This window comes from Coenobita brevimanus, chromosome 103 (assembly GCF_032717465.1).
Source record: "Coenobita brevimanus isolate Jiangsu-jjx chromosome 103, ASM3271746v2, whole genome shotgun sequence".
In the NCBI taxonomy this organism is placed as follows: domain Eukaryota; kingdom Metazoa; phylum Arthropoda; class Malacostraca; order Decapoda; family Coenobitidae; genus Coenobita; species Coenobita brevimanus.
Window position 1 is genome coordinate 26,627,407 of NC_137056.1, and position 72,089 is coordinate 26,699,495.

Here is a 72,089-nt window from a genome sequence, read left to right on the forward strand (position 1 = left end):
GCTAACATTACACCAGTTTCCACTTTATATTCTTGCTATCACATATTTACTGACCAGAGTGTTATACTGAGCGTCATATTTTCGCAGATTTATACAGTGGGTGTAGTTTTCATATCACTTCGTTCAACTTACACTATTTCTCAACTTATACATTACTTTCCTACAAACATTACACCCGTTTCAAGTTTATATAAGACTTGGCACATACTGACTGGCTTTACCATTATACTGAGCGTCATATCGCCATCCCACACAGTTTCAGTAGTGTAGGAAGTTATGGTACTCTCTGAAACATGGCTGAAGGCACAACGCAACATTGGTGGTGGTGGGGGAGGTGGAGAGCGGCGCCTTTCATCACTCGCACTTCTCTTCCCTCTCCCTTTTCCTTTACCCTTTTCCTTCCCTTTCCTTCCTTTCCCCACATCCTAGGGCTGTGTGGAGGAAGTTTGAGAATATTGTATGGCGAAAGACGTGCTGGGGAGTGGCTCCACCTCCTCTCCCCTAGGCCTACGTGCACCACGTGCTCGTGCTGCCTCCCTCACACCACTTCCCTTTCACCCCGCACTCCCAGCACACCACTTTCGCCTTCCCCAGACAAAACACTAGGCCATACTTTATTTGCCTTCTCGCCCTACTTTCTGATCCTCGGGGTGAGATTTTTTCCTTCCCCAACCACGAGGCAACATCACGTCCTAAGCCGCCGTCATCGTCATCGTCCTCATCCTCGTCCTCATCAGAATCTCTCTCTAGGGGATGGAGAGAGGTCCATGCAGGTGTTTTGGGTGCAGGCTGGCCTTCCCTTGCCTTACGATACGTGACATACCGCTTTTTCTGGGGCGAAGGGACCTCCTCATCACTGCTTGTTATTTCCTCCTCAGGCTGCACATAATCTCGATCCACCACATCATCATCAAGTGGAGAATCACTATCTCCAGTGAAGGCATCCAGGGCGGATTGTATTTCGTCGTCTGAGAGACCTTTACGCGCCATGTCTGACCTGGGTCACTGCTAACAGATGAGTGACTGAGACAAGGGCGAGCGCAGGTCACGCGGGGTCTGGGACGCTGCCTGCCTGGGGGCAGGTAGGGGAGGCTTGGGTACGTGGGCGAATCGAAAATCTCGCGCAAATTTTGAAAATTGTGGAAATTATGAACCTTGCAATTGCAGGACGTTGAAGTACATCAACGGGATTGGCAGTGACATAACGTGAGGACGTGGAAGTACGTCGACGGGACCCCGCAGGTTAAACTCTGAATTGTACTCTCTGCCAGGTCCTCATATTCAACTCTTTCCCATGTGTTTGATCTGGGTGGCATGTACAAATTGGCTACAATTACTTTACCTTCAGATGTGTTGATCTCTACTGCAATCAGTTCTACTTGTGATGGTATATCTAGTTTTATTTCATTGACTTTTAGATTTTTCTTAGTTAATATTATAATTCCTCCTTTTTTAAAATTTCTGTCTCTTCTCCATATATTGTATTCCTCTAAGTTTAGTATGTCATTGGATATCCTTGGTGTTAATTTTGTTTCAGTTAGGCATATTATTTGTGGTTCATTTTCTCTGACATAATCATTTATCTCTAGTAATTTAGATACCATTCCATCCACATTTGAGTACATCAACTTTATCATCTTGTTTATATACTTGTCATGACATGGTTCTACTACCTTCCTCCTTAATATTCCATCCTCTTTGTGTACCACTTTCGTACCTGCAATCCTATTACTTTGTAAAAAAATTTCTTCTTCTCCTCTTCTGATCTTCCCTCATTTTTTGTTTTTGCTTCCTCCCTTTTCTCTTTCAGTAATTCCAGTTCCTCTTGTGTTAGGCATCTTTTTATCCATACATTTTTGAACTCCTCTTTTTCCATAAGATTCTTTGCATTTTTTAGTATCTCTTCCACAGTGTTTACACTCTGGAAAGTCAACTTTAGAGGTCTTGTCTTGCTTTTCTCTTATTTCCCTAACCTTTTGTGTTCCTCTATGTCTTTACTACAGATTTCCTCTGATACTTCTTTCATTAAGCTCATTACATTTGCCATCTCCTTTTTGTCTCTTGTGATCTTGTTTTTTACTTCTTCCTCTTCTATACCAGTGATTACTATAGATTTGTTTAATGAATCTCTGACTAACTTTGGATTGTTTTGGATTATTCTTTTCACTTCCTTTTTAATGCTTTTTTCCTCCACCCTTGTTTCTAAGTCTTTCTTTACTTTCACCATTTCAGCATATGTGGTTTCCACATCATTTTTGTAGCTTTCCACAGCTTCATTCATCTGTGTTATCTTCTCCTCATTATCACTGCTTTGGTCAATAAGACTGCTTACTTGCCTAATTGTCTCTGTGTCATTTTTGAACTCTTCTATAAAATTCCCATGATTGACTACTGTACTTGCCATTTCACTCATTTTCTTCCTAAGTGTACTCAATTCCACTGTTAGTTCACTGATGGTTGTGTCTTTCTTATTGGCCTCCCTTCCTAGTTTTTCTATTTCTTCCTTTTGCAGGTGCATCTGCTTCTTTATTTCATCAATTTCATTTTTGAAAGCCATTTCTAGTTTGTTTACACGTTCAACCAGTCTATTGTGAGTCTCCACTTCAACCAGTTCTTGGTAGAAATCATCATTTTGCTTTTTACCTTTATCCCTTTTCTTTTCCAAATTTGCTTTACTAAAGTATGTATCCATTTTGCAATACAAAAAGTGCAGATTATGTACCTACAATCCCCTTGTTGTAGTCTAAACAAACCTCAGATGACTCAGTGTATTCTTTTGTCTTGGTTCTCTTTCCTGTTTGAACAAGTCTTGTTTAAACTTATTATTTTTTTCCTTTTAATAATGAAAAATCATTTAGTCTAACCTGGTACAGAGCTTGACTCATACAAAGAAGCTAATTTAGGTAATGCCACTGGCCGTGTTGGTTCGGTACGGAGCGCCGATGTCGCACGTCCGCCTCGATTGAATCCGTGTGTGTGTGTGTGTGTGTGTGCCACAGCAAGATTGTGCAAGCAGAGAGAAAAAAGAGTTCTGGGCCAATGTGGAAGCATGCATGGAAAGAGAAATGAGAAAGTGTTTTTGATTGGAGATATGAATGGTAAAGTGTGGAAAGTGTAGGTGGATGGAGTAGTTGGCGAGTGGGGTGTGTCTGCAGAAGCTGATGAGATTGACAGTGCTCCTGTGGACATTTGTGCATGGAGGGCGTTCATGATAGCCAGTAGTTTTTTAGGCACAAAATGATCCACAGGTATACATGGCAAGTACTGAGAAGGATGGGTGGTGAACTGAATGAATAGAAGGCAATAAATGATCATGTGTGTGTGCAAGACAGTGGGAAGAATTTTCATGCCAGCACTTTTACATGGCAGCAAGGATATTTTTGAAGTATGGCATTGCATTTGTTCATGATAATGCTGCTGCATTTAATAACCTAACAAATCCAATTCCAGTAACGCCTCCTTTTCTATACTGCAGATCCAGTTTGCATTATCTGGAGTACCAGAGGAGCACTAAGCAATGATCGCTCAGCCACAGATACAAAATCATAATTTATGAAAAGACACTCATTGTGCTTCTGTGTTTTTATTTATTGGCCAGCTCCATGATGTCTTTATTGTTAGTCACAGTTTCTTTCTTTCTTTCTTTCTTGTGGTCTTTCTTGTATTCTATCATGTTTAATTGTGGCAGACACTTAATTCTACCCTTCAGAACTAACTAGTTCTGAGCAAACCTGGACACAATGACCACCCCATTTCCTAGTTGTGTCCACAAGGTTTTGCTTACTAGGCAACTGTTCGTTGCCTGGCAACAGCCCCCCAAAAATGATTTTTCGTACTTTAAACGATTTGAACCGTTGCAGCATTATTAATGGACGTAGAAAGCTCTGACTTTTCAGACGTAATCTTGCGGTCATTCCCTAATGGTAGTGTTCCATCCATTTTTCTTTCCCCTCTTTCCTCTAATTTTCTAGTGACAACACTTCGAAGATTGGCATCACCATCCCTAGAACTCTTGTTTAATTATGGCAGGCACATCTACCCTTCAGAATTAACCGATTCCGACTAAACCTGTACCCAATGACCAGCCTATAACCTAGTTGTGTCTGCAGGGTTTTGACTGCAAGGCAACTACTCGTTGTCTAGCAACGGCTTGCTTTGGTCATCTATGCCTGTGAGGCCAGAAATTGTCAGGACCCCAGTGGCCAGCACTGGCATCATGTTTTCAGATTTCTATTTTTTTTTTTTTTCTTACCAAATTGAAGAGAAACTTTTGGCGAGCCTGGCAATGCAAATTTTTAACTTCCTAAATCCATCCTGTGGTTCACAATGATGCATGAAAAAAATTCGCAAAATGACTGCGTACACACAGGTGAAAACTTTGCAGAGCAGTGAAAAACTTCACAGCTAATTTCCATGTTCTCAGTCCTCACAAAATTTCAGTGGTGCTTAAATGGTTTCAGATTATTAGATATGTGTATTACAACAAAATCAGTACATAATATGGAAGGTTTCATTTTTTTTGTCAAATATGTTATATCTATTGTGTTCACGCAAGTATCGAGTTATTTCTGGTGTCTGGGCGTTTAGGTTGTGTCAAAAGGGAGGCGGGAGATGAGTATTTACCAGATATGGTTTGAAGTGTACAGGCTGAACCTCAATGGCCTAAAATGCTTAGAGCTGGCCATTGTCACCTACCAGCTTGTTATTTAAATAATATATTCATTTAACCATATCCTCTGGGAACAGACTAAACTACCGTTCGTAAGCCCCAGCAGCACTGCTACATATCACAAACCTTCAAATGTTAACACTCCACCGTCCATACCAAATACATCTACTGTAGGACTGTCAGTCAGGAAGATGGGATGGCTCAATCTCGCATCCTTCCAATGCCAGCCCACTGTTCTGTCCACTCCACGGCATCCTACCCAGATTATGATCATGTAGCCTGCTGCCTAATCACATCATCGACTCACAAATCATTGACCTTGTCGAGGTTATAGCGCCCATTAAGAATTTTGAGCTGTTGCGAAAGTCCACATTTTTCTTTTACTCTCCGACACACACAAAGTTAATTAGCTTGAGTTTGCCTCTGAAGACTTGGGTCCAGTGTTCGCCAGGTAATCCAATTTACAACTGGAGATGTGGAAAATGCTGGTTCATGGTAATACCTTGTTTTCAGAGAAGTTTGGTTGGTGATGGTTTTTTGTTTCTGTGCTTGCTCCTGCTTTACTTCTTAATTTGCCTTTGTAATATCTACCTTACACTATATTTGTTAACAGCACTCCTCTCACATTTCAAACACTTATTATTACCCTGCATCTTTATACCACTACTCATTTTTTAGATAACTGATATCTATGTTATGTCTACATTATCCATTTTATAATTACAAATCAAGCAATAGGGTTCAAGGAAATATCTATTTCCTGAGGTCTAGTTAGTACTGTAACACAGATTTCTACTAGATCATGTTCCGCTGATAAATCTGCATTTCGGACTTTTGTATCATTCCTGGTACTGTATTATATTATTATTATTATTATTATTATTTGAAATAAAAAATGTATTATTATTATTATTATTATTATTACAGGAAATAATTGACACCTGGTAGTATCTTCTTTTCATGGACATAAAGTTGCTGATCACTGCTTAGGCTGATTTTGAATGTTTCTTTACCTACTCATTTGCATTTCTGAAAGCTGTTCATTCCTCATATTGCATTATTTCTTTCATTTCTTTTGAAACAACAACAGCAACAACCAAAAATCACGTAATTGGTTTTTATGGAAGTCTGGTTGGTCATTCATACCTGTATTGCTTCGCTATTGCTGCTATTTCTCTAACATTTATATCAGGGGTTCTTAACCTGGAGTCCATGGACCCCTTGGGGGTCCGTGCATGGGCTTCAGGGGGTCCGTGAAGGTCAGAATAATTGAGAACATTCAGCGATATTGCGTGATGCCGTTTGGCATCTTTAGCTGCAATAAAATAAAAAAAAATTGAAGAGTCTTGAAGAATTCTGGTGTTCGTTGACACAAACCTACCCTCATCTGGCAAAGCGAGCTATGGGTGCTCTGATTCCGTTTGGTACTACATACCTTTGTGGGTCAGGGTTTTCAGCGCTTGTTTCTATCAAAACGAAAAGTAGAAATCAACTGGATGTCAACGATGACATGCGTGTTGCCTTCTCAAAGACCACTTCACAATTTCATCTTATTAAAGCCAAAACTACAACAACCCTCTCATTGAAATGAACTTTGAGCAGAATTAAAGTTTTGTTTTGTTTAATTTGCACAGGTTGAATGAATTTCCCCCCTGGGGGTAGGAGGGTTTCAAGAATACTCCCCCAGTATCCCCGCTTGTCGTACGAGGTGACTAAAAGGGTTGGTGGTGGGTTAGTGTCCCACCCCGTAAAAAGAACTAACTAAACAAGCGAATAAAGCGCCTTGGACCAGGACGGACCATACGTTGATGACTAAGGAACCGACAAAGGATATTCTGAGGGTAGGAACGTGGAATGTGAGAGGAGTGAATGATGAAGTGAAAGAGAGAGAGATTGTTCAGGTGCTTGAGGATGAAAAAGTGGATATATGTGGATTGACCGAAACTAAATGGGGTAGTGAAAGAGTGAGAGAATGGGAATATGGTTTAGGAATATGTGTGGGAGTTAATGAGAATGAAAGGGCAAGAGTGAGAGTATGTCTGATGATAAGCAAGAAGTGGAAGGAGAATATAAGAGAGTATAGAGCAGTGGGTGCAAGGATTGTATGGGTGAGGATGAAAGTAGGTATACAAGCGTGGGCGATTGTATGTGTGTATGCTCCGAATGAGGACCGAGTGGCAAGAGTGATAGATGAGTTTTGGGCGAGAGTAGAAGCATGTATGGACAAATTTGAGAAGAGCAAGAGAGTGCTTTTGAATGGCAAAGTTAGGAATGTACGAGTGGATGGAGTGGTTGGTCAGTGGGGTGTGCCAGCTGAAGTAGATGGGAATGGTAGTGCTTTGGCGGACATCTGTGCTGGTAGGGGGATGGCAATAGCCAACACATACTTTCGGCATAAGATGATCCACCGGTATACATGGAGAGTAATGAGGAGGATGGATGGTGAACTTGTTGAACGAAAGGCAATGATAGACTACGTGTGTGTGGATGAGTGAATGAGAAGATAAGTGTTGGATGCAAGAGTGTGGAGAGGGTGGGGGAATGGAGTCTCGGACCATCACCTAGTGATGGCCAAGGTAAAGGTGCAAAGAAAATGGTTGAGGAGATGAAGGGGAAGACAGGAGGAAACAGCTCCTGTGAGAAGACTGGAGATTTTGCAAGATAGTGAGAAAGTGGCAGAGTATAGGAGCATAGTGGAAGAAAGATTGGGAAGGTATGAGCTAGAGCAGATGGAAGGGGTGGAAGACGTATGTAAGATATTTATGGAAAAGATAGGCGCAGCATGTGAGGTGGTTTGTGGAGTGAGGAGGAGATGCAACGGTATGCAAGGGACAGCATGGTGGAATGATGAGGTGAAACGAGGTGTGGAACAAAAGAAGAAGGCATATAGTGAATGGTTAGCGAGTAGAGGTAGGGGAGAAGATGAGAGAGAGAAGAAAGAGGTATATGTGAGCAGGAGAAGGGAGGTGAAGAGACTGGTGAAGAAGCGTAAGAAGAAAGTGAATGAAGAGTTTGGGAGAAATCTGAATGTGAAATGGAGGGAGAGTAAGAAATTGTTTTGGAAGGAGGTAAAGAAAGTAAGGCAGTGTGAAAGAAGAAATAGTAGGGGAGTGAAAAATATGAATAATAGATTGTTGGTGGAGAAGAAAGAGAAACTGAGGAGATAGAAGGAGCACTTTGAGGATTTATTGAATGTAGAGAGTGAGAGCAGTGCGAGTATAAGTGGTTGGGGAATGGCTGGGAGAAGCAAAGATGAGATGAGGGAGGAAAAGATCAATAGGGCGGAAGTAGTGGAAGCAATGCAGAAGATCAAGTTGGGAAAGGCCCAAGGAATTGATGGAGTGTGTGGTGAAATGCTGAGGTATGGGGGTGAGATTGTTGTGGAATGGGTATGGAAGTTGTGTAGATTGGCTTGGGAAGAGGGAAGGGTTCCAGAGGACTGGAAATCAGGTATAATTGTTCCTTTATTCAAAGGAAAAGGGGAGACAGAAGTATGTGGTAACCAAAGGGGTATTTGCCTTCTTAGTGTGGCTGGTAAAATATATGGTAGAATACTCATTGATAGGGTTAGGCATATGAAAGAGGAGCTAGTTGGAGAAAAACAAGGGGGATTTAGGAAGGGTAAAGGGTGTGTAGATCAGATATTTGTTCTAAGATGTTTAGTGAAGAAATATCTAGAGAAGGGAAAGAAAGCGTATGCTGCCTTCATAGACTTGGAGAAAGCTTATGACAGAATGGATAGGCAAGGTATGTGGAAGGTATTAAGGATATATGGAGTGGAGGGGAAATTGTTGAGTGCTGTGAAGAGTATGTACGAAGGAGCTAGGGCTACAGTGCGAGTGGATGGTGAGCTGAGTGAGTTCTTTGATCTCAATGTGGGACTGAAACAGGGTTGTATGATGTCTCCATGGCTGTTTAATATATACATGGATGGGGTTGTAAAGGAGGTGCTAGGTAGGGCAGTGGATGTGGGGGTGGCTCTAATGAATGAGGGTGAGATTTGGAAGATTCCGGTGTTGCTGTTTGCTGATGATACAGTATTGTTGAGTGAAGATGAATGGGAGTTGCAAGGTTTGGTGAATGAATTTGGGACAGTGTGTAGGAGGAGGAAGCTGAAAGTTAATGTAAACAAAAATAAAGTTATGGTGTTTGAGAGGAATGAAGTCACAGAATGTACAGTGAGGTTGGATGGTGAGGATATGGAGAATGTGAGTGCATTCAAATACTTGGGTAGTGTGATGAGTAAGGATGAAACTTTGGGGGATGAAGTGCGTGAAAAGGTACAACAGGGAAGGAAGGTTGTTGGTTCACTGAAAGCAGTGATGAGAAATAGGGAGGTGAGTATGGAAATTAAGAAGTCACTGGATGATAGTATTGTGATCCCTACCCTGACGTATGGAAGCGAGGCGTGGACCTTGCAAGAGGGGAACAATTCAGGAGTGAGAGCAGTGGAAATGAGCTACTTGAAAGAAGCGTGTGGAGTGACATAGAGGGACAGGTTGACGAATGAAGAAGTGAAGGAACGTTGTGGGATGGATGTGGATGTGGCTGAGAAGATTAGGAGAAACACACTGAGGTGGTTTGGACATGTGGAGAGAATGGAGAATGAAAGACTGTCTAAGAGGGTGTATGTAGGTGAGGTGGAGCGAGGGAGAGGGAGGGTAGACCAAGGATGAGGTGGAGGGATGGAGTTGAGACGCATATGAGGGAGGGGGGGTGAGTTGGGGGGAGGGTAGTCAAATGCTGGGTGACAGAGCGACTTGGAGGCGTTTTGTCTGCGGCCATCCTTTGCGGGATTAGGGCGTCGGGCTATAGATAGATAGATAGATAGATAGATAGATGAATGAACTTCATTTTTTCATCGAGTGGCCATAAGTTTTTGCATAAAAATTTGAGAAACAATTCTTTGTAAAGACCGTTTTATAGTTTGTGTATGTCATACACTGCGTTAGACAGTTTTCAATAAAATAAAGTATATTCATTGCATGCAAAAAGCTGTGTTCATGTGCTTACGTGCACTTTTTAAAGGGAAGAGGTTTATAGCTTTCACCAGATTCTCGAAGGGGTCCGTGACTCAAAAAAGGTTAAGACCCACTGATTTATATTATTCCTGATACTGTATTTATTTTTAAGGAACAGATTCCTATTAGTGTCTTGTTTTCCTGGACGACTGGTTGGTGATCATTGTCTAGTTTTGTATTGTGTCCTGTTTCACTCAGCCTTCCACTGTTCCAACGTCTATATTATATGGCTTTGTATTTTTGTACCAATATTCATCCTTCATTTCTAACATCAATATTATACCATATTTGTGCATTACAATTCATAATAACGAAATCTATTGTATAACACTGTATTTTTGTAACATTTCATCCTGAATTCTAGCATTTATATTTAACTGTATGTTTGTACGGGTGATTATCCTAATTTCTTTCAACGACTCTGGGTTTATTCTATTATTACTCAAAAAAATAGTTGTGGTAATATATTGTTTCCATGACTGTTTGATTGTTGATCATTTCAATGAGGTGGATTTTGTTTACAAAGTCACCTACTGTTTACTCACCTACATCATTCTTTTCTTACATATTATTTTGAAACAGATAGTAGGTTCATGGTATTACTATGATTTCCTTTTACATATCTATTACCTTCTCGAGTCTGACAGAAAAAGGATGAGTGTATGTATTTAGCCGAGTGCTGCTTCTCCACCGCAGTGGGACAGGTATACGATTAGAATAAAAAATGTGTGTGTGTGTGTGTGTGTGTGTGTGTGTGTGTGTGTGTGTGTGTGATGATACCACAACTCAACCTATTTCTAACCATTCCATCCTGCCTACCTCACAATGACCCACCAATTGACTTAGTTACTTGTTCTGGTATCCCCGAAGTTCAGAGACAAGACTATCCATTGCAAGTAAGACTCCTCTATTGCCTGGCATAATGCAGTGTTGCATTCATCAGTTCCCCAGTCTCTCATGGGGTCCAACATTATATGGGTGTAACATTCCCGCTGCTACACCCAGGATGTAGCTTCGGCACCTCTTCTGGGAGCTACAAACACATTTGTACTGTGAGATATAAGATGTGAATTTGTGAAATACTGAGAAACAAATTTTGAGAAACCAAGTATGAATCTGTAAGAGGAGAACCACGTACGATTTTTACTAGAGAACAGAAAGAGACAGCCAGCCCCAAACATATTCTAAAATTCTTGGTTCTGTAGATATCTGAATAAAAAGATACGTAATATAAAAAAGGAATATAAAATCATCTCAATGGTTCGTATTCATACAGTAAATGTGAAACATTCTGGTTGCTACGCCAAGGAAACTGCATGATGTGAAAGCCGTTCCAGCAGGAAGTTTGAAAACTACAAAGATATTTCCCTTTTCATGCACAAGGGATACATACATATCTATTTATTTATCTATCTATCTATACCGATTGTTAAATGGATAAATAGATAATTAGTATGATAAATGAATTGTCTGTGTATGTGTGTGTCTGTCTGTCCGTTTGTTCGTTTCTTTTACTAGAACGGCAATAGATATTGACATAATCCTTTCTGCATTAGGTTGGGGTAAGTCCAGGGAGTGTCAGAAAAGTACAAAACAAAGATCTTGGCAATCGTGAGCAACAAGACGGCGCACAATCGTCGGAAATCGCAACATGCGAAAACATGCGATTTTTTTTCGACTTCTTGGTCAGAATTGGCCAATGTGGGCTCAATAACAGTAAGGAAACAAATATAATGGTATCTGCAAACATTTTGCTATGGAGCGATTGCTAGTTAGTCCAGCAAATCTTTGCGGGCAATCACTTGAATCTCTCTCTCTCTCTCTCTGTATATATATATATATATATATATATATATTGTTACATAGCCTATGATTTCATCATCCTTTGTGTAATTTTAACGCACAGTATGCTGCATGTTTGATCACGAGCGTTTTCTGCCTCAGTCCCCCCCTTCTACCGTTATAGTAGAGTAAGTCGTCCTTTCTGTTGTTCAGTGCGGGATTGTCACCTCTTTGTCCCCATGGCTTCATTTGCGCGTCCTTCTTACAAGTTGTATCAAGCTCTGCTGGCCCCTATATAATGAGCTCAGTCTCTGCATCATTGCCACTTAGATCTGCTCCTCATTTTGTTCACATCTCTGTCCTCCCCTGTAGTTATTATTGAGTGCTCAGTAAGTGTCCAACCATCTAGCAGCTGTGTAATTTGAGTATAAGTGTTGTTGCATTTTGTTCTTGTACTGTATAGCATAAGTTTAATTTGTAGGCGTAGTGAAGTTTTTGTAATTCATGTAAGGTTCTTGTTGTCAGCCATCATTAATATTATTTTGTATCTGTAATAATTTATCTTGCATTAACTGAGCATTACCCGGTGTATTTTCATTTATCAGGGCTGACTTAGATAAATTTACTCTTGCTAATTTCGTGTTAATAGAGGCTATTGCAGTTAACCATATATTTAACCTGTTTATTTGCCATTACATTATCCTTATGAGTCCTGAATGTTTTGTTGTTAGTTTGAGCATTAAACTTTAACTTGTAATTTTACCTAACTCTTTTGTTTTGAACCTGGAACTTTACGGGACAGTAGTGATTATTAGTAATCTCACTTAAAGTGTACATTATCTTTCTCTGTTCCGTAACATAAATTTGGCGACCTCTTATCAGGATATTCAGGATATTATCATAAGGATATTGCTTGATATTTTGTGACTGTGATTTATTCATGATGTCTACTATTTCTACACTTGATGAAGCCAAAGATTTTTTGTCAAATGTGCAAACAGTGTGTGATGTAGAAAACAGAACAAAGAATGAACTTAAGCTTGTTGCTCAACAATTGGGAATTGCTGTTCGCTCTCATCATTCTAAAGATCAAATTGTTGACATGATTAATGAAAGCTTGTTTAATGTAACTCCTCCAAATGAGCAAACGCAGATTGAATTAGCTAAGTTACAGCTAGCCCTGCAGGAGGCAAAAGCTAAGGAGGCTGAATTTCAGGTAAATGCTCGTATTCAGGAGGCACAGATACAGGCACAAATTGAACTTGCCAGGATTCAGGCAGACCATGAGTAGCGCATGAAACAAGGTGGAACTGGATCATCTAGCTCTGATGATTTTGATGTGGCTAAAAATATTAAACTTGTCCCTCCTTTTAATGAATCTGATTTAACAAAGTATTTTCAGTTGTTTGAGAGGGTAGCTACAGGTTTTAATTGGCCAAAAAAGTATTGGCCAGTACTCCTTCAAACTGTTCTCACCGGTAAAGCTCAAGTAACTTATGCATCTTTGCCTCAGGATCAATCTGATAATTATGATGTAGTTAAGAGCTTGATACTTAAGGCCCATGAGCTTGTTCCTGAAGCCTATAGAGTAAAATTTAGGACAACTTACAAGCAAGATAAGCAATCCCATGTTGAGTATGCAAAAATCAAAGAAGATCTGTTAGAGCAGTGGTTAAATTCTAAGAAGGTGGATTCTGATTTTGGTAAATTTAAGCAGATGATTTTGCTGGAGGACTTCAAGAGGTGTATTAGTAAAGATGTAAGCCTATATCTTGATGAGAAAAGAATAGATAATTTGTCTGATGCTGCAGTGTTAGCTGATGAATATGTTCTCACTCACAAGAGATATTCTAAAGAAAAAGGGAAAGCTGAGAGTAAGTACGTTGCCTCTACTCAGAGTACAGGTAACAGGAAAGAGAATAAAGATGATGTTTCTCAGGAAGTAAATACCAGCTTCACCTCTAGATTTCAGAAAAGTAAATGTACTTATTGTAGTAAGCTTGGTCATACTACGGAGAGATGTTTCAGGAGACAGTGTGATGTGAACAAAAAGGAGTCTTTAAATATTCAGTCAATTGGTCTAGTGTCCACCCTTGAGAGTTCCCATAATTCTTTAACTGAGTTAACTGAACCTGCTTTGAGGGGTAACTTAAATTCTCATGATGGAGCTCCTCTTTTGAGCAGTAACGTGGGTGACACTCTCAAGAGTTCATGTGCTAATTTCCTGTCTGATGGTTTTGTCAGTCCTCTGGACAGTAATGACAGGAAATCAGTTCAAATATATCGTGATACAGGTGCTTGCCAATCCCTTATGCTGACCAGTGTTCTAGGCTCTAATGTTAATTCCTCTGATGAAACTGTAATCTTACAAGGTGTAGGGAATAATTACTTCTCTGTCCCTCTGTGCAGAGTGAATTTAGAGTCTGGTTTTGTTAATGGTTCCGTTATGGTTGGGTTGGTTGAGGCACTCCCAATGTCAGGTGTAACTTTCTTACTTGGAAATGATATTGGTGGAAGTCAAGTGTGTCCAGCTCCTCAGTTGTCTAGTGAGCCAGTGGCTGCGACCCAGGATTGTGATGTCCCTGATGTGTTCCCTGCATGTGCTGTCACTAGGGCTAAGTCTAAAGTTACTGGTGATTTAGAGGATAATGATGATGATGATGTTATCCTAGCTGACACTTTTCTTGCTAATTTGGACCACTCACCAGATGAGGCAGTACCCCGTAGTGTTGATAATTTGTCTCGTCAAGAGTTGGTTGAGTTGCAGGTTGCTGACCCTGAGTTGAAAGGTCTAGCTAACTCTGCTTGCAGTGAGGAAGAGTCAGCTGGTGCTTCTACTTGTTATTATATAAAGTCAGGAGTACTTATGAGGAAGTGGAGACCCCCAACAGCATCAGCCGACTGTGAATGGGAGGTTGTACATCAAGTTGTCATCCCTCGTGTTTGTAGGCAGGATATCATTCGAGTGGCTCATGATACCAGTTTGGCAGGACACATTGGAGTGAGGAAGACTGTGGCACGCATTTTGAAACACTTCTACTGGCCAGGTATCTTCAGGGATGTTTCCTGGTATTGTAAGTCTTGTCACACCTGTCAAGTTGTGGGGAAGTGTAATCAGACCGAAAAGGTTGCACCTCTAGTTCCCATTCCTCCTTTTGAGGCGCCTTTCATCCGTGTGTTGGTGGATATTGTGGGCCCTCTTCCTAAGACTTCTTCAGGATTTTCTTATGTGTTGACCCTGATTGATATGGCTACTCGTTATCCTGAAGCCATTCCACTTAGAAATATCTCAGCAAAGAACGTGGTTAAGGAAATGCTGGGGTTCTTCACAAAGTTTGGTCTGCCCAAGGAGGTACAGTCAGACCGGGGAAGTAACTTCATGTCAAATGTTTTCAAGCAGTCTCTGAAAGAGTTGGGCATCACCCAGATCACGTCTTCAGCTTACCATCCCCAGACCCAAGGACCGTTGGAGAGATATCATCAAACACTCAAATCGATGCTCAAGAAATACTGTTTGGAACATCAGAAAGACTGGGATAAAGGTCTTCCATTTGTTGTGTTTGCTGCAAGAGAATCTCCAAATGAATCACTGGGCTTCTCACCCTTTGAACTACTGTTTGGCCATGAAGTAAGAGGACCCCTTAAGTTACTCAAGGAATGCTGGCTGTCGGAGGAAGATGATGTCAACCTGCTGGAGTATGTGATGAAGTTCAAAGAACGGCTGTCCACTGCTTTACAGCTGGCGAGAGAGAATTTAGGAGCTGCTCAGGAGAAGATGAAGACTTGGTATGATAAGAAGTCCAGGTTACGCCACTTTCAGCCAGGAGATCAGGTTTTGATTCTGCCAGCAGTGCATGGGCAACCTCTTCAAGCCAAGTTTAGTGGTCCTTATTTCGTGGAGAAGAAACTTAGTGATATCAACTATGTCATCGCCACACCAGATCGTAGAAAGAGCAAGCAACTATGTCACATCAACATGCTAAAGTTATATCACTGGCGGGACGAAAATAATCCAGTCTGCACTGTAGCTGTTCCACCCGAGTCTGCAAGTGAAGCTCTCCCATGCAGCATGAGCCTGAGTGATAGTTTGGGGAAGAATCCTGATATCATGGATGGTCTCCAGACTAAGCTTTCTCATCTACCTCCCGAGGAAAGGCAGGAGTTTTCGGCATTACTGCAGGAGTACCCGCAAGTGTTCCGTGCCACTCCAGGAAGAACCACTGTGTTGATGCATGATGTCGATGTTGGAGACGCAAAGCCAATTAAATTGCCTCCTTACCGTGTGAACCCGGTGAAAGTTCCTCTCATCCAGAAAGAGCTTGGCTACCTGTTGGACCACAAGATGATTGAGCCCTGTCAGAGCGAGTGGAGTTCTCCTGTCACTCTAGTCCCTAAGCCAGGTGGGTCACAGAGGCTTTGCATCGACTACAGACGTGTTAATCAGATAACCAAAACAGACACTTACCCTCTCCCTCGCTTGGAAGATTGCATAGACAAGATCGGAAAGGCTAGGTACATAAGTAAGTTTGATTTGTTAAAGGGATGCTGGCAAGTACCTATGACTGAACGTGCTAGGGAGATCTCATGTTTTGTAACATTAGGAAAGACTTTTGCATGTTCTGTAATGCCATATACAGATTGTTTTAGAGTAATAAGAAATTTCCTTTGTAAATTTCTTTTTTCTTTATGGGGAGGTGTTACATAGCCTATGATTTCATCATCCTTTGTGTAATTTTAACGCACAGTATGCTGCATGTTTGATCACGAGCGTTTTCTGCCTCAGTCCCCCCCTTCTACCGTTATAGTAGAGTAAGTCGTCCTTTCTGTTGTTCAGTGCGGGATTGTCACCTCTTTGTCCCCATGGCTTCATTTGCGCGTCCTTCTTACAAGTTGTATCAAGCTCTGCTGGCCCCTATATAATGAGCTCAGTCTCTGCATCATTGCCACTTAGATCTGCTCCTCATTTTGTTCACATCTCTGTCCTCCCCTGTAGTTATTATTGAGTGCTCAGTAAGTGTCCAACCATCTAGCAGCTGTGTAATTTGAGTATAAGTGTTGTTGCATTTTGTTCTTGTACTGTATAGCATAAGTTTAATTTGTAGGCGTAGTGAAGTTTTTGTAATTCATGTAAGGTTCTTGTTGTCAGCCATCATTAATATTATTTTGTATCTGTAATAATTTATCTTGCATTAACTGAGCATTACCCGGTGTATTTTCATTTATCAGGGCTGACTTAGATAAATTTACTCTTGCTAATTTCGTGTTAATAGAGGCTATTGCAGTTAACCATATATTTAACCTGTTTATTTGCCATTACATTATCCTTATGAGTCCTGAATGTTTTGTTGTTAGTTTGAGCATTAAACTTTAACTTGTAATTTTACCTAACTCTTTTGTTTTGAACCTGGAACTTTACGGGACAGTAGTGATTATTAGTATTCTCACTTAAAGTGTACATTATCTTTCTCTGTTCCGTAACAATATATATATATATATATATATATATATATATATATATATATATATATATACATATATATATATATATATATATATATCTATATATATATATATATATATATATATATATGCGAGGAAGAAGGAACCAAAGGCTGAGCCAGCATCAACGTTCCTTCCAAGAAACAAAAACAATACAAAAGAGAGCCAAATTCAAGATCCATTCATTTCGAGATGCCTTGACACACTGCGTTTGAAAGACGGGAGATTATAGCAAGTAGGAAATACGGACAGAGGGAGACAGTTCCAGAATTGACCTGTTGCATAAATGAAGGACTAAGAGTAACGGTTAACTCTTGCATTAGAGAGTTGGGCAGCAAAGGGATGAGAGTTTGTTGCTAGAAGGGTGCAACGCTCCCGCCGTAAAGGTGGAGGGATGCAAGCAGACAGTTCAGAAGAGCAGTGACCATTAGTAGCGATAGAAAATAGATAAAGAGGCAACAGCACGGTGAAGAGACAAAGGTTGAAGGGAGCCAGTAAGAAGAGGAGAGTTGATGAAACGAATAGCCTCTGACTCCATGCAATTGAGAGTAGCTGTATGTGGGGAGCTTCCCCACACATGAGAGTTGTACTCTAAATCGGAGCATATATAACCCCTGTTTAAAGTCAACAACTGTGCAGGAGTAAAGAAGGCATGGAGTCGGCTTAGAACACCCAATTTCTTGGAAGCAGATTTTACAAGAGATGCAATGTGATCTTTCCAAGATAAGTCCCGTGTGAATGAAACCCCAAGTATATTCAAGGGTGATGCAGGATTGAACTGGATATTATTAAACATTAGTGGGTATTCCTGTGGAAGATTTTGACGGGTTGATAAGTGAAAAAACTGAGTATTCTATGCATTAAAAACTAAATTATTTTTACCCCAGTCAGAGATACGAGCCAAGTCAAACATTAGGTGTGCCATAGCCTCATCCCTTGTTTGTTGAAGTAACTTCTGAGATGGACGTTGCGGGAACCAAATGGAAAGGTGAAGGGTGGAATAATCAGCGTACGAGTGGATAGGGTTAGATGTACAGCTTAGATCATTAATGAATAACAGGAAGAGAGTTGATGATAGGACAGAGACCTGACGAACACCACTGTTGATAGATCTAGGAGGAGAATGATGGCCGTCTACAACAGCAGCTATAGAACGACCGGAAAGGAAGCTATAGATGAAAGTAAGGATAGAAGGATAGAAATCATAAGAGGGCAGTTTGGAAATTAAAGATTTATGCCAGACTCGATCAAAAGTCTTAGAGATGTCATGTGCAATGGCAAAGCTTTCGCCAAAGTCCCGAAAGGAGGATGACCTGGAATATGAAAGGTAGGTGAGAAGATCGCCAGTGGAGCGTCCCTGACAGAACCCATACTGATGATCAGAAAGAAGGTTGTAATAGGAAAGAGGCTTTACAATTTTTCTGTTAAGAATGGACTCAAAAACTCGAAACACAGGATGTTAAAGCAACTGGACGATAGTTAGAGGGCCGGGAACGTTCACTCTTCTTTGGGACCGGCTGAATGAGAGCAAACGTCCAGCATTAAGGAAAGGTACAAGTAGAAAGACAAAGGCGAAAGAATTTACCTAGGCAGGGTGTAAGCACAGAAGCACAGTTCTTGAGGACAACAGGAGGGACCCCATCAGGACCATATGCTTTGTTAGTACTGAGGCCAGTGATGGCAGAAAATACATCAGCTGAAGAAATTTTAATGTCAGCCATGAGGAAGTCAGAGGGGGGAAGTGAGGGAGGAACAGCACCAAAATCATCTAAGGTGGAATTGGAGGAGAAAGTCTGAGCAAACAGATCTGCTTTATCAGAAGAAATAGCTACACAGCCCTCAGAGTAGAAAAGAGGAGGGAAGGATGATGAGGTAAAATTGTTAGAAAGGTTTTGGGCAAGGTGCCAGAAGGAGCGGGAAGAATTCATGTTGGAGAGATGAGAGCATTTCGAACAGACAAAATTATTTTTTGCAGAGCGAAGAACAGACTTAGCACGATTCCGGACAGAAACATAAAAAAGATGTGATTCAGTGGTGGGTTGGCTCTGGTACCTTTTATATGCCCTCTCCTTGTTGGGGACAGCATTAGAACAAGTATGATTAAACTAAGGCTTTCTTGCATTAGTCACAGGATATGAGAAAGGAATGTATGCCTCCATGCCCGAGAGAATAACTTCCGTAATGCACAAGGCACACTCAGATGGCTCCCGGCCACGGAAACAATAATCATTCCATGGAAAATCAAAGAAGTACTTCCTGAGGGCCTCCCAATCCGCAGCTCCAAAGTGCCACAGACGATATATCCTTGGAGGGTCCACAGGCCATATCGGAGCGATAGGACAGGTTAAAGCAACAAGGTTATGATCAGAGGAGCCTAACAAAGAGAAAAGATTAACAGTGTAAGCAGAAGGATTAGTTGTAAGGAAGAGGTCAAGTATGTTGGAGCTCTCTCCAAGGCAGTCAGGGATACAGGTAGGGCACTGTACAAGCTGCTCTAGGTCATTAAGGATAGAAGAGATGAAGGCATTTTCATCAGCTGGATCAGTGAAAGGAGAGGAGAGCCAAAGGTGGTGGTGAACATTGAAATCTCCTAGAATGGAGATTTCAGAGAAAGGACAAATGGATAGAATGTGTTCCATCACAGAAGTAAGATAGTCAATGAATTTTTGATAGTAGAATTAGGGGATAAGTACACAGCGCAGATATATTTAGTCAGGGAATGACAGGAAAGCCGAAGCCAGAGAGTGGAGAATTCAGAAGAATCAAGTTCAGGAACACGAGAGCAAGATAGGTCATTGCCTACATATACGCAACATCTACCTTTGGCTTTGAAATGAGTATAGAGAGAGTAGGAGGATACAGAGAAGGGTTTGCTGTCAGTTGCCTCAGACAGCTAAGTACCAGTAAGAAAGAGAAGGTGAAGTTTTGAGGAGGAGATGTGGTGTTCAACAGACAGAAAGTTAGAGGAAAGGCCGCGAATGTTGATTCGCGTCGTGGTGGTGCAGATGACACGCGAGACCAAGGCTCCAAGTACATGTTTAACCTTCGGAAGGCACTGCATGTGGGGGCTCGGAATATTCTAAGCCTTTCAAAGGATGATCGACTGCCTTTGTTGTCATGAGAGTTGGCATAGCTGCACTCTCTGAAGTGAGGTGACACGGGCATGGTGAAAGTAGTAGCGATGGTTACACATACTACTGGTCTGGTGTTGACAATGGTGTCCATCTTAGCATTGTCACTGTGGCAATTGCTGCTCACTTTGTCTCTTGTGTTGACAGGGTTACTCCGGAAGATGAGAGTATAATGCTGCTGAGACTGAAGCACTCCTTGGGCTTCATCTCTCTTACTGCAGTGTACGCTCAAACTGAGATGAGTAATCTTGAAGAGAAAGAGCTACTCTACACCAAACTTGACCTTGTTATGGAACAGTGCCCTTCACAGGATGCACTCCTGGTCTTGGACGACTTTAATGCACTGAAAGGGAGGGCTTCAGGGACTGTGTAGGTCCCCATGGCTCTAGTACCAGGAATTCCAATAGTTCTTACCTTCTGGATTTTGCAAAATCCCATAAGTTAAGAACTGCTGGATCCTGGTTCCAGCAGCCAAATCTTCACTGCTGAACCTGGCATCTGAATACAAGATAGGTTGCTAGGGAGATTGATCACATTCTTGTCAGTACTCACTGGAGGATCCTTCAGAACTGCAGAGTTTTGAGGGGTGCAGAGTTCTTTGCTATTGATCACAGACTAGTTGTTGATACTCTAAGGCTACAAATGAAAACTGAGATACTTTCAAAATGCCACAAAAAAAGGTTCCATCTTGAGAAACTCAGGGATGAGGAGTGTGCATATGAGTATCCAGTGGCAGATCAAGGAGGGGATTCATCTCGCAGGGGATGCTGACTACAAATGAGGAGAGTTGTGTTGCCAGACTGACTGGGAGTCGGGAGCAGCACAGACTTCTGTCTCGACGGACACGAGTTTCACTGAGAGGGGACAAGGAGAGGAATGTCAGGGAAATTGTTGAGGAAGTGGAAGGCCGTTTTCATGCAAATTACCTTCGACCTGCCTACCAAGCCCTGAAGAAGCTCCATTCCAGACCCACCTCTTAGATTAACCCTGTTTGGACAGCAGATGGATGGTTTGTGTCGGTTGCAAGTGAGTATAGAGCTCATTGAGCTGAGTACTTTGAGCAGCTGTATGTGGCTGAACCTCCCAACTGAAAGCTTCCATTGGCTGAGGTAGTCATTGACTGCTGTCCCACCAATTATCGAAGCTGTGCCTTCTCTACATGAAATAAAGAAGGCAGTGACTAAGTTGAAAAGTGGTAGAGCAGCTGGTGTTTGTGACATCTCAGCAGAATTAGTCAAAGCTTGGGGGCAGAGCCATGATCAGGGGTAACATGCAGTCATAGAAGCCGTTTGGCAGACTGGTATCATTCCTCCTGACTGGACTAAAGGTTTGGTCACCCCTATCTGGAAAGGAAAAAGAGACCAGCATGACTGTAGTAACTACCGTGATGTTATAGTGCTCAGTGTGCCAGGCAAAGTTCTTGCTCACAGTCTCTTGATGCATATCCAGGACTGTTTGCTAAACTTTCAGTAGCCTGAGCAATCTGGATTCATGCCAAAGAAGTCTACTGTTGATCGTATCCTAGCTCTCCAGGTTCTTGTGGAACACCATCTTGAGTTTCAACAAGGTCTGCCAGCAACTTACCTGGATCTCAAGACGGCGTTTCACCCAGTAAATCAGGAGGTACTATGGGAACTCATGCAACTCCATAGGATCCCTCCAGGGATAATCCAACTGCTTTCTGGTTTGAACTCAAACACTGAGAGTTCTGTCAAGTGTGCAGGGGGAACATCTGACTTCTTCCCAATAAGTTCTAGTGTAAGAGAGGGAGTTATCCTTGCTCCCACACTAGTCAACACATGTATGAATTGGGTACTGGATCAGACTGTGAGTTGAAATCACTGTTGGGTATTAATGGGCAATTTCAGGGTTACCAACATTCACTTTGCTGATGATGCAGTTATCCTAGCAGAGCCACTGGAGATACTTTTTTTTTTTAATGCAAGAAAGAAGGAACCACAGGCTAAGAGCCCACAAACCATTCCTTCCAAGAATTTAAAAAAAAAAATACAAAAAGGCCAAATTCAAGATCCGTTCATTTTGAGATGCCTGGACACACTGCATTTGAAAGACTGGAGATCATAGGAAGGAGGAAATACAGACAGAGGGAGACAATTCCAGAGTTGACCTGTTGCATAAATGAAGGACTGGGAGTAATGGTTACTTCTTGCATTAGACAGTAGGACAGAAAAGGGATGAGAGTTTGTTGCTAGACAGGTCATATGTGCCCATCGTAGAGGTGGAGGGATACAAGCAGACAGTTCAGAGGAGCAGTGACCATTGAAGAAATGACAGACAAGAGATGATGATGCAACAGTGTGGCGATAAGACACACGTTGAAGGAAGCTAGTAGGAGAAGGAGAGTTAATGAGATGAAAAGCTTTTGACTCTACCCTATTGAGAAGAGCTGTATGTGGGAAGCCTCCCCACACATGGGAGTTATACTCTACACAGAGGCGAAAAACGCCCATGTATGAAGTCAACAACTGTGCAGGGATAAAGAAGGCTCAGCACACATAATCTCTTTGAAGCAGATTTTACAAGAGCTGTATTATGATCTTTCCAAGATAAGTCCAGAGAGCATGAAACCCCAAGCATGTTCAAGGACGATGCAGGATTGAGCTGGATATTATTAAACATTAGTGGGTACTCCTGTGGAAGATTATGTCGGGTTGATGGGTGTAAGAACTGAGTCTTTGATGTATTAAACTAGATTATATTTACCCCAGCAGAAATACTAGCCATGTCAGACATTAGGTGTGGCATAGCCTCATCCCTTGTTTGCTGAAGTAACTGCTTAGATGGACGTTGCAGAAACCAAATTGAATGGTGAAGCGTGTGATCATCAGTGTATGGGTAGATGAGGTTAGATGCACAACTTGGAAGGTAATTGATGATTAAAGGAAGAGAACTGGTGAAAGGACACAGCCTTGAGGAACACCAATATCGATAGATCTAGGAGAAGAATGATGGCTGTCTACAACAGCGGCTATAGAACAACCAGAAAGGAAACTATAGATGAAAGCACAGATAGAAGGATAGAAACCATATGGGGACAGTTTGGAAACTAAAGATTTATGCCATCCTTGATCGAAAGCTGTTACAATGTCAAATGCAATGGTAAAGCTTTTGCCTAAGTCCCGAGAGGAGGATGACCTGGAGTCTAAAGGGTAGGTGAGAAGATCGCCAGTGGAGCGACCCTGATGGAACCCATACCAATGATCAGAAAGAATGTCGTGATAAGAAAGATGCTTCAAAATTTTTCTGTTAAGAATAGACTCAAAAACTTATGAGACACAGGATGTTAAAGCAACTGGACGATAGTCAGAGGGTTGGGAATGGTCACCCTTCTTTGGGACTGGCTGAATGAGAGCAAACTTCCAGCAAGATGGAAAGGTATAAGTTGAAAGACAAAGGCGAAAGAGTTTACCTAGGCAAGGTGTAAGCACAGAAGCACAGGTCTTGAGGACAGCAGGAGGGACTCCATCAGGTCCATATGCCTTGTTAGTACTGAGGCCAGTGATGGCAGAAAATACATCAGCTGAAGACATTTTTATGCCAGCCATGAGGAAGTCAGAGGAGGGAAGTGATGGAGGAACAGCATCGGAATCATCTAAGGTGGAATTGGAGGAGAAAGTCTGAGCTAAGAAATCTGCTCTATCAGTTGAAGAACTGGCTACAGAGCCATCAGAGTAGAAAAGAGGAGGGAAGGATGATGAGGTAAAGTTGTTTGAAAGATTTTTGGCAAGGTGCCAGAAGGAGCAGGAAGAATTCGAGTTGGAGAGAGCATTTAGTACGGATGAAATTATTTTTAGCAGAGCGAAGAACTGACTTAGCACGATTCCAGGCAGAAACATAGAAAAGATGCAATTCAAAGGTGGGTTGGCTCTGGTACCTTTTATAGGCCCTCTCCTTGTTGTGCACAGAATTAGAACAAGCGTGATTAAACCAAGGATTTCTTGCATTAGTAAAAGGATATGAGAAAGGGATGTATGCATCCATGCCCCAAGAGAATAACCATATGCGCGAGGCACATTCTGACGACTCCCAGCCATGGAAGTAATGATCGTTTCAGGGAAAATCAAAGAAGTGTTGCCTGAGGGCCTCCCAATCAGCAGCTCCAAAGTACCACAACCAATGTTTCTTTGGAGAGTCCACAGGCCCTACTGGAGTGATAGGACAGGCTGAGATAATAAGGTTGTGATCGGAGGAGCCCAACGGAGGGGAAAGATTAACAGTGTAAGCAGAAGGATTAGTTGTAAGAGGTCAAATATGTTGGAACTCTCTCCAAGGCTGTCACGGATACAGTTAGGATGCTGTACAAGCTGAGCTAGGCCATTAACCCGAGGCATCTTGATAACATATGGATACGTCGCAACGTTTTGTCACAGTGAATCCCAATGACATATCCCTATGTTTTGCAATTGCAAGGTCCATCATTTCCACAGTTTTCAAATTTTGCATGTGATTTTTGGTATGTAGACACAGGACACCTTCCTCTACCTGCTGCCAAGTGGGGACAATGCCTTACGCCGCATGATCTCCCCCCCTGCGCTGTCGCAGGGGAGCACCCAAGGGGGGACCACTGGGCCTGGGCCCCCCCCTTAGCTCTCTGGGTCCTTTAAAAATTAATATACATTTATTTCGATAACAGCATAACATGAAAAAATGGCAAGTACAAACAAAGAGTAACACATAAGCCAGCAGCTCCCTGACTCTAAACCTGCATGTGACCTCCCAGTTATTATCGGATTACCTGACATCACCTCACTACGGGCCCCCTCCCTTAGAAAATTTCTGGGTGCCCCCCTGCCTGCACGCCATTGTTTTGGCAGCTCACCTGTTAGCATTGACCTGGCAAGTAAAGACATGTCATGCCATGGTATGAAATTCAAGGTGAGAGTGATTCCCCAATCAATGATGATGTGGAGGACAAATATTATGTGGCACAAGAGGAAGAAACGTGCAAAAGTGATGAGGAGGTAAGGTCACTAAGGAAGGTGCGGTATGTTGATGTGTTCAGTGAATGAAACAACGCTTATATCACCTATATTACTGTGTGAAAACCAATATATCGGTATCCTTGTACTACATATAAATTCATACCAATTGAGCAAATATCTACCCATTCTGAGTGGTTTGCAATAGTTACTGCTACATAGAAAATGCAACACTCGCAGCGCGGCTCCAGAAAACACTGTACCAGGTGTTTAAAGGGTCACCTGTTTAGACCACTTCTAAGCTCATGTGAATGCTTTGGGGGGGCATTTTCCAATGTTTCTCATAAAAAGCAGAGATTTTAGCAAAAAAAACAAATTGAAAATCTGCCGGGATTGGGAGGTCGGGTCAGTGGTGAAAAATCGGTCAGGACGCGGCGGGTTAACCCCTCCATGGCCGTGGGTCCAGAATTTTATGTGCACTGCTGGCCGAGGCTGGGGCCATTTTCTGAAGTTTCACAAATTGATTTATTTCCCTTGCCATATTCAAGAGGAAGTTCTGATGCACCTGGCAGTGCAAACTTCAGCTTCCTAGAGCCATCCTGTAGCGTGTAATCGAACGCGAAAGTTGCGTAAATTTTGACAGCTGATACTAGTCACAGGTAGGTATTGCGTGACGCAACATCGCTTTTTTTTAACCAAAACACATTGTCAATGGTGCTAAAAAGGTGTGAAATAACTATATGTGTGTATTTAGAAGTTTTTCAGTACATAATATGCGAGGTTTGAAGATAAAGAATTATATTACGAACTTATTTTGCATTTTTTAATGTTTATTGTGTTTATAGTAGTTTATTGTGTTTTGTAGTCTGGATGGTGGAGTATGTTGGAAAAGGGAGGCGAGAGTGTCAGTTTTCAGACCTAAATGAGATAAACGTAATCCCTAGAGTGTACAGGCTGGACAGTGAGGGTTAAATTGCCAGACGACCTGCCATTCACACGTCACACGAGCTGACTAGCAGGAAGGGAAGGAAGGTCATTCCACCCACGAAAGCATCACGTGAACACAGAAAACTTTCCTGTTATGCTTGTAAAAGGCAAAGAATATGTAAAATTATTCAAAACAGTGCAACAAACCTGAACAAACCGGTAAAGATACATAACAAATTTTATTTTTCTTTTATTTTCATGTCTTTTTTGTTTATGCCTGTGTTTATTTATAATCGTAAACAGGGTGGTTGTGTGAGTTTTGCATCGGAGGAGAAAGATATTTTTTGTCTGGGTTGAGATAATAGGTGTAACTATGTGTTTAGGCATGGCCAGGAGCAAAAAGACTGAAAATCCACTCAGTGGTACATCCAGGGGGGGCGGGGGGGCGGCCCCCCCGTTAGCTATGAATGGTGCCCCTAAGACCTTATTATTATCAAATATCAATGTCAGTAAAGAAAAAAGCTATAATAATAATAAAAATAATAATAGCAATAATAATAATATAATAATAATATAATAATAATAATAATAATAATAATAATATAATAATAATAATAATAATAATTATTATTATTATTATTATTATATTTTTTCATTAGTATTGTAAAGAACAGATTTAGATCAATTGGTAGAGAATTGTTTGAATATAAAAGATATTCCAATTTCAATCAATTGGTAGAGATCTGTAACTGGTTTCCATCTAATACGAATTATTGGTTACAGGTTTTAAATATTAACCTCCATAAAAGTACCACAACTTGCCCCAAAATGCTTTCAAAATGCATGTGAAATGTGAAAAAGCGTGTTGTGGCCGGGGCTCTGCCCCGGACCCCACTGGGGGACCCACCACTCACCCCAGACCCCCTAGCTTATTCCCACGCGCTTTCAATGCTCGGCGCCCCTTACATTGACAAACAGCCCCTCCCTTTCTTAAATATGGATCCGCCATTGAATCCACTTATCACCGCAGCAGGCTATGAACTGCTTGATGGGGTGTAAGGAAGTGTAGTATAGGTCAGTATGAAGACGTTCAGAACCTTCGTTCACTTCCTCAAAATTTTCACCTTTTTTTTTTATAGGCCGCACTCAAACGATGCCTGTGGCCATTTATCAGCTAAACGTCATTTGACGCTGGCGGCCATGGAGGGGTTAAGAATAGAAAAGATGTAGGCTTGTTCACCAGGTGGATCAGGGAAAGAAGAGGAGAGCCAAAGGTGGTGGTGAACATTGGAATCTCCTAAAATGGAGATTTCAGAGAAAGGAGAAACAGATAGGATGTGTTCCATTGTAGAAGTAAGATAGTCAACGAATTTTTCAGAGTCAGTAGAATTAGGGGATAAATAAACAGCACAGCTATATTTAGTCAGAGAATGACAGGAAAGCCGAAGCCAGAGAGTAGAGAAATCAGAAGAATCAAGTTTTGGAACAGGAGAGCAAAATAAGTCATCGTGTACATGTACACAACAGCCCATTTGGCTTTTAAATGAGTACAGAGGAAGTACGAGGATACAGAAAAGGGTTTGCTATCAGGTGCCTCAGACAGCTGAGTCTCAGTTAAGAAAAGATGAGGTTTAGAGGAGGAGATGTGGTGCTCAACAGAGAGATAGTTACAGGAAAGGCCATGAATGTTGCAGAAATGAAGATGAAGTGAGTCAGTGGTTCCAGGTAGCTCATTGAATCATCATAGGGAGAAGGGCAGATGGTAGGGACATTTATGCTCCCCCCCCCCCCGGGACCTCTGGGGCTATGTTATTAGTTGCTTTTTTTTTTTTTTTTTCCAAAATTTTGAAAAGAAAGTGTGTGTAGTGTGCATGTAGTTTGGTGTTGACAGTTAGAGAAACTTGTACTGGAGAGCATGCTGGTCTACTCTCTGTGTTACTGAATCACTGAAAAAGTTCAGCAAATGAGGATAATCAGGAACTGGTCCTGAGGGCTGATGAAATGGGAGCTCCAGCTCTCCCTGTCATCAGCTTTCCATCCACTATGGGAGTACTGCCTTGCTCGACTGGTGCTAGTCTACTCCTCATAAGTGCCCTCAAAGGATTTCACCAGAATGCAAAACAGTTGGGATTAAAGGTCTCTTGGACCAAGACCAAGGTTCAGGCATTTGGTGGCTTGTTGGATGAAACAGTCCAGTCTGTCCAAGCATGTGTACAGAAGTCTTGGAATGATTCACTTGTCTTGGTCGAGTCGTCCATAACAGCGGTCAATCAGATAGTGAGATCTCTCACCACATTGGTCTGGCCTACAGGGTTATGAATTCACTCCACTGAGGTATTTGCACTGTCGTTATTTGAGTACAAGGATGAAATTTTGCATCTTGAAGGCACTGGTTCTCCCTGTCTTACCTTATGGCTGTGAGACATGGACATGAAACATGGCTTGAAGCAGCCAATTGACTCCTTTGGTACTGTCTTCACAGGATCACGGGATATCACTGGTACAATCGGGTGCACAATGAGCGACTATTCTCTGAGACTGAATCGAGGCCTATCCCCCACATAATATGTCAACGCCAGCTCCAGCTATATGGGCGCATGACCCGCTTTCCTGAGGCTGATCCTGCTCACAGGGTGATCTCTGAACGAGTTAGCCCAGGGTGGAGTAGGCCAAGAGAAAGGGCACATAACTCATGGCTGGAGCAGGTCAATCACTCCTGTTTGGAGATACTTAGAGGAGAAGAGTTGCTTCCTGTAGGGTTGCACAAAGGGACTTGCGTGGGCGGAGTCGGAGGGTAAGTGAGGTTGTGCCCCGCGATGTTTGCACCTTCTTGATCTGATTGCATGATAACTAAGTTACTGATACCCAGTGACCTTCTTTTGATCTCTCCATGTTACTTTAACATTTTGTTGTTCTCAAAATCGTATCATCTTACCCCAAGTCGTTCGACAAAATTTGGAGTAAACCAGATAAAAACTATTTAAGTTGACATTGTCCATTGTTGTATTGTTTTCAGAGCAGAAGGTCAACTCCTTTGCTAATCTTTAGATCTTCCACCAAGTTTGGTCTAAATCAGATCAAAGCTGTTTGAATTACTTTATTTAAACACAGACACATGGGTCAAAATTTGACCTTGTCCTTTGATCTATTGTTCTCAAACTCGAACCCCTTTGTTATTGCATTACCCTGAACCCTTTCTTCCAAATTTGCTCTAAATTCGAAAACAACTCTATCATTTTGCATGAACGAACTTGGATCTAGCCCAGCGACTTTGACCCTTGATCTCTTTTTTCAAAAAATGGAAGGTCACACTATTGGCTGACCCTATAGCGACCCACCATATCTTGTTAAAATCGGAAAAAAGCTGTTTGGGCTATATTCTTCACACACACACACACACACACACACACACACACACACACACACACACACACACACACACAATTAAACCCCTTTATTACTGGAGACCTCAAGTTGACCAGTTCTATCTCCACTTCCTTAGCCCTGGCAATGCAATTGCACATCAACTCTGTCCATCCCAATCACAGCTTTTTAGCGGCTCCCCATACTCATCAATCCACTCCATTCACATCCCAGTCATCCCCTCACCTTCCCTATCTACTACAGTACCTTGTTCATCCATCCCTTCCCACATCAACCTCTCCATCTTCATACATCCACCACACTTCCCTCTTCCATCTCTGTCGCTGTTCTCCATTTACTAGGATACACTCTTTTATCCTTATCTCTGCTATCTCCTTCCAGCACCCACCCATATCTACCAAGAGGAGAGCAAAGGGCAGACACCCGAGAGCAGCACTACATCGGGTGAGTGGATGGTGAGCCCCACACCTTCCACATTATACTGTATATATATATATATATATATATATATATATATATATATATATATATATATATATATATATATATATATATATATATATATATTGTTACGACTCTGAAGTGGCGCAAGGGATATTAAAGTATTTCTGATGATCTGACTGCGTTATAAAAGAATAAAAAATATATATATTGGATGAAAAAGAAATCTGAAGCAAAGAACGACACACTTCAGAGCAATAACTCAGGTTCTCATCCTACGATCAGTAACCTAAAATCATGGGGAACTTAGGGGAATAAAAAACAGAAGAAAAAAATACTTAATACAATAACAAATTACTTTACAAAGGGATAATGAATGGACAATAATGAACAACTAATTTAGACAAATAATTACTGGAAATGTCACAAAAAGAAATATTATCAAAACCAATTAAATAGTTTATGCAAGATATTACCCTGAAATCCTAAAAATAAGTAAACAATAGATATAATGCTGGACAGGACACGAGGGGTCTCAAACCCATAAAAACACTACTACAACTACTACTACTACTACTACTACTACTACTGCTACTAATTCCTAACTATGATACACGAACTGGGATTTATCTGAGTTAAGGTATACGGGTGTGGATGCGGTTGAACAGTGGAGCTTACATAACAGGAACGAAAACAAATATTAAGTAACTCCCTCGACAGACACTGCTTACGTAAATTTCAGCCCTTAACTGACTTCCGCTTTTTTTTTTTTCCTGTCGACCATTGGGACCGGAGCCCCTGGTCATTAATGCAAAATATATATATGTATACACACACACACACACACACACATATATATATATATATATATATATATATATATATATATATATATATATATATATATATATATATATATATATATATATATGAACATACACACTTTCATACACTCGTACATATAGGCCTAGATACATAACAATTTTTATTTTATTATTTTTTGGTACTTTTATTTTTATTATTTTATTAATTTTTATATTTTTTGCCCTTACATTATCAACAAAAATGCCTAATATAAAGACCCTAAAACTAATCACCTATCAGACAAATTGCTAACCTACAGTATACTAAATCCTAAGAGACAATAACTAGACCTACACTAATGGTAAAAAAGTCTCGACCAAGAGAACACCATCGACTGCAGATATATAATGCTTTTCTACATTACATACCTGCACTCAACACCTGGTGACTGTCAGTTGAGGCACAACCTAATATAGGGGACATCATTATATGAAAGGGAACCAGACGAGTCAGGAACAGTTCCATATACGTCTGCTGTCGACCCTAATTAGAATATCTTAAACAAGATGATGTAATGTATTTACGTAATATGTACAAAAAGTGAAGGACCTCGCCCAATCGACCACCATCGACTGCAAGTGCCCAATACCTTTCTATATTGCACACTTGCACTCATCAGCTGGTGACTGTCAGGCGAGGAACAGGGTTTAATGTTGGGGACATCATTATTAGAAATAGATCAGTGGGATAAGGAACTATTTCAAATATGTCAACTGTCAGCCCTAATTAATAGTCAGGTATATACATATTTACAGTACACAAAAACTAAAACCGTATAGTAAAAAAGTCACATCACTCTGATTAGTACGGTCTCTCTCAAGAAAGCCATCAATTTATCAGTCATACCAATGTCCTCATCACCCAAGATGGTGGAAAGGGTGAAGGGGACGTCTGCTGTGCCGCAGTAATTTATAAGTGAAGCACGTTCACGAATAAATCGCCGACAGTGCAGGATGATATGACTGATAGATAACACCGCATCACAGATGTCACAGTGTGGTGGAAATCGTTGATCCATGTATGGTTTCATGTGAGTCAAAGCGGTGGCATTGAGCCGTAATCTTGCCAATAATTTTCCTTCAAGGCGACTGGGACGGTTGGCAGTGTCCCAGTCACCCAGGTGCGACTTACAAGTTGGAATATTTAGTCTGGTCCACTGACTGTACACAGAAGATTTATTGATTTCTTTCCAAGACAGAGACTCGACCATAGATCACGAGGAACGTACCAAGTCTCCTCGAGCTCTACAGCCGACTTTGCAAGTAAGTCAGCCTGCTCATTGCCGTAGATACGACAATGACCGGGCACCCAGATCAGCGTGAATGACTTGTTACATGAATGCAACTTATTAACGATGCGGCCCTGGATCTCGTGGGAGTCCGTAGTGCAAGATGCAATTGCCTGAAGGGCTGATTTTCAATCCGAAAATATGACAAATGAGCCATGCCTAGAATTGAGAGCATAATCTATGGCTTTGTCAATAACAATAAGTTCAGAGGTAAACACAGATGTATGAGTCGGCAACCGATACCTGAGGGCACATTCAGTCGACCACACATTTGCACCCACACATTCACTTGACTTGGAGCCGTCGGTGTACAGGTGGTGTGACCCCAAGTGATGAATGATGATATTATGAAACAAGTGGTGGACGTCTGCCTCCGGCGCCTTGGTCTTAGCTGCTGGGAGCCATGTTACATCAATATAAAAGCCGGGTGGCTCCCAAGGCGCTATATTTTTAATCACCAACTTGCCACAGTCACTGAGATCCACACCAAGCTCCTGAGTCAGTAAGTGGAGGCGAACAACAAGTGGCCGATGCACTCCCTGCATAAGGTGGAGATATTGACGCAGGAGGGTACAGGCCACATTGCCGATATTATTTTTCCTAAATGTTCGTAGTCCATAGGACAAGGCCAGGTGGTCATGGCGAATACGGAGGGGAGGCACATTCGCCTCCACTTCCATACGAGCTACACGGGTACACCGGATGGCCCCAAGACACATACGCAAACATTTATTCTACAATACATCCAATCCTTTCAGCGTGGCATCGGATGCCGAGCCATACACCTGTGCGCCATAGTCTAGCTTCGATCGAATAAGGGACTTATACACCATTAATAAAGATTTTCTGTCGGCACCCCATGTGGTACCTGCTAGGTACTTGAAGACATTTACTGGTTTATCACAATGAGCAAGCAAATTATTAACATGAATTTCGAAGTTCAAACGACAATCAAAATGTATTCCCAAAAACTTTACAGAATTTTGAAAAGGTATCGCCTGAGTATCCAAAGTTAAGCACAAATTAGGTACGTTATGATTCGTAAAAACTACAGCGGCACACTTAGGGACGGAAAACTTGTATCCCCACTGCAAGGCCCATTGGTGGACGTAGTCAAGGGATGCTTGAATCCGCCCAGCAGAAGATTATGCATTGTGAGAAGAGTGCCATATTGCATAATCGTCAGCATAGAGCGAGTATTTAAAGATTCCTCGGGATGGGAGCTGATGACAGAATATCACTGATCATAATACTAAATATAGTAGGACTAAGCACACTTACCTGCGGCACCCCGTTTTCATGGATAAATATATCCGATGTTACGTTACAGGGCAATTTGACAGAGGAAGTCCTGTCCAATAAGAATTTTGAAATAAAAATAGGCAAATTTCCTCTTAAACCATAAGCATAGAGCTTCATTAGTATACTGTGTCGCCATGTCATGTCATAGGCTTTATGGATGTCCAAGAACACCCCTATCATGAATTCTTTATTAGCAAATGCCTCAGCAATACAATGCTCGAAATTCACTAAATGATCTAGTGAACTTCTGTATTTACAGAAGACACAGTGTTGATCATTTAAAAAAATTTTCGTCTCTAAAACAAAAAAAGCCTATTATTAACCATACGTTCCATGACCTTACATAGACAAGTCAACACAATAGGACGAAATGAAGTGGGATTCATATGACGACCAGCCTCTTTGGGTATCGGTATGACGTGCGCAAAGTGCCATGAGTTTGGGAACGTTCGAGATGCCCAAATCTCATTGTACAATGCTAACATCTTAATCAGGTTGTCCTGATTAAGATGCTGGATCATACCGTACGTGATGGTGTCTGGTCCAGGGCTGGTGTCTTTAGAAGGATTTAAGGGCAAGGAGCAGTTCATATAACGTAAACTCTTGGTTGTACGGGGAGTCTACGTCTTCTGTGGCAAAGTCTATGATCTGTAGCTCTGCCATGGGTTTATGATGTTGAAAACGCGGATCATAATTGGCTGAGCTACTTAAATGAGAAAAACTCCTGGCGAGGATGTTAGCAACGTCCATGGGCTCGTTAGAGAAGGTGTTGTTCACCTGCAGGATGGTGATAAGGAAGTATGGGCCTTTATTATTTAATATTCTTATGGTGGACCAGACTTTACTTAATGGTGTAGTACGAGTCACCGTGGACACAAAGGATTGCCAGGAGTCGAGTTTGGCCCTTCTTATTATTCTCCCTGCCTCAGCCCATACCTGTTTGTATGCAATAACATTTTCCTCAGTGGGCTGACTACCAAAAATCCTGTATCTCCTATTGCGTTTCCTTAATGCTTGTCGGCATCCGGCATCCACCAATGTGCTCTATGCTTCAGATGAACTGTAGAAGTCTTGGGAATAGCAGCCTCAGCTGTGTGTAATATGGATTGGGTTAAATTTTCGACCTTAACATCCATGGTCTCCCTAGATATATCTAAATTGGCGATCCTTGAGAAGGATCCCCAATCTGCTTTCTTATAGTTAAATTTTGGAGGTGGAGGGTCCAAAACGATGTTGCGTGTATAAGAAAGACAGATGAGTAAATAATCACTTCCCAAGGAGTCATCATAAGGGTCCCTTGAGAAATCTTGATGTATACATGGGGACGCCAGAGATAAGTCAATGGCCAAGAAGTTACCGGTATGATCATCTACACGAGTCGCTCTACCATCGTTCAGAAGACAGAGGTTGGACTTTAGTATTAGGTCGGCTACTTGACACGACGATCGATCCTCAAGCTACCCCATTGATAGTGATGGGCATTAAAGTTGCCCAACACTAACTTATTCCCAAGAAGATGTTCAAATAGTGAAATTAAAGCATCACTATCAATGGGGCCATGTAAAGGACAGAATAGAGAGCAAATCGACAGATACGTGTTATGAAATTTTACTCTGCACACGACTGCTTCCAGAGTAGAATTTACAATCACTTCCGTTTGTGGGTGTGATTTGTGTGTGTATATGGCAACTCCGTGACCTGCATATCTTCTATACGAGTGGTAGTGTTTGAACTCTGGAGGATCAGGGCGATCCTTCAGGCGCCTCTCCTGTAAACAAACAATGTTTGGCCTGTGTATGGAAAGCAAGATTGCTATATTTTGTAATTTATTCCTAGGACCCCTACAATTCCACTGTAACACAGTGAATGTGGCAGTTTAAGATTTACGTTGGGGGCCAGTCTGCTTAATCTTTTTATGTCGCCCACCGACAGGTGAACGACTACCTGGGGACCTTTCCCGGTGCTTGCTGATAGAAACCTCCATTTGCTCATCAACAATGAGGCTCCCAGAGCCACACGAGGAAGAGCTACAGTACGTTTTCTCTCCCTCAGTGGACCAGGAGAGGGTAAGACATGAGGTCGTGACTTGGTAAGGGTTGTCAAGTTAGTTTTTTTCAAGTTTGTCTGGTTTCTGTTTAGGCCATACTGCCAGAGAAGTAGCAGTAGCCTGAGAGTATGAAGGTGGAGCAGGGGTGTCAGAAGAAGAGTCGGAATGTATAGTACGAGCAGACGATAGTGCAATATGAGTGACAAGAGTGCTGGGGTCTGGGTCAGTCTGAGTCTCTACCATGCACATCACAGGCCGGGACATAAGCACCGCTGCATAGAAGACATTAGGTCTGGGAGTTGCATGTGACTCCCTTACCTTCTTCCTGGCATCATAATAGGATATGCCCTCTGTGGCTTTCACTGTGCAGATCTCTTTCTCCTGCTTCCATTTTGGCAATCCCTCGAGGAAGTGGAGTGAGCACCCTGACAATGAAAGAAACTCAGAGACTCTGACGTGCAGTGTTCAGCATCACGACCCTGAACTGCACACCTACCACACACTGACTGAGAAGCCCGACAAACCTTTTCTGCATGCCCATAAATCTGGCATTTAGAGCATCTAAGGGGATTGGGGATGTAGGGTCTGACATTTAAAATTTCATATCCCACTTTGACATTTGAGGGAAGTGAGGTCCTGCCAAAAGTTAAAACAATAGTGGTAGTCTTCTTCCTGATGCCTTCGATAAACCTGGTAATAAAACGCGCAGCAATAACATCTTGGCCAGGAAGTTCCTGTACAATATCGTCCTCATCCATTACCATGAGGTCCCTGCAAGTGATAACCCCCTTGCAGGAATTCATGGAGTGAGGGAACTTTGGCTCAACATCATAGCAATGAAATTTACGTAGCTTGAGCAAATCTTTAACTTGGCTTCAGTTTATTGTTTTGACAAGGAGGTCTCCAGAAGCAAGTTTTTTAACCTGTTCAACTTCACCAGCACAGCCGTCAATTACTTTCTTGATAAGAAAAGGATTGAGACTAGCCATTGAAGTAGAACCAGTACCGTGGAGGTTTACGTAGGTAGCATTATTTACAGGGATGTCGAGTGGGGCTCTAGTCCGGGGGCAGTCAGTTGTGACGTCAGTCAGTGAGACAGTCGGGGGTCAGTCAGGACTGCCTCCCCCCCTGAAGGGGGGGAGGCAGTAGGGGCGTCTGCCATAGTTACCACTTCCCCCTTTATGGGGAAGTGGGAAGAGGGAGAAAAACGAGCAATGGATGAATGACCCAGGTCCAAACTTCGCATGGTAACAGTGTCGTTTATATGACAACAGTGCAGGCGCAAAAGTAGCGAATGAGGACTCTCTTTCACGATTTAACTCAAGTGAATGAAACATTCCAAATGTGCTAATAGTTAGAACACAACGATCATGAATACGGAAACACTGGTGCCAAAAGCTGTCTGAGTGGGATTCACAATTCTTTTATACTAACGATACTTCAGAACACACGTCCACACCCCCAACACTATAGAAAAAGGGTAATTCTTTATAAATGAGGGGTATGTGGGAAAAGAACAGGTTTTCAAGTGTTTTTCACACGTACACATATTACAACATACATTTATATATATATATATATATGTATATATATATATGTCTTTGGCCAGATGCCTCAATCCCGTTCGGGGTGTCCACATACAAATCACCTTCACGTCGCCCTGTCCCCCGCCATTTCACTTCCCTGCTCCCAACTCACACCCCCCTCTCTCATATACCTCTCCACCCCATCCCTCCATCTCATCCTCGGCCTCCCGCTCCCTCTCCCCCCCTCCACCTCACATACATTCTCTTCGTCAGTCTTTCACCCTCCATCCTCTCCACATGGTCAAACCACCTCAGTGTATTCCTCCTAACGCTTCCTTTCACATCCACACCACAATGCTTCTTTGTATCCTCATTTGTCAGCCTGTCTCTCCATGTGAATCCACAGGCTCCTCTTACATAACTCATTTCCACTGCTCTCACTCTTGCCTTGTGTCCTTCCAACAACGTCCAAGCTTCACTTCCATACGTTAGAGTTGGTATCACAATACTGTCATGTAGTAACTTGTTCACTTCCATGCTCACTTCCCTGTTTCTTATCACTGCTTTCAAGGAACCAGCAACCATTCTTCCCTGCTGTACCCTTTCAAGCACTTCACCCTCCAAACCTCCATCCTTACTCATCACACTACCCAAGTACTTAAACATACTCACATTTTCCAATTCCTTACCATCCAAACTCACTGTACATTGACTGACTTCACCTCTCTCAAAGACCATCACTTCACTCTTCCCTACATTCACCTTTAGATTCCGTTTCTTACACACTCTCCCAAACTCATCCACCAAGCCTTGCAGCTTCCCTTCGTCTTCACTCAACAACACAGTATCATCTGCAAACAACAGTACAGAGAGTTTCCAAACACTACCCTCTCTCACCAGGGCCACTCCAACATCCACTACCCTACCTTGTACCTCATTTATTACCCCATCCATGTACAGATTGAACAACCATGGAGACATGACACATCCCTGTTTCAACCCAACCTTCAAAGAGAAAAATTCACTCAGTTCACCATCCACACGCACTGCAGCCTTCGCACCAACATACATACTCTTCAGCATTCAACAACTTCCCATCTACTCTATATATTCTGAATACTTTCCACAATCCTTGTCTATCCACCCTGTCATATGCTTTCTCCAAATCCATGAAAGCCGCACACAACTTCTTTCCCTTCTCTAGAAACTTTTCCACTAAAGATCTAAAAATGAATATCTGATCTACACAACCTCTTCCCTTCATAAAGCCTCTCTGTTCTTCTCCAAATAATTCCTCTGTTCTTTCTCTAACTCTGTCAATAAGTATCCTACCATACACTTTTCCTATTATACTAAGAAGACAAATGCCCCTTTGATTACCACACACTTCTATTTCCCCCTTTCCTTTGTACTAGGGAATAATCATACCTGACTTCCAATCCTCTTGGATTCTACCTTCCTCCCAGGCCAATCTCCACATCTTCCACATCCATTCTACTATTATCTCTCCCCCATGCTTCAGCATTTCACCACACACTCCATCAATTCCCGGGGGTTTCCCCAATTTAACTTTCTTCATTGCTTCCACAACTTCTATCCTAATGATTTCTTCCTCTCTTCTCACCTCCCTCTTTCTCCCAGCCATTCCCCAGCCACTTATACTCGCATTACTTCCATCCTGTATGTTCAACAATTCCTTAAAGTGTTCTCTCCATCTGCTCATTTTTTCTCCCTTCTCCACTAGTAATCTACCATTTTTATCTTTCACTCCCCTGCTAACTTCACTTCCACCCTGTCTTACTCTCTTCACCTCTTTCCAGAACATTTTCTTACAGTCCCTCCACTTTACACTCAAATTCCTTCCAAATTCTTCCTCATCCATTCTCTTCTTATATATATACAGTACAGTATATACAGTTGACCCTCTGTCTTCGCAGGGGTTAGGGGCCTGAGACCCCTGCGAAGATCGAAAATCCGTGTAAAATTGGTGCCCCCCTAAAAACACCCCTAGCCCCTCATTTCCTTCTTTAATGAAAGAAAACCCCTGTGTACATGTCAATAAACACTTTATTTATAATTAAAGTATGAAAAAAATAGTTTAATTGCGTAGGTGGATGGCTGCCCACACCGCTCGTCACAGCTACACTCTCACCCTCCACCACCGTTACCAGGATTTTCCCTCCAATAACTTGTCCAGCAATTCTACCTTCTCCAGCAGGGTCATTACCTTCTTCTGGCACTTTGGGGTGCTTTCAGGAGATATCTTGGCTGCTCTCTTAGGGCCCATGGTAGATAAAATGATGGTGTCATGGAGAGATCAGCGAGTACAAGCGCACACAAGCGTGGTCACAGTGAGAATGGATTTCGGGACAATTCGCTGTCAAGTCAATTCGTAGCCACAACAATAACAAGACAATTCGCCATCAGGACTTTTCACCGTCAGGACTTTTCGCCATCATTTATTTACATACTATAATAGTCTTTTAAATATACGAGTTTAAAAGTGGTGGTGGTTTATTGTTTTTATAATAAAATGTAGTGTCATCTGTTGAGGCTCAGCCATATCTTTCCCCATGGTTTGCGTCCACTATGGCCGATGAGAATAACACATTGGATGTTGTCATTTGAGATGAACATATACTTGTACCTCTTCAGAGTCGTTTTAAAATATAACCAGGATGATGTAGTACCAATGAAAATTAATGAAGACAGTTATGGGTGACGCTAGAATATAATTCAAAGTCGACTACAGTGAAGTAGAAACACGTTAATTATTGGCTAAAACTGCAACTTATACATGATATCCAAACCCTACGCTATTGAATGAACATACACTTTGATAGATCCCTCTGAAAATTAGTTATTAAAGTATTAATTATTCAAAAATAAGTATATTTATAGAATGACGGGGAATCGTCCAGGGTGCAAATTGTCCTGATGGGAAATCGTCCATGTTTTGATGGCGAATTGTCTGACGGCAAATTGACTTGACGGCGAATTATCTCAGAACCTGAGAATGAGAGCCTGCTGCGAGAGATTCAAAACAATGCGGGGGTGGCGTGGGTGGCGCTGCGGGCGGTATGCAGCGTGTGGCGCGTGATTTGAATGTGTTTCCATTTTTCTCTGGACTTCAAAAAAGGTGATGTGGTTTCCCTGGTGACAAACCGCGAACAATTGAAACCGCAAACAGAGGAACCGCGAGGATGGAGGGTCGACTGTGTATACATATATGTGTATATATATATATATATATATATATATATATATATATATATATATATATATATATATATATAATGATAACCAAACAATCACTTGTGATTACAAAGGCAACTAATTCATTATTTCATACATGAGAACATATAAAGTATACTAAAGATTAATACATAATATTAGGCACACGTCACACATCCACATCTGAAAAAGAATAATTTTCCCTTGGGAAAATTAATCTTCAGTTACGTGACAAACAATCAGCGATAACATTATCAGTACCTTTAATGTGTTTAACATCCAAACTGAACTGCTGAAGGAATAAACTCTAGCGTGTAAGTCACTGATTCTTTGTTTTCAGATTATTTAGAAACTTGAGTGGGTGGTGATCAGTAAATACAGTTATGGTGGGACCAAATTCAGGGCAATATACAGAAAAATGTTGCAAAGCGAGGATCAGGGCCAATAACTCTTTCTCTAACACTGAATAGTTACGTTGAGGATTTGAAAACTTTTTACTGAAATAGCATACGGGATGCTTAACTCCCTGATCGTCGTCTTGCAAGTGTACAGCACCAGCCCCAAAGTTACTAGCGTCTACAACAAGTTTAAATGGTTTGTCAAAATCAGGTGCAGCCATCACAGGGTAGTTATATAAGGTCTCTTTGGCCACCTCAAAACTCTCCTGACACTCCTTGGACCACTCAAACCCTTTCTCCTTTTTCAACAATTCAGTGAGGGGAGACACCACAGTAGCAAAGTTTTTTCAGAATCCTTCAATAGTATCCTATACAGCCGAGAAACTTCCTTAGCTCACGTCTATTCTGAGGGGTTTTGAAACTCTTAATGGCCTCCACCTTAGAATCAGGAGGGTGCACACAACCATGCCCAACCATGTAACTTAAGTATTGAACTTGGACACACACAAACTCACACTTCTTCAAGTTCATTACTAAGTGAGCCTTGGAGAGTCTCGACAGTAAGACACTAAGTTCCTTTAAGTGGCTTTCACAATTATCAGTATACACCACAAAATCATCAATATAGACTACACAATTTTTCATGCCTTCCAGTACTTTGTTCATCAATCTTTGAAATGTTGCCGGGGCGTTTTTCATACCATACTGCATCACATTACAACGATAGGTTTGCCCTCCAGCCATGAAGCACGATATATCCTTGGGCCGCTCTGTTAAGGGTATCTGCCAAAAACCCTTCTGTAAATCTATTCTTGTGATGAACTTGGCAGCACCAAGACGATTGATGCAATCCTCGAATCGGGGCTAGGGGTAAGTGTCCGTCTTTGTCAAGGAGTTCACTCAACGGTAATTGATGAAGAATCTGGCCGAGCCATCCGGCTTTGGCTGCAGCATCACAGGGGAACTCCAGGGACTAATGCAGGGAGAAATGAGCCCGTGATCCCGTTAGGACTCCATATTATAATTACAAATCATAATAGATAGATAAATAGATAGATAGAGAGACAGATAGAAGCAGGGAGTCAGATGATGAGAAGGTATTGTGTCTGCGAGAATCGAGCAATGCTAAACATGCTTACACACTCTTAACTCAAGGAATGCTTTATAGGCACACGACAGCGCCTAGTGACCATACACACACATACACACATCCTCACACACAGGCTTCTAGAACTTTCCACTCACAAGGAACACACGTGACACAACCCCTGCTACACCAGAATTTAGGAAAGAGAGCTGAGAAGGAGACAGGCGATAGAAGAGACAGGTTGCAGGGAGAAGGGCTTAGCAACTTGAGAGAGAGAGAGAGAGAGAGAGAGAGCGAGACAGAGAGATAGCTAGCGAGACTCTATACTTCGCTCTGTGTGAGAGACTTGTTAATATTTCCAAGACAAATAAAAATAGTCCCATACTATTCTTTACCTCTCCTGTCACTACATGACAAATGGGAAAAAAGATTACCTAGTTACAAAGCTACTCAAATATAACCACCGCTCGCCCACAAGTCTAATATATATATAACTCAACTACAAGTAACAACAAAGGAGTTACAAAGTCTTTTATGACATTTGGTAGCAGCGAACGTATACGAACCTCGTCTACGAATCAACAGTGAATTCCTACAAAATATCAAGATTGAAAACAAGAATACCTCTCACAACCAACAACTTACAACCAGCTCCTCACAGTTCTCTCCAACCAGCCCCCTCCGTCTCCATGATCATCACGCTGATTTAGAAGTGATCACACGACGCCTTGCAAGTAGTTTAACAAAATATTGATACGATCTTGCAATTTCTACGATGAACCAACGAACTACAACCATCTACAATCAACTACAAATAACAACTCTACGAGTCGTCTGTATAATCTTCTACACGCACCTACAAGTAGCGGCAGTCTTCATCCCACAACGAGTAAATCACAAGAGAAAAGGACCGAGAAGACATCGACGAAGAAAAACGGAACAAACAAATGAAGAGTGAGACACGACTCATAACCATCAGACCTCACCCTCCTCTCTGCTACATCCACCCAACCCCCAACGCTTACGCAGGAGTGAAGAGGTCAAGACGACGAAGCAAACACCAAGTCCATATTCACAACTCATCATACTCACTCATCTTCACTCAAGTTACTCATCGCTACTCATTCACTCACCACAGCTACCAGTGTGGGAAGTCGACGTCATCATGCGTGCTTGCTGAAAAGACGCCACGTCGGTCAACTCACCACCTACACCACCACTCACACCATTCCCACCACGGTAAAAATTAGTGAGTTACATAGTTACTTCATTTATACAATACACAGTGATAGACAATAAGCTTCTGCACAAAAATATATAACGTGCTGTATAGTTACAGCTTAAATACACATACTTACTTCAGTTATCTGCATAACTCAAACACTAAATAATCACCAACAATAAATATTCTACACTGTATATATTCATTCATTTATTATAACCTACCAACGAGTGTTACCATTTATACCTACATAAAGTACGTGTTTCATACATACAGCTATACATTATTATATCTACAAAGTGATAAAGAAAATATACCATCACAGTTACTCAGTGAGCGATTAAAAGAACTGTATTAAACATTTATTAATTAAAGCTACCTAGTGGAAACATACAAATTAAGTTACAAGGTAAACTAGAGAAAAAAAAAAATGGCCAACACAAATGACTTTAGCAAGAGTGAACATTTTCAACACAATCGTGAAGACAATGATTTCCACACAGTGCTGACACGCATATTACCCACGATAGGTACAAGTGAACAACAAGTCAGTGTATATAGTTAATACTGTATATGTGTATATTTTTTTTTTTATATAAAATAACAAAATATGGGACTATATTATATCATTTTCAGTAATACCTGTGCAATATAAACTAAACTTTAAAAAAGTATCCCAAGGAAATTAGCCAGTAATTATGCAACCATGAACAACATGGAAAAAGCGTACACAAGCGAAGAAAAACAAACTATAAAAAATCAATACATACAAAAAAAAAAAAAAAGAAAGAAAGAAAGAAAGAAAAAGTAAGAAAGAAAAAAGAGAAATAGAGTAAGATCACATAACAAACAAATGAAAATAAGTGTAAGTGTTACTACATATGCCAAAATATCACATAAACTACAAACAAAAAAGCAAATTGTTGTCTCCACAAGCAAGTGGCATGACACATCATCATTATCATCGACCGCAGCATGACCGGATTCATATGTCAGGACTGCAATTATTACAATTATGTAACGACAAACGATTGCATTATGTTACACTTGCTACAATTATGTAACTACAAACAATATGTACCATTTATGTAACAGTTGCATTAACAAGATGTAACTTTTATGTAACTTTAACTACAATTATGTACCTACAAACGATATGTAACAATTATGTAACGACAAACGATTGCATTATGTTACACTTTGCCAATTATGTAACAGTTGCATTAACAAGATGTAACTTTAACTACAATTATGTAACTACAAACAATATGTACCATTTATGTAACAGTTGCATTAACAAGATGTAACTTTTATGTAACTTTAACTACAATTATGTAACTACAAACGATATGTAACAATTATGTAACGACAAACGATTGCATTATGTTACACTTGCTACAATTATGTAACTACAAACGATATGTAACAATTATGTAACGACAAACGATTGCATTATGTTACACTTATTACAATTATGTAACTACAAACGATATGTAACAATTAGGTAACGACAAACGATTGCATTATGTTACACTTGCTACAATTATGTAACTACAAACAATATGTACCATTTATGTAACAGTTGCATTAACAAGATGTAACTTTTATGTAACTTTAACTACAATTATAAGGCCAAGACACTTATGTAACAGTTGCATTAACAAAATGTAACTACAGTAATAAGGCCAACACAGTTATGCATTTCACTACAATAACCCAAGTACATACTGTATTACAGTTAAATAATTTACTTTAATGCATTTATTCAAATATGTATACAACTTGTTTAAAATGTAATATTACTGAATAATTACTATTTACTATGAATATTATATGTATACAATATTCATACAATTATGTTACTTTTACAATATTATGTATTTCACTTAATTAGCTTATAAGATCATTATAATGTGTATATAATATGTATTAATAAGTTAGGACTATTAACTGTCGATGGTACGCCATTTTCCCATGACCGAGCAATATGTTAGGACTCCATATTATAATTACAAATCATAATAGATAGATAGATAAATAGATAGATAGAGAGACAGATAGAAGCAGGGAGTCAGATGATGAGAAGGTATTGTGTCTGCGAGAATCGAGCAATGCTAAACATGCTTACACACTCTTAACTCAAGGAATGCTTTATAGGCACACGACAGCGCCTAGTGACCATACACACACATACACACATCCTCACACACAGGCTTCTAGAACTTTCCACTCATAAGGAACACATGTGACGCAACCCCTGCTACTCCAGAATTTAGGAAAGAGAGCTGAGAAGGAGACAGGCGATAGAAGAGACAGGTCGCAGGGAGAAGGGCTTAGCAACTTGAGAGAGAGAGAGAGAGAGCGAGACAGAGAGATAGCTAGCGGGACTCTATACTTCGCTCTGTGTGAGAGACTTGTTAATATTTCCAAGACAAATAAAAATAGTCCCATACTATTCTTTACCTCTCCTGTCACTACATGACAAATGGGAAAGAAGATTACCTACTTACAAAGCTACTCCAGTATAATAACCGCTCATCCACAAGTCTAAAATATATAGAAAACTCCACTACAAGTAAATATAAAGTCTTTTATGACAATCCAACATCCTGTGTACTCGAGCTCTTTGCAAAAGACACCAAGTCATTGTGGGTTGACTCGGTAAGGTGGCGGCTTCACAGGAACAGCATCACCCACATCTACGTCATGTTGAATCCAGCTGATCAGCCCAGAGTTGCAACTGAACACTTCTTTGTAGGTGGAGAAGAGGGTTAACAGCTGTGATGACTGGTCCTGAGGCAGATGAGACAGTTTGGATTTAAGATGAACTCCCCCTCGCAGTTCTCCAGCCAGCCATAAACAGGGGTGTTGCAGTCCCACTCCAACACGTCATCCTCATCATACTCTCCTGCAGCAGCACCAGTCAAGGCAAAATGAACAGGAGCTGAAGACTCAAGGGCACGGTGATACGGCTTCATGTTGATATGACACAGCTGGTGTTTCTTCTTACAATCAGGCATCACAACCAGGTAGTCAGTCTCACCAACCTTCCTCACTACAGGGTAGGGACCACTGAACTTGGCAGCCAGCGGCTGACCCTGCAGTGGCAACAGCACTAGCACTTCGTCACCGATGGTAAACTCTCTTGACCTGGCCTTCTTATCATACCACACCTTCATATTTTCTTGTGCCTGTTTCAAGTTCTCATGGGCCAGTTCCAGAGTCTCGATCATATGGATCTTGAAATCTTGCACAAAATGGAGTAAGCTCTGACACTCGTCCACACTGCTGCTCCACGCCTCCTTAACCAAGCCCAGGGGACCTCGGACTCGGTGGGCAAACACGAGCTCATTGGGAGAGAAGCCCAAACTCTCCTGTGGAACCTCCCTCGTGGCGAACAGTAGAAATGGCACTTCATGCTCCCAGTCCTTCTTGTGCTCCAGACAGTACTTCCAAAGCATCATCTTGAGCGTCTGATTGTAACACTCCATGGCACCTTGAGAGTCAGGGTGGTAAGCACTGCTCCTTATGTGGGAGACACCAAGTTGTGCTAAGGACTGTTGGAACACACTGGAGAGAACATTAGACCCTCTATCACAGGAGTTCTTAACCTGGGGTCCATGGACCCCTTGGGGGTCCGTGGATGGGCTTCAGGGAGTCTGTGAAGGTCAGAAAAATTGAAAACATTCAGCGACATTGCGTGATGCCGTTTGGCATCTTTAGCTGCAATAAAAAAATAAAAAAAATTGGAGGGTCTTGAAGAATTTTGGTGTTCGTTGACACAGGCCTACGCTCATCTGGGAAAGCGAGCTATGGGTGCTCTGATTCCGTTTGGTACTACATACCTTTGTGGGTCAGGGTTTTCAGCGCTTGTTTCTATCAAAACGAATAGTAGAAATCAACTGAATGTCAATGATGACATGCGTGTTGCCTTCTCAAAGACCACTGCACAATTTCATCTTATTAAAGCCAAACAACAACAACCCTCTCATTCAAATGAACTTTTGAGCAGAATTAAAGTTTTGTTTTGTTTAGTTTGCACAGGTTGAATGAATTTCCCCCCTGGGGGTAGCGGGGTTTCAAGAATACTCCCCCAGTATCCCTGCTTGTCGTACAAGGTGACTAAAAGGGTTGGTGGTGGGTTAGTGCCTCACCCCGTAAAAAGAACTAACTAAACAAGCAAATAAAGTGCCTCGGACCAGGACGGACATACGTTGATGATTAAGGAACCGACAAAGGATATTCTGAGGGTGGGAACGTGGAATGTGAGAGGAGTGAATGATGAAGTGAAAGAGAGAGAGATTGTTCAGGTGCTTGAGGATGCAAGAGTGGATATATGTGGACTGACCGAAACTAAATGGAAAAAGTGAAAGGGTGAAAGAATGGGAATATGGTTCAGGTATATATGCAGGAGTTAATGAGAATGAGAGGGCAAGAGAGGGAGTATGTCTGATGATAAGCAAGAAGTGGAAAGAGAATATAAGAGAGTACGGAACAGTGGGTGCAAGGATTGTATGGGTGAGGATGGAAGTAGGTATACAAGCGTGGGCGACTGTATGTGTGTATGCTCCGACAGAGGACCGAGTGGCAAGAGTGAAAGATGAGTTTTGGACGAGAGTAGAAGCATGTATGGACAAATCTGAGAGGAGCGAGACAGTGCTTTTGATTGGAGACATGAATGGCAAAATTGTGAATGTACAAGTGGATGGAGTGGTTGGTCAGTGGGGTGTGCCAGCTGAAGTAGATGGGAATGGTAGTGCTTTGGTGGACATCTGTGCTGGTAGGGGGTTGGCAATAGCCAACACATACTTTTGGCATAAGATGATCCACCGGTATACATGGAGAGTAATGAGGAGGATGGATTGTGAACTTGTTGAACGAAAGGCAATGATAGACTACGTGTGTGTGGATGAGTGAATGAGAAGATAAGTGTTGGATGCAAGAGTGTGGAGAGGGTGGGGGAATGGAATCTCGGACCATCACCTAGTGATGGCCAAGGTAAAGGTGCAAAGAAAATGGTTGAGGAGATGAAGGAGAAGACAGAAGGAAACAGCTCCTGTGAGAAGAGTGGAGATTTTGCAAGATAGTGAGAAAGTGGCAGAGTATAAGAGCATAGCGGAAGAAACATTGGGAAGGTATGAGCTAGAGCAGATGGAAGGGGTGGAAGACGCATGTAAGATATTTATGGAAGAGATAGGTGCAGCGTGTGAGGTGGTTTGTGGAGTGAGGAGGAGATGCAACAGTGTGCAAGGGACAGCATGGTGGAATGATGAGGTGAAACGAGGTGTGGAACAAAAGAAGAAGGCATACAGGTATAGTGAATGGTTAGCGAGTAGAGGTAGGGGAGAAGATGAGAGAGAGAAGAGAGAGGTATATGTGAGCAGGAGAAGGGAGGTGAAGAGACTGATGAAGGAGAGTAAGAAGAAAGTGGATGAAGAGTTTGGGGGAAATCTGAGTGTGATATGGAGAGTAAGAAATTGTTTTGGAAGGAGGTAAAGAAAGTAAGGTAGTGTGAAAGAGGAAACAGTAGGGAAGTGAAAGATAGGAATAATAGATTGTTGGTGGAGAAGAGAGAGAAACTGAGGAGATGGATGGAGCACTTTGAGGATACTTGAATGTAGAGAGTGAGAGCAGTGCGAGTATCAGTGATTGGGGAATGGCTGGGAGAAGAAAAGATGAGAGGAGGGAGGAAGAGATCAGTAGGGCTGAAGTAGTGGAAGCAATGAAGAAGATCAAGTTGGGAAAGGCCCCAGGAATTGATGGAGTGTGTGGTGAAATATTGAGGTATGGGGGTGAGATTGTTGTGGAGTGGATATGGAAGTTGTGTAGATTGGCTTGGGAAGAGGGAAGAGTTCAAGAGGACTGGAAATCAGGTATAACTGTTCCTTTATACAAAGGAAAAGGGGAGAGAGAAGTATGTGGTAACCATAGGGGTATTTGCCTTCTTAGTGTGACTGGTAAAATATATGGTAGAATACTCACTGATGGGGTTAGGCATATGACAGAGGAGCTAGTTGGAGAAAAACAAGGGGGATTTAGGAAGGGTAAAGGGTGTGTAGATCAGATATTTGTTTTAAGATGTTTAGTGGAGAAATATCTAGAGAAGGGAAAGAAAGTGTATGCTGCTTTCATGGACTTGGAGAAAGCTTATGACAGAATGGATAGGCAAGGTATGTGGAAGGTATTAAGGATATATGGAGTGGAGAGGAAATTGTTGAGGGCTGTGAAGAGTATGTACGAAGGAGCTAGGGCTACGGTGCGAGTGGATGGTGAGCTGAGTGAGTTCTTTGATCTCAATGTGGGACTGAAACAGGGTTGTGTGATGTCTCCATGGCTGTTTAATATATACATGGATGGGGTTGTAAAGGAGGTGCAAGGTAGGGCAGTGGATGTGGGGGTGGCTCTAATGAATGAGGGTGAGACTTGGAAGATTCCGGTGTTGCTGTTTGCTGATGATACAGTATTGTTGAGTGAAGATGAACGAGAGTTGCAAGGTTTGGTGAATGAATTTGGGACAGTGTGTAGGAGGAGGAAGCTGAAAGTTAATGTAAACAAAAGTAAAGTTATGGTGTTTGAGAGGAATGAAGTCACAGAATGTACAGTGAGGTTGGATGGTGAGGATATGGAGAATGTGAGTGCATTCAAGTACTAGGGTAGTGTGATGAGTAAGGATGGAACTTTGGGGGATGAAGTGTGTGAAAGGGTACAACAGGGAAAGAAGGTTGTTGGTTCACTGAAAGCAGTGATGAAAAATAGGGAGGTGAGTATGGAAGTTAAGAAGTCACTACATGATAGTATTGTGATCCCTACCCTGACGTATGGAAGCGAGGCGCGGACCTTGCAAGAGAGGAACAATTCAAGAGTGAGAGCAGTGGAAATGAGCTACTTGAGAGGAACATGTGGAGTGACATGGAGGAACAGGTTGATGAATGAAGAAGTGAAGGAACGTTGTGGGGTGGATGTGGATGTGGTTGAGAAGATTAGGAGAAATACACTGAGGTGGTTTGGACATGTGGAGAGAATGGAGAATGAAAGACTGCCTAAGAGGGTGTATGTAGGTAAGGTGGAGGGAGGGAGAGGGAGGGGTAGACCGAGGATGAGGTGGAGGGATGGAGTTGAGACGTATATGAGGGAGGGGTGAGTTGGGGGGAGGGTAGTCAAATGGTGGGTGACAGAGCGACTTGGAGGCGATTGTCTGCGGCCACCCTTTGCGGGATCAGGGCGTTGGGCTATAGATAAATAGATAGATAGATAGATAGATGAATGAATTACATTTTTTCATCGAGTGGCCATAAGTTTTTGCATAAAAATTTGAGAAACAATTCTTTGAAAGGACCGTTTTATACTTTGTGTATGTCATACACTGCGTGAGGCAGTTTTCAATAAAGTATATTCATTGCACGCAAAATGCTGTGTTCATGTGCTTACGTGCACTTTTTAAAGGGAAGAGGTAGATAGCTTTCTCCAGATTCTCGAAGGGGGCCGTGACTCAAAAAATGTTAAGAATCACTTATCTATCAGACTGAATTTCCCGGGGCAAACCAATTTTAGTGATAAAGTTAAGCAAAGCTTTTACAACTGGTTTGGCCTTTACAGTCCGTATGGGAATAGCTTCTGGGTATCTAGTGGAGGGGTCAATAATGGTTAGAAGGTACTGATGACCGGTGGACATCCAAAGCAACGGACCAACTATGTCTATGATAATGTGAGAGAAAGGGGTATCTATAGCTGGAATGGGGATAAGAGGTGCCTTTGGTATATTCTAGATAGGGTTACCGACCACCTGAGATGTATGACAACACTTTACCGCCTTCACCACATCTACGGCCATGTGGGGCCAGTAAAATTTTGCCCGCAGCCTCTCCATAGTTTTCCTCACACCCATACGACCTGCAAAGGGGGTGGAGTGAACGAGGTTTATCAATTCCTGCCTACAAACACTCGGCACCACCACTTGATGATAATCCCAAATCCCGTAATCAGCATTAACATGTGGGCGTCTCCACCACCTCCACAATACACCATCATTCATATAAAAACAACCACCTTTCTCTTCCTCAAAACTATCCACAGCATTCAACTTCAGTTTCTGAATTTCTTCATCACTAGTCTGCAACTCCTTGAACTTTTCAATATCCACCTCCTCCAATGGAATAGGTGGAACATCCTCTGAAGTACCCATAGATGTATCAGACAATAATATCATCATCCAGGCAATCTACTTTCCCAACCTTGGGAGCATCTTGTACTACTCCCGGGACAATATCACAGGGCAGATCATGAGGGGATTCTGCCTGTTGACTCTCAGCTGCACGTGACATAGCCCTTGTCACTGCACAGGCAGGGAACACTTCCTCCTCCTTAGAGTCTATTGGTGCAACCTCAGGTACAGGTACCTCTGACAACACTGGAGTGGTAATTTCTTCACATCTCACTTAATCATTCCCCAAAATTAAATCAACACCATTCTCTGGAAGATAATCAACAACACCCAGTTGTGCCGAACCATCAAACAAATGGCACTTCCATTCACAAGCACTCACTGGCACAGTCTTTGCACCAGTCACACCTCTGATCAGAACATCCTCTCCAACGGAACCTTCAAAAACAGAACTGTTAGGCCTTACCCACAGAGAAATAGATGAACCGGTGTCCCGTAGAATACGTACAGGATGCTGGACACTGTCAACCACCACCAAGTCACTGTAGAGGTAGGGGGTGTAAGAGGACACAGGGGCAACACTGCACATCACCGCCTGTACAACACCTCCTGAAACAATAGACTCCAAAACATCTGTGGCCTCCTTCCTTCCACCTTCTGGGACAACAGAAACCCTAGAAGGGGGTAAAATATTTGAACTTCCCTGACACACGACGGGAGAGTTAACTGAAGGAGTAACCACTGGAGCTTGAGAGACAAAACTGACTGTTTTAGAAATGCCAGCCTTATGTCAACATCTATCGACAGTATGGCCAAATTTCTTGCCGTACGAGCAAGTAAGTGGGCAGCGAAATGATCAGGGAGAGTGTGGATGCGGATAGTGCTTGGGTGTGTTGGGGTTGTTATTGGAGGAGTTGTGTGAGTGTGAGCTGGGGGCTGACTTTGAACTCACAGCTGGAGTTTTCCGGGTTTATGGGGGATACCACTGCTTAAGAGAGGACTTCTAGGGAGCTTCTTTCGGTTCATATAAAGTCGTAAGCAGTACACAATCATCTACATGGAGTGCGGCTTCAGCAGCAGTTTTAACTCTCTTATCAGCCAAGTAAACCATCAATTCTTTGTCAATGTTCTCCATGAAGTTCTCCAGAATGACTAAATCTTTTAACTTCTGGTATGAATCTTTAACATCTTTGCTCCGCATTTACTGCTGAAATGCATCAGACAACCTCCTAGAGAAATCAAAATAAGTATCATGAGGGCTCTTTCTACAGTTCCTAAACCTCTGCCTGTGAGCCTCAGGCCTTAACTCATAAGTTCTAAGTATGGCCCTTTTCAAAGTTTCATAATCTTTAACTTCATCTTTTGTCAAACTATCATAGGCCCTCAAAGCCTTACCTTTAAGTGCCGTTTGTACATATGAGGCCCACAAATCCTTATCCCATTGATTGCCTTCGGCCACCTTTTCAAAACGGTCGAAGAATTCCAGTACAAGGTTCTCATCAAATACAGGAACTTGCTGAGTTGGATTTACATGTTGAGGAAGTGAGTTTGTTTCCTGACCACATCTCTTTTGTTCTAATCTAAGCCTTTCTAATTCAATTTCCTTTTCCATCTCTTTCATTCTAAGTTCTTCCTCTCTCTCTCTCTCTCTCCTCTCTCTCTCTCTCTCTCTCTCTCTCTCTCTCTCTCTATCTATCTATCTATCTATTTCTTTAGTCTCTTCCCTCTGCATCTGGAATCTGAACTGCAACATTCTAAGCTCATGATCACGCTGGGCTTGTGCTTCATTATAATCAATCTCTCATTGCTGAACAACAGTTTGATTAACAAGGCTCTCATAAGATAAGGGCGCTGATTTTTCACTCGAGGTCAGGCAATAAAGGAGGAACACAATATGGGTCGGTCCCAAATAACTCCTGACAGTTTAAGTTTGCAAAGAGGAACACATCAGAAGATTCAGATGTGATAGCCAAAACTTTAGCTACGCCCAGCAACTCCTGTGTCTCTAACTCGTTCCTCGGACAATTTTTAGATTCGCACAACCATAGAATCTTAGAAAAATAAGTTTACCAAATAACTTCTGGGCCACTATAGACCATTTCTCATTCTATGCACTTTGCTCACAAACGAATAATAATGGAGATACAGAAATATTGTACGCTACAGATAAAGGGGGAGATGTGGCGGGCGAGCCTAGGACCATGGCGGCCGAGCTCAGGGGTCAGCATTGTCCATTGAGGTTGAAGGAGGAAAAGAAGTCATGTGGTGTATGACGTAATAACAGCATTGCCATTTTTTAATATTAGCTAAAACCATTGCTCATCACTCCCAAAGACCAACTGAATTTATTGTAGTGATGTGGCACATTAGGCAATCACGTGACTTCATCATGATAGCCTAGGATGCAAGGACCCTGGACCATGGGCTTTGATTTGAAAGTCAGTCCGTGATGTCGTCTTATGAAGAGAGCTCGTAATCATACTGGCGATTTATTAGAACTTATATGGACGAAGATCAGGCAGCAATTGACTTATTGAGACGACATAACGTGCTTCCACAATTTGTTAAGTGCCCTCAGTGTGCCAGTGATTGTTATTACTGCACGGATCAACACATTAGGTATTGTGAAAAGTGGAAAAAAAATTAGAAAAACCAAGCATCGAGTGCAGTGCTCTTTTTCCATTTCGGGTTTTGGTGGCAGCTTTCTGGAAGGTGCGTACATAAAGCCATCAGAATTACTATTGTTTGTTAACCACTTGCTTGAAAAACAGTGGAATCATACCACAGTTCTGGAAAATTTAAATTGGTCAACAGTGACCAGTGTAGACTGGCAGAGTTTTTGCTCTGAAGTGACCTTATCGTGAATGGACTCTCAGAGGGTGATTGGTGGACTTGATGTTAAGGTGGAGATTGAGGAAAGTTTGTTTGTCGGGAGTAAATACAACCGTGGAAGGCAGCTCAAGCAACTTTGGGTTTTTGGCGGAAATGAGTAAGACTCTAAGAAATTCATAGTGCCCCATATTGATGAAGAATGAAATGCAGAAACATTAATGCCTATCATCAAGTGTTACATTCATCCCGGCAGCATCATATATAGTGATGGATGGCGGGCTTACTCAAAACTCAGTGATGAGGGTTACAAGCATTATGTGATAAATCATAAGGAAAATTTCGTGGACAGAGTAGACCCTGACATTCATACCCAGAACACTGAGAGACTGTGGTTTGATTTAAAACAGTGGACAAGGCGGCCAGGATTGCGTACTCCTTATTATAGGCAGTACTTCGCTCGTTACCTTTTTCTCAATGAGCACCGTAAAGATTGCCATCATCAATTCTTCAAGGAAGCAGCACGCCATCTGCCCTCCAAAAGCCAAAGCCGGAAACCCAGCCATAGCTCGCCCTGCCCTACCAATCCTTCTGGAGGATATTGAGGAGAACGAGGCCTCCGATGACCCTGGCTTTCAATAAGGTAGAGTACCCTAATACTTGCATTAGGTTGAGTTGGGTTGGGTTGGGTTGGGTTAGGTTAGGTTAGGGTAGGTTAGGTTGGGTTAGGGTAACTAGTAGGCCTACAGTACATATTTTCGCATCAAACCTGAGTACTGTATTTCCTATGGTTTTGGGTGTGATTCTGTTCATTTTGACCTTTATTTCTAAAAAAAAAAAAATAGTGGTTTCTAAGATGATTGCAAAATACTCATTCCTTTGAAACCATTGATTGGCGATAGATTTCAAGGGCAAAATCAAACGAATCACACCAAAAATTATTGGAAACACTCAGATTTGATGCAAAAATCAGTGGTTGTGTGAAACTAAAAATTTACCCTTTCCTCTGCTGGTGAATTCCTAAGAAAATCTAGGGCATCCTGTTCGTTAATAATGTGCAATGGAGCCACAACGCTATCAGTACTCTGACCCTCCATAATAACACTGAAACAGTTTCACTAGGCAGCTGTCCAAACAATATGTTTAACGCCTACACCCGTAAATTACAAAAATTCCACAATAATAAATATAAACACAGGATTCTTCAGAGTATATTCTTGGCGAGGTTAAACCATTTTCTTGTTACGACTCTGAAGTGCCACAAGGGATATTAAAGTATTTATGATGATATGACTGCACTATTAGAGGATAAAAATAATCTATCTATCTGTATCTATCTATCTATCTGTCTATCTATTTATCTATCTATCTATCTATCTATCTATCTATATATATATATATATATATATATATATTGGATGAAAAAGAAAGTTTAAGCAAAGAAAGACACATCAGAGCAATAACTCAAGTTCTTATCCCACGATCAGTAATAAAAATAAAATCATGGAGAACTAGGGGGAATAAAAAACAAGAAAAAAAATACTTAATACAATAACAAATTAAACTTACAAAGGGATAATGAATGGACAATAATAAAACACTAATTTAGAAAAATACTAGAAATGTCACAAAAAGGAAGATTATCAAAACAAATATTTTATGCATGATAATTCCTAGAAATCCTAAAAATAAGTAAACAATAGACACAATGCTGGGCAGACACGAGGGGTCTCAAACCCATAAAAACAATAATAATAATAATAATAATAATAATTATAATAATATTAATAATTATAATTATTATTATTATTGTTATTATTATTATAGTAATAATAACAATAATAATAATTCCTAACTGAGATACACGAACTAGGATTTACCTGAGTTACAGGTATACGGGTGTGCGGGTGTGGATGCGGTTCAACAGTGGAGCTTACATAAAAGGAACGAAAACAAATATTAAGGTACTCCCTCGACAGACCCTGCTCATGTAAATTTAAGCCCTCAACTGACCTCAACTGATTTTCGCTTTTTTTCTTTTTTCTTTTTTTTTGGCCTATCGACCATTGGGGCCAAAGCCCCTGGTCATTAAGGCCGTGTATATATATATATATATATATATATATATAACCAGCATATACATTACATACATACATACACACACACACTTCCATGCATACTGTATATACAGACACACCTTCATGCACACGTACACACACACACACACACACATATATATATATATATATATATATATATATATATATATATATATATATATATATATATATATATATATATATTCCTTGGTTTTATATTTTTTAGACCTTATATTATAAAGAAAAACTAATCTAAAGACCCTAAAACTAATCACCTAACAGACAAATCGCTAACCTATACTAAACCTACAGATACAAATAACTAGACCTACACTAATGGTAAAAATACCTAGACTAACGGAACACCATCGACTGTAGATATGTAATGCCTTTCTACATTACATACCTCCACTCATCACCTGGTGACTGTCAGTCGAGACACAACCTAATATAGGGGACATCAATATATGAAAGGGAACCAGACAAGACAGAAACATTTCCATATACGTCAGCTGTCGGCCCTAATTAGCACAACTTGAACAATATGGTACTTACATAATTTGTACAAAAAGCGAAGTACCTCGCCCAACAAACCACCATCGACTGCAAGTGCCCAATACCTTTCTATATTGCATTGCACACTTGCACTCATCAGCTAGTGACTGTCAGTCGAGGAACGGGGCTTAATGTAGGGGACATCTATATTAGAAATAGATCCGTGGGAGGAGGAGCTATTTCAAATATGTTAACTGTCAACCCTAATTAATAGTACAATATATACATACAGTATTTACAGTCCATAAAAACTAGAACCACATAGCAAAAGTCACATCACTCTGATTAGTCCGGTCTCTCTCAAGAAAGCCATCAATTTATCAGTTATAACAATGTCCCCATCACCCAAGATGGTGGAAAAGGTGAAGGGGACGTCTGCTGTGCCGCAGTAGTTTATATGTGAAGCCCTTCCACGAATAAATCGTCGACAGCGCAGGATGATATGACTGATAGATAACACAGCATCACAGATGTCACATTGTGGTGGGAATCGTTTTTCCATATAAGGTTTCATGTGTGTTAGGATGGTGGCATTAAGCCGCAAACGAGCCAACACCTTTTCCTCCAGGCGACTGGGACTGTTGGCAGAGTCCCAGTTGCCCAGGTATGGCTTACACGTTCGAATATTGAGTCTGGTCAACTGATCTTGCCACAGAAGATTTATTGATTTTTTTCCGAGAGAGAGTCTTGACTGTAGATCATGAGGAACGTCCCAAATCTCCTCGAGCTCTACAGCCGACTTTGCAAGTAAGTCAGCCTGCTCATTGCCACAGATGCGACAATGACCAGGCACCCAGATCAGCGTGAATGACTTGTTACATGAATGCAACTTATTAACAATGCGGCCCTGGATCTCGTGTGAGTCCGTAGTGCAAGATTCAATTGCCTGAAGGGCTGATTTCGAGTCTGAAAATATAACAAATGAGTCATGCTGAGAATTTAGAGCACAGTCTATGACTTTGTCAACAGCAAAAAGTTTGGAGGTAAACACAGATGTATGAGTCGGCAACTGATACCTGAGGGCACATTCAGTGGCACCCACACATTCACTCGACTTGGAGCCGTCGGTGTACAGTTGGTGGGACCTGAAGTGAAGAATGATGATATTACGAAACAAGTGGTGGACCTCCGCCTCCGGCGCCTTGGTCTTTGGTGCTGGGAGCCATGATACATCAACAGTAAAGTCGGGTGGCTCCCAAGGTGCTATATTTTTAAGGACCAACTTATCACAGTCACTGAGGTCCACACCAAGCTCCTGAGTTAGTAAGTGGAGGCAAACAGCAAGTGGCCAACACCCCCCCCACAGAAGATGGTGGTACTGACGCAGGGGTTACAGGCCACATTGCCAATATTACTCTTCCTCGATGTTCTGAGTTCATAGGACCAAGCCAGGTGGACACGGTGAATACGGAGGGAAGGCACATTCACCTCCACTTCCATACGAACCACACGGGTACACCGGACCGTTCCAAGACACATTTGCAAACATTTATTCTGCAACACATCCAATCCTTTCAGCGTGGCATCGGATGCTGAGCCATACACCTGTGCGCCATAGTCTATATCGATCGAATAAAGGACTTAAACACCATTAATAAAGATTTTCTGTCGGCACCCCATGTAGTACCCGCTAGATACTTGAGGACATTTAACGGTTTATCGCAACAAGCAAGAAAATTATTAACATGAATTTTGAAGTTGAAACGACGATCAAAATGTATTCCCAAAAACTTTACAGAATTTTTAAAAGGTACCGCCTGATTATCCAAAATTAAGCACAAATTAGGTACTTTACGATTAGTGAAGACTACAGCAGCACACTTCGGGATGGAAAACTTAAATCCTCACTGCAAGGCCCATTGGTGTACCTAATCAAGGGCTGCTTGAATCCGCCCAACCGAATATTGTGCATAATGGGAAAAGTGCCATATTGCACAATCGTCCACGTAGAGTGAGTATTTAAGATTCCTCGGGATGGGAGCTGATGACAGAATATCATTGATCATAATACTAAATCAAGTGGGACTAAGCACACTTCCCTGCGGCACCCCGTTTTCCTGGATAAATATATCCAATGTTACATTATGCGGGACTTTCGCATGGTAACAGTGTCGTTTATATGACAACAGTGCAGGCGCAAAAGTAGCGAATGAGGACTCCCTTTCACGATTTAACTCAAGTGCGTGAAACATTCCCAATGTGCTAATAGTTAGAACACAACGATCATGAATACGGAAACACTGGCGCCAAAAGCTGTTTGAGTGGGATTCACAATGCTTTTATAATAACGATACTTCAAAACACACGTCCACACCCCCAACACTATAGAAAAAGGGTAAGTCTATAAACGGGGGGTACGTGGGAAAAGACAACAGGCTTTCACGTGTCTTTCACACATACACGTATTACGACATATATATATATATATATATATATATATATATATATATATATATATATATATATATATATATATATATATATATATATATATATATATGATAACTAAATAATCACTTGTGATTACAAAGTCAACTAAATGATTATTTCATACATGAGAACATATAAAGTATACTAAAGATTAATAAATAAAACAAGGCACCTGTCAAAAAAAAATATATATATATATATATATATATATATATATATATATATATATAAGCTCATCAGCCGTTTGAGTGCCCACTGCTGTACCGACCTATCCCGACTGAAGAGTGGACGATACAGCCAATGTATCTCTACCAAGTGGCTTAGGCTGTCCAGTAGAGACTGTATTTACGGTGAGAAGTGTTTGTAAGTCTAACTGTAGTGTTGGAGTGGTTTTGGATGTGTGTGTAGTCTGTGAACCAAGTGTAATGGCCCGTGCAAGCCGATTGGGTGCAAGCATACTTCATAATATGCGACACTGGTTCAACCACAGCACCCCATATATCCGCCAATGCAGTACGTGACCGGAAGAATGCTCTCAAAGTTTATTACCCTGGCGGGGCGTGAACCCTCGTTCTTCAGTGTACGAAAACGCACACATTACCACTGTCACACAGAGGCTCATATATATATATATATATATATATATATATATATATACCTCCAACAGATTAAGTGTGATACGCCGACTCTGTGCCTTTTTTTTTTTTTTTTTTACCCCACCACAGATGTTGACTTTATCCATGGGTTTTATTCGCCCCTGTGTCGAGTACAACTCTTATGTATGGGAAGGCTTCCAACATACGGCTCTTCTCAACAAGGTGAAGTCAAAGGCATATCGCCTCATTAATTCTCCTCCATTAACCTCTATCTCTTTGCCGCACTATTGTATCTTTATCTCTTTTTTTATCGCTATGTTAATGGTCACTGCTCCTCTAAAGTGTCTGCTTACATCCCTCCACCATTACAGCAGGTGCATAGCACCCGGTTAGCGGACAACTTTCATGCCTTTTCTGTCCAGTTATCTAATGTAAGGTTTAACCATGACTCCCAGCCCTCCATGTATGCAACAGGTAAACTCTAGAACTGTCTTCCTCTTTCCGCATTTTGCATAACCTGTAACCACCAGCTTCTTAAATGCAATGTGTCCAGGCATCTCGAAATGAATGAATATTGAGTTTGGTTACTTATTATTTTGTTTTATTTTTTTCTTGGAAGGAACACTTTTGCAGGTTTATGGCCTCTGGCTCCTTCTTACTTGCATAAAATTAAGAACATTGTCCTCTGACTATCCTCATCATTCGCCATCACTCGTCATCATCATCTTCGATATCTTTTTTCTTTATTTCTACCATCCCGATGCATCCTGTTCCCCTTCCCAGTTTCACACTAATCTCTATTCATTCCACTTCATCTTACGTATCAATAGCCACAACACCCATCCATCCTCACCCATTCCCAACACCCTTCTCTATTCGCCGTCCATCTATATCCGCAATCATCACACCCCATTCACAACATATGTCCAGTCCTACCTTTCCCATTCACCTCAATATCCTTCCCGATTCCCCATTCATCTGCAACCCCATCATTTGTCCTGCCATGCCCACATTTCATCCCCATATTATTCATCTGTCTCGTACATCACAGCACCTTCCCTAGTCTTCTCCATCACCTTTCCCTCATTAATTCCGGCGCCTTGGGAAATATCCATGAACGAACCAAACTTAGTGAGGGATTAAGGAGCAGAATTTGGAGTTGCCATCTGAATGTCAAATGATTAGCCAGGTTACGCCACTCACTCTTTCCTTTGATTAACTTCTTCCTCCTTTCCTACTTCCTGACATATGCTCTCTCTCTCTCTCTCTCTTTCTCTCTCTCTCCTATTTATTTCATTTCAGCGTGTGGGGGCCTGTGGTGGCGTCCATAATCCATTTGCTCAGTGTAGTGATACTCTGTTCTAGGGTGACTCTACACTGAGTGACAAGCCAAATTGTTTCCTGTAAGCCAGGAAATCATATTTCATGCACTGTGTGGTAACCTTATAATTAAACCAATACGCGTTCCCAACGTGTCAGCAAGTGGGTTGGCAGGGAGTTAGTGCCATTCTCAGGAAAACAGCTAAGAAGAAAAACAAAATCCTTCGAACCAGAACTGACCAACAGATGACGACGAGGGACCGGACAAAGGACATGGTGCGGATTTCAACATGAAATATTAGGGGTGCAAATTACAAGTTTAAAGAGAGAGTGAGATAAAGTGTGTCCATGTGCTTGAGGATGCAAAAGTGAACATATGTGGATTGAATGAGACTAAACAGAAAGGTGAGAGTTGGAGTATGGCCTGGGTACTGTACATGTGCAGGATCAGATGAGAATGAGAGGGCAAGGGAGGGTGTATGTATTGTGTGCAAGAGATGGAAGGAGAATATAAGAGAGTATAGATCAGTTGGCTCAAGGATTGTATGGATTAAGTTGAAAGCAGGAATATAAGCTTGGACGATTATGTGTCATATGCGCCAATGGAAGACCATGCATGCAGAGTGAAAGAAGAGTTTGGGGTAAATGTGGAAGTGTTCATGAAGAAATCTGAGAGTCAGAGAGTGTTTCTGATTGAAGATATGAATGTTAAAGTAGGGAATGTGAAGGTGGATTGAGCTGTTGGTAAGTGCGGTGGACCTGCAGGGGTGGATGAGAATGGTAATGCTCTAGTGGACATCTGTGCGGGGAGGGAGTTGGGTAGATAGCCAGTACCCTCTTTAGACACAAAATAATCCACAGATACACTCGAGGAAACTTCCGCCTTATACACCTACCTGCCAGTTCAGACCTTTAAGCGTGAGACAACTACTAGTGAAGCAGTAGCCAGACACTCAAATGTCTGATACCACTGTGTGGAGGGGGAGAGGTTAATGGTGGAGGAAGGTTGGGGGAGCTGATAGTTCCTACTCCTCCCTCTTCCATCCCCATCCTTCTCACACAGTCATCAGGTAGATAAATGCTGGCTACTGTTTCGCTACCACTTGTCTCACATTTACTATTTCAAAGTAGTGAGTGAGTGTGTAATGCGAAACTTCCCTCGAGTGTACAAGTGGCGAGTAATGAGAAGGGTGGATGGTGAACTGAATAAACGGAAGGCAATGTTTGATTATGTGTGTGTGGATGAGAGAATGAGAAGATATGTATTGGATGTGAGAAAATAACTTGTTGAGGTTGGGGGAGTGGACTTTCTGACCACCACTAGGTGGTGGTGAAAATCAAGGTACAAATGTAATGGATGAATAGAAGGAAATAAGAGCAGGAGGAAGTAATCCTTAAAAAGGAGGGAAGCAATGTTGAAAGAAGATGATAAAAGGGCAGTATAGAAGAGAGAAGTAGAGGAGATAATGGGTAATTATGATTTGGAGCAGGTGGAGCAGGTGTAAGGTGTGTGCAAGATACTCGCAGAAGAAATCTGTGCAACACGTGAGGCGGTGTGTGAGATGAAGAGAATACGAAAAGGGCTGCAAGGAACAGCATGGTGCAATGAAGAGGCTGTGGTGTAAAAGAAGAAAGCATATAGTCAGTGAATGAGAAGCAGATGAGTGGAGAAATTGAGTTAGCAAATTAAGAGTAATATGTATAGTGGAAGAGACAGGTGAAAAGATTAGTAAGAGTGAGTAAGAAAACAGTGGATGAGGAATTTGAAAGGAATTTGAATGAAAAGTGGAGGGAATGTAAGAAAATGTTCTGGATGTAGGTAGAGGTAGACAGGGTGATGAAGAAGTTAGTAGGGAGATGAAAGAAAGAATGGAAGATTGGTAGTAGAGAAGGGAGAAAAAGTGAACACATGCAGAGAACATTTTAAGGAACTGTTAAATATAGAGAATGAAAGTATGCGAGCATAACTGGCTGGGGAATGGTTGGGAGAAGGAGGGAGATAAGGAAGAGATCAGTAGGATCGAAGCTGTGGAAGCAATGAAGAAAGTCAAAATGTGGAAAGCCTCAGGAATTAATGGAGTGTGTGGTGAAATGCTGAAGTAAGCGGGAGATATAGTAGTAGAATGGCTATAGAAGATGTGCAGATTGGCTTGGGAGGAAGGTAGAGTCACGGGAGATTGGAAGCCAGGTAGAATTATTCCCCTATACAAATGAATAGGAGAAAAAGAAGTATGTGTTAATCATAGGGGCATTTGTGTTAGTGTAAAAGGAAAAGTGAATGTTAGGATGCTTACTGTCAGACAGAGGAATTAGTTGGAGAAGAACGGGGAGGTTTTAGGAAGGGATGAGGTTGTGTATGTTTGATATTCATCCCAACGTTTCTAGTGGAAAAGTTTCTAGAGAAGGGAATGAAGTTGTATGCGGCCCTTGTGGATTTAGAGAAAGCATAGAAAAGAGTGGATTGACAAGAAATATGGAGAATATTAAGAATAAAATGGAGTAAATGGGAAGCAGCTGAATCCCATGAAGAGTATGTATGAGAGCGTTAAGGTTGCAATGGGTGTGGATGGTGAACAAATTTTTCTATCTGAATATTGGACAGAAACAGGGATGTGTCATGTCTCCATCGTTGCTAAATCTGTTTATGGATGGATTTATAAAAGAGATACAAGGTAGGGCAGTGGATGATGGGACGGTCTTAATGAGAGAGGGCAGCGTTTGGAAACTCCCTGTACTGTTGTTTGAGATAATACTGTATTGTTGTGTGATGACCAAGCAGAACTGCAAGGTTTGGTGAATAAGTTTGGGAGAGTGTGTAAGAAACGGAACCTAAAGGTGAATGTAGGGAAGACTAAAGTTTTGGTCTTCGAAAGAAATGAAGTCACTGAATGTACAATGGGGCTGTGTGATGAAGAAATGGAAAATGTTGAGTGCATTTAAGTTCTTGGGTAGTGTGATGAGTAAGGGTGGAAGTTTAGAGGGTGAAGTGTTTGAAAGGGTACAACAAGGAAGGAAGGTTGCTGGTTCGTTGAAAGAAGTGGTAAGAAATAGGGAAGTGAGCATGGAAGTAAAATGATTGCTTCATGACAGTATTGTGATACCAACTCTAAGGTATGAAAAAGAAGATTGGACCTAGATGGAAGGACACAGATCAAGAGAGAGAGTGGAAATGAGTTATCTGAGAGAAGCATGTGAAATTACATTGAGAGACAGACTGACAAATGAGGAAATGAAGGAGCATTGTGGTATGAAGATGGATGTCATAGAAAGCGTTAAGAGAAAGACAGTAAGGTGGTTTGGCCATGTGGAGAGGATGGAGAGCGAGGAAATATCGAGGAGAGTGTATGTGAATGAAGTGAAGGGGTGGAAAGAGAAGAGGCGACCGAGGATGAGATGGAAGGATGGGGTGGGGAAGTATATGAGAGAGGAGGGTATGAGCTGGGGAGGGCAGAGAAATGACGTGGGACAGGGCGACATGGAGGCGATTTATTTGTGACCACCCTTTACTGGTTCAAGAAGTCTGGCTATAGACAGGTAGATTAGTGTTTAATTATATTTGTGATTATTCTTTATATTTTTTTTCGACAACCGGAATTCCGAATCTCCTCTCATTGTCCACTTTTTCCCACTCGTATTTTTTCCATGTTTTCCTATATTATTTTGTTACTGGTTTTCTCATCTATCTTCTCAATCCCTACTCTCTCTTTCTCTCTCTCTCTCTCTCTCTCTCTCTCTCTCTCTTCTAACGAACCAGTACCCAGCCGCTTACCTTACCCGGTGAGGCTTAAGGGACTTTCTACTAACACTTTACCGTTTTCTTTGCCGGGGACTGAAAGAGGGAAGTGGGTTGAGAAGGCGAACGAGGGTTGAGCGGAGAAGAAGGGTTGAGGGGAGCGAGAGGGGTTGAGAAGAAGAACGAAGAAAGAGATGAGGAGAGATGAGAGATGGAGAGGTTTGAATTGATGGCTGACAGGAAAAAAGGTGTGAGAGAAGAAGGTACTCCCCCAATTGCACTTTTAGATCTTTGTTTCCTGCGTGCTGTGAGAACTGAGGAGGTTGTGGTGGGGCTGAGAGAGGAGAAGGGGAAGACTGAGGAGGGAATTATATGAATGAGGAAGAGCTTTACGAGGGAATGGGAAAGTTGCGAGGGGAACAGGGCGTAAAAACGAGTAGTAAAAGTAAAAGACGGGTGAACTATAAGGGCGTATGGGTAATGTATAAATGTGTTAAAGATGAAGTATAAGTGCATCAGTGAATGATGTCAGAGACAGAAGTATGCGCGTAAGGGTGATATACAAAAACATAAAGGTGAAGCAAGACCAAAATGGTGAGACATGTGACCACTGACTCATTCCCTAACGACCATCAGCCAGTGCTCGTTAAGACACGGCTGAAGTGGTACCAGGGGAGGCTGTATGAGGATGCGAATTTATCGGAGAGGTGATGGTGTGCTGGTGATGGTGTAGGAGGTGTAAGAAAGTGTGTAAAGGAGTTGTGAAGGATATAGGTGTAGGAAGTGAAAGGGAGTGTAAGGGTTACGCGGGGTGTAGTGGGTCTGTAAAGGGTGTAATTGCTGTAGGGGATGGAGAAATGAGCTGTGATGTAGAAGGATGTGAACTAGTGAGGTGATGTGGCGCTGAGGGTGCAGGGATGTAGAGGATATAGGAGAGTGTAAGGAGTGTGGAGAAGTATAGGGGTGTAGTGGGGTGTAGGGATGTATTATGGGTCACAAAAGTATCGGTTCACTGGGGATCCGATGCCTACCGAAAACTTTCAAACAACTGCTGACATTACCAACGTCTAATGGTGTATGAACAATATTTGTTTATATAAGCATAACATTAGCTTATGTTTGCAAAAAGATATTGCTAGTTGGCGATATATGACACCTCCCGACGTCAGGGCTACCAACGTGTGGTAGGTCTGACACCAGTATATCAGTGACCTTCGTTCTGTGGTCCAAAATGTTTCACGCATATTGTGCTCCGATACTTTTGTGACCCATAGTACAAGGATATGAGGATATATGAGGGTGTAGTGGGTGTACAGGGATGCTGGGGAAATGGAGGGGTGATGTAGCCTGTATGAAGGGAGCAGAGAAAGTGTTGGGGGTGTTGAGTGCACAGGTATAAAGAGTGTAGCAGGATGTAGGGAGTGTTGAGGGTGAAACAGTGAGAGGAATGTTAATGTGGTGGTGGTTGTGGAAGTGTAGCAGGTAGGACTCCAAGTTGGTTAGGGCTGTTGGGGAGGTTAGGGGCATAAGGGGTGAAGTGAGGTGCGGAGGGATGCAATGAGTTGATGTGGGATGTAGCGTGGTGTAGGGAGTGAGACTGGGTGTAGTGGGTGATGTAAGGTGTAGGAAGAGATGTTGAATGTTGAGGGTGATGAAAGTGTACGGGGTGATGAGGGTGTGTGGGGTGATGTGGAGTGTAGGGGGTGAGGTGATGTATACGAGGTGGTGTGGGGTGTAGGGGATGATGAGGGTGTAGGATATGATGTGGGGTGTTAGGGATGATGTGGGGTGTTGGGGATGATGAAGGGTTTTGGAGTGAGGCGAGGTGCTGGGGGTGATGAGGGTGTAGAGGATTATGTGGGTTGTAGAGGATGATGTGGGGTGCTGGGGGTGAGGTGGCGTGTAGGGGGTGATAGGTGTCACATACGACCAAGGAAAGTGAGCCTTATATTGCATATACATGTGATTTCTGATAAAAGTTTTGTGTGTTGTAATTTGTGTACTTTTCCTATTTATCGGGATTTTTCGACGAGTAATATACTGTGTACTCGTTTCGATTCTGGGTTATGTATCTGTTTCATTTAACAAGACTGGCTGAAGCAAGGACTGACTGTTCATCAGGTGTTCTGAGTCTTTTTTTTCTGTGTGTATTGTAGTATCTAATTGCCTGTATTAATTTAGGTAAGTTAACGCAATCATTCCTATGTACGATCTTAGCGAGTATGCAAATTTAGGAAATATTTTCGTGTGTACCTTCCATGTAAGGTATGGTGTGTTTATGTAAATGTACAGGCTGAGTATGGACTGTATAAAATATAAAGGATAATTATCAGTAATGCCTAGTGAGAGGTGACGAGGGAAGGAAGGTCAGGGACGGTGGGGGAGTTGGTTGGAAATCCCGTTGTGGACTAGACCTGAGTGTCCTACCTCTATATTGGATTTAAGGCTCGATATATAACTTAAGTTACAGTGAATATGAGATATACAAAGGAGTTACGAGTGACTTGTAAATATGTACAGAGTATTTATGGAAAATTAAAGGGAAAGAAAGAAAACTTTGTATTTCCTTCACACTACAACACTTAGTCCCCGGTGAAATCTTGACACTGAAAGTGTAGGGGATGATGGGTGTAGGGTAGAGAGTGAGTGAAGTGTTGAGGGGTGAGAGGGGGGGTAGGGGTGAGTGGGGTGTAGGGGGTGAGTGGGGTGTAGGGGATGATGTGGGGTGTATAAGGTTAGCGGGGTGTAGATGGGTGAGTGGGGTGAAGGGGAGTGAGTGGGGTGTAAAGGGTGAGTGGGGTGTAGGGGATGATGTGGGGTGTAGGGGATGATGTGGGGTGTAGGGTTGAGTGGGGTGTAGGGGGTTGAGTGGGGTGTAGGGGGCTAGGTGGGGTGTAGGGGGGTGAGGGGCTTAGGAGATGTGTAAAGACATCTGAAGGTAAAGTGGGGTGTAGTGGTATGTGACTGATTAGTGAGACTGTTGATGTGGCAGTGGATTAGGGATGTAAGATGTGAAATGGTGTAGTGGGATGCCGATGTGAATTGCAGAGTGTGGGTTGGTGATGTGCTAGGGTGTAAAGAGGTTGAGAGTGTGAATATGTGAGAGGGAAACTTAGATCGGGTATAGAGGGGTTAGGTGGGGTTTGGGGAGTGGAATGAGGTGCAGGAAAGGTTGTGAGTTTTAGTGTGATGTGGATGTGAATTAGAAACAACGGTAGGTGATGTGGTGGGGTGTAAGTTTGGGTGGGATCTGAATTAGTGAGAGGGCGACTGGAATATGAAGGGTGATGTTGAGTGCAGGGATGTGTGGGTGTGAATGAGTGGCTTTGTGATGTGGTGGGAGCGGTGCCAGAATCGGTTAGGTGTAGGGTGGAGTGGGTACGTTGACTGTATTCTAGGCATAGGCGGCTTTTGCAGTACGTCTTTTTTGGTGATTAATTTTTTCTATGTTGCACCTCGATACTTATTTACATTTAAACATTTCCTTTTAATGCCGACACAGATTCTATCAATAACATATCAGGGATAACTGAGGTTTCATTTGCAGAATAAATCGCTGAGAAAGAGGTGTTATAAAATCTCCAAATCAGCGTACAATACGAGGAGGTACCAGATGAAGAGTGTATTTATGCCTATCGAATACACAAGGGTCATTATGGCAGACAGTCAACATTCGCTAAGTCCTAACATTACCCTGGACACACCCACAACAGTCGAATAAGAAAGTCTGAGGAATTGACGTTCAACTGATAATTAAACTGCTATGTACAGACATAATCTAAGCAGGAAGAGGTGGTAGGGAGTGTTTTTAGCCAACGAAAATACAGCTAACAGGGTCCTCAACCACAGACGTGATTCACAAACTTACCATTAACTCCCTTTTGTTCTTCGGATTTTTATTTGAAGGAAGAAAAAAAAAAGACGAGGGTTGTTTCTGGATTCTTTTTCTTGTCTCTCCAGCAAACAAAAATAACTGGTAATTTTTCCTTTTTGCAGAAAGAACAAGAATCATGGGAAGATTATTCTCTCTCCATGTTCTTCCTGCAGAAATAAGTCAAAATTATGACAGCTGGCTATAAATATCCTATACTGTTGTGTCTTTTTTTAACCCGATAAATATTCCTAGCCACTTTCAGCTCGGCTGATGGCCACAACTAGTTGGACTTGAGAGTACATTTAATTACTAACCGATGAGATTTATTCCAGTTTCATAACTAAGCTTATTGAATTTCATGTAACCGCGACACACTACTAAAGTTGTTTTAACACCACAGTTGCATCAGGTGAAAAATAAATAAATAAATAAACGACTATTTATAGCACGGAAACTCATTCTTATATCAGAACTTCCAGGTACAGTATTAAATTCCGTGTAACCACGACATTGTATTACAGATGTGGTTGTGGCCCAATACCGTCCGGTGAAAAAAGTACGAATACAGTGAACCCAGACCAAGTACTCTCTCCTCACTTATCTCTCTCTCCTCTTCTCATATCTTCCATCATCTCCACCTCAAACTCGTCAAAGGTATCACATTCTCTTTTCATCTTGTTTCCCTCTTCTTTATAGTAACCTTGTTTCACAATCCATTCAGATACTGTCCAGGAAGCTCTTCATCATCATCATCATTATCATCTTTTTTTTTTTTTTCTTGAACCATATTCCTCTTCAACTCTTTCTGTAGGGTGATGACTCCTCATTTCATTCTGTATGACTAGCAAATTATATCTGATTTTCGTTGTCCCTTTCACTACGATAAAGATATTTTATTATCTTGCTACCGTTTTAGCAAGTCAAAGTAATGAAACATCCACAAACTGAATAAATGTCTCCAAGTATAGTAAGAAAAAAATATGTCACCGTAATGAAGTGAAGATGTTGACTGAAACAGATGACATTTTGATATGTGGACCTAATACACACAATGTATCCAATAAAATATTTTATCTACGTCTCTATGTATGTCAACTGCCTGTTGCCATATCCGATGAGGGGCGACTTTGTCAAAAAGATCTTCAGGCGTTTCTTTTCCTACTTAGTAACGACTCCTTTCCTCAAGACTAACCATTATCCTTTGCATACTCAGCCACATTCTCTCCACTTCAAGCACGGTATCCCTGTCCTGCTCTCACCCATCAGATTAGAAATGTATCTTGTCATAAAATCATCCTTGGGTTAATTTATCGTCCACCTGGTCAGCCACTCAACATCGATAATGAAATCTACAATCAAATTGCCGAAATACCTTGTATACAAAGCACTGTAATATTTGGTGATTTTAATTTACCAGTTCCAAAATGGGGAGAAGCCCTATCCTCACACACAGGGTTAGACCTGTATACAAACTTGCAGGAAAGTTCTTTGTATCAATTTGTAAATCATCCGACACGTGGATATAACATCCTAGATCTTGTTTAGCTACATCAGAAAATGTAGTGAGTAACATTACTGTAGGAGAAGAATTTAGTACAAGTGATCATCACATAGTTACATTTATCATTGAATTCAGTGCAGACAGTGTCAGGGCCAGTTGCAAGAAAGTGCCCGACTTTAAGGGAGCAAATTTTAAGAGATTAAAGGCATTTGTAAGTACAGGTGACTGGCATCCCATTGTTGAAACTTTTTATATCAATGGTACATGGAATTTTTTAAAAGAAATTCTCAACAGCGCTGTCAGGTTATGTATTCCAATGCGGAACAGAAGGCCTGCCAAAAATTCTAAACCCAAATGGTGGAACTCCGACATCAAACATTGTCTAGATACAAAAAATGTTGCATATAAAAATTATAATACCACAAAGAGTCAAAGTGACAAAAATGAATACAATGCCCTTCGACAAAAAGCCAAAAAATTAATTAAATGCAGTAAGAAAAACCTTGAGGCACATATTGCTAAGTATCAGTAAATCAAATCCCAAAGAATTTTTCAGTTACATAAGAAGCAAAAAAATGTAATAATCACAGATAACGGAGAGCACACTGATGATGAAACTACGATGGCGAAAATTCTTAATACTTTCTTCGCATCAGTATTTACAACAGAAAATATACATATGATTCCTACTGTTTCCCCCATTCCCATAGAAGAGGGCAACATAATCACTGACATTACAGTTGGCGATCATGGTATACTGCTTGCAATAAACAAATTAAAAGAGAATAAAACACCAGGACCGGACAAAATATCTCCATGTGTATTACGGGAACTACAGAATGAAATATCAAAGCCTTTATCTGAACTTTTTAACATATCACTTAAGAGCAGTAAGGTGCCTCATGAATGGAAGCTTGCTAACGTAACCCCAGTATTAAAAAGGGGTAACAGAGCTCAACCAGAAAACTAACGCCCAAATAGTTTAACATCGGTGGTTTGCAAATTGCTTGAAACTATTTTCAGGGACAAGTTTGTGAAACACTTAAAAACAAACAAACTAATAAAAGATTTGCAACATGGTTTTTGTAATAATTGTTCTTACCTTACGAATCTGCTGGACTTTTTCAATGATATGCTGAGCATGTATGACAACACTAAATCTGTTGATGTGGTCTACCTTGATTTTCAAAAGGCTTTTGACAAAGTTCCACACAAAAGACTCCTTCAGAAGCTAAAGGCACATGGTTTCAGCGGCAGTGTTCTCGGGTGGGTAGAAGAAGGCTCACCGGACAAAAGCAAGGAGTTGTAATAAATGGAAAAGAGTCAGACTGGATAAACGTTACAAGTAGAGTGCCGCAGGGTTCAGTGTTAGGTCCTATTCTTTTCTTAATATATGTAAATGATATTGATGAAGGATTATGTTGTAAGATTTTTCAAAATTTGCTAATGATACTAAAACAAGTAACAGAGCAGATACAGCACTGCAATGGCAGGCAATTCACAGAGATCTTGATCAGCTCTTTAACTGGGCCCAAGTTTGGCAAATGGATTTCAGTATTAATAAATGCAAATTGCTAAATATTAGCAGTAAAAATGTAAGAGCTAGTTATAGCATGAATAATGTTCAACTTGATAGGGTAAACCATGAAAAAGACTTAGAAGTTATAATAACAAACGATTTGAAACCAAGCAATGTACAGAAGCTGTGAAAAAAGCCAATAAATTGATTGGATTCATAGGCAGAGCATCTGAATATAAATCCGATAATATTGTCCTCACTTTGTATAATTCCTTAGTACGCCCGCACTTTGACTATTGCGTTCAGTTTTGGTCACCGCACTATAAAAAGGATGTGGAAAAGCTTTTAAGAGTGCAGTGAAGGATGACCAAGATGATACCTAGATTGAGAAATAAACCGTATGAAGAACGTTTAGAAGCCCTGAATCTCTTTACCCTAAGTAAACGGAGGATACAAGGAGATTTAATTCAAGTATTCAAAATATTCAAAGGACATGGTAACATGACTGTCGATAAACACTTCACAGTTGATCACTCGAATTATACTAGAGGCAATGGGCATAAAATAGTTGGCAAATGATTCGAGTTGCATGAAGCTAAGCTTATTTTCTTCGACAGAGTTGTAAATATATGGAATAAATTGCCCTCCAACGTAGTAAATTGTACTACAGAACAAACCATTGAAGGTCGCCTGGATAAGTATTTGTCGTC

At 41.5% G+C, this 72,089-nt stretch overlaps 1 protein-coding gene across 1 annotated transcript; it reads left to right on the top strand.

Annotated features, from left to right (window-relative positions):
• The first annotated feature begins 21,593 nt into the window (after positions 1–21,593).
• On the top strand, positions 21,594–45,537 carry LOC145415653 (uncharacterized). The gene is made up of 2 exons (XM_080284870.1): positions 21,594–21,929; positions 45,385–45,537. The coding sequence occupies exons 1-2, from the start codon at positions 21,594–21,596 to the stop codon at positions 45,535–45,537; spliced, it is 489 nt and encodes a 162-aa protein (XP_080140996.1).
• Positions 45,538–72,089: the final 26,552 nt, after the last annotated feature.

Excerpts from the sequence above, each read along its gene's own strand:
- LOC145415653 (XM_080284870.1), top strand. The coding sequence starts at position 21,594 with ATGCCAAAGAAGTCTACTGTTGATCGTATCCTAGCTCTCCAGGTTCTT. Across the intron at positions 21,930-45,384 it reads ATTGGGTACTGGATCAGACT|CTCTTTGCAAAAGACACCAA; the intron begins GTGAGTTGAAAT and ends TGTGTACTCGAG.